This window comes from Bufo bufo, chromosome 1 (assembly GCF_905171765.1).
Source record: "Bufo bufo chromosome 1, aBufBuf1.1, whole genome shotgun sequence".
Classification (NCBI taxonomy): Eukaryota; Metazoa; Chordata; class Amphibia; order Anura; family Bufonidae; genus Bufo; species Bufo bufo.
In genome coordinates, this window is record NC_053389.1 from 385,360,991 (window position 1) to 385,418,283 (window position 57,293).

Below are 57,293 nucleotides of genomic sequence, written 5' to 3' on the forward strand. Positions count from 1 at the left end.
TGGGAAAGATATGCAAATTAGCTTCCATAAGCCTATGGCAGAAGATGCTAATTTGCATATCATCATTCTACAAACCAAAAATAATGGATTGTTGATTATATTAATATTAACAAGTATGTTTTGAGTGACAGCGAGAGCATATGAGACAGAGAAAACTATTGTTGCAACAAAGAGAGATTCTCAATCCAATATATCTATCTTTAAACGGGTACCCTTTTACATTAAGGAGAGCTCCTGATGCACCAAGGTGAGCCCCATCTTCGGGAAATACATGCTTGTGCATGACAAGCTACACAATGCTACTAGGGATTTCTGGGAAAGATATGCAAATTAGCTTCCATAAGCCTATGGCAGAAGATGCTAATTTGCATATCATCATTCTACAAACCAAAAATAATGGATTGTTGATTATATTAATATTAACAAGTATGTTTTGAGTGACAGCGAGAGCATATGAGACAGAGAAAACTATTGTTGCAACAAAGAGAGATTCTCAATCCAATATATCTATCTTTAAACGGGTACCCTTTTACATTAAGGAGAGCTCCTGATGCACCAAGGTGAGCCCCATGTCCGGGAAATACATGCTTGTGCATGGCAAGCTACACAATGCTACTAGGGATTTCTGGGAAAGATATGCAAATTAGCTTCCATAAGCCTATGGCAGAAGATGCTAATTTGCATATCATCATTCTACAAACCAAAAATAATGGATTGTTGATTATATTAATATTAACAAGTATGTTTTGAGTGACAGCGAGAGCATATGAGACAGAGAAAACTATTGTTGCAACAAAGAGAGATTCTCAATCCAATATATCTATCTTTAAACGGGTACCCTTTTACATTAAGGAGAGCTCCTGATGCACCAAGGTGAGCCCCAAGTCTGCGAAATACATGCTTGTGCATGACAAGCTACACAATGCTACTAGGGATTTCTGGGAAAGATATGCAAATTAGCTTCCATAAGCCTATGGCAGAAGATGCTAATTTGCATATCATCATTCTACAAACCAAAAATAATGGATTGTTGATTATATTAATATTAACAAGTATGTTTTGAGTGACAGCGAGAGCATATGAGACAGAGAAAACTATTGTTGCAACAAAGAGAGATTCTCAATCCAATATATCTATCTTTAAACGGGTACCCTTTTACATTAAGGAGAGCTCCTGATGCACCAAGGTGAGCCCCAAGTCTGCGAAATACATGCTTGTGCATGACAAGCTACACAATGCTACTAGGGATTTCTGGGAAAGATATGCAAATTAGCTTCCATAAGCCTATGGCAGAAGATGCTAATTTGCATATCATCATTCTACAAACCAAAAATAATGGATTGTTGATTATATTAATATTAACAAGTATGTTTTGAGTGACAGCGAGAGCATATGAGACAGAGAAAACTATTGTTGCAACAAAGAGAGATTCTCAATCCAATATATCTATCTTTAAACGGGTACCCTTTTACATTAAGGAGAGCTCCTGATGCACCAAGGTGAGCCCCATGTCCGGGAAATACATGCTTGTGCATGGCAAGCTACACAATGCTACTAGGGATTTCTGGGAAAGATATGCAAATTAGCTTCCATAAGCCTATGGCAGAAGATGCTAATTTGCATATCATCATTCTACAAACCAAAAATAATGGATTGTTGATTATATTAATATTAACAAGTATGTTTTGAGTGACAGCGAGAGCATATGAGACAGAGAAAACTATTGTTGCAACAAAGAGAGATTCTCAATCCAATATATCTATCTTTAAACGGGTACCCTTTTACATTAAGGAGAGCTCCTAATGCACCAAGGTGAGCCCCATGTCCAGGAAATACATGCTTGTGCATGGCAAGCTACACAATGCTACTAGGGATTTCTGGGAAAGATATGCAAATTAGCTTCCATAAGCCTATGGCAGAAGATGCTAATTTGCATATCATCATTCTACAAACCAAAAATAATGGATTGTTGATTATATTAATATTAACAAGTATGTTTTGAGTGACAGCGAGAGCATATGAGACAGAGAAAACTATTGTTGCAACAAAGAGAGATTCTCAATCCAATATATCTATCTTTAAACGGGTACCCTTTTACATTAAGGAGAGCTCCTGATGCACCAAGGTGAGCCCCATGTCCGGGAAATACATGCTAGTGCATGGCAAGCTACACAATGCTACTAGGGATTTCTGGGAAAGATATGCAAATTAGCTTCCATAAGCCTATGGCAGAAGATGCTAATTTGCATATCATCATTCTACAAACCAAAAATAATGGATTGTTGATTATATTAATATTAACAAGTATGTTTTGAGTGACAGCGAGAGCATATGAGACAGAGAAAACTATTGTTGCAACAAAGAGAGATTCTCAATCCAATATATCTATCTTTAAACGGGTACCCTTTTACATTAAGGAGAGCTCCTGATGCACCAAGGTGAGCCCCAAGTCTGCGAAATACATGCTTGTGCATGACAAGCTACACAATGCTACTAGGGATTTCTGGGAAAGATATGCAAATTAGCTTCCATAAGCCTATGGCAGAAGATGCTAATTTGCATATCATCATTCTACAAACCAAAAATAATGGATTGTTGATTATATTAATATTAACAAGTATGTTTTGAGTGACAGCGAGAGCATATGAGACAGAGAAAACTATTGTTGCAACAAAGAGAGATTCTCAATCCAATATATCTATCTTTAAACGGGTACCCTTTTACATTAAGGAGAGCTCCTGATGCACCAAGGTGAGCCCCAAGTCTGTGAAATACATGCTTGTGCATGACAAGCTACACAATGCTACTAGGGATTTCTGGGAAAGATATGCAAATTAGCTTCCATAAGCCTATGGCAGAAGATGCTAATTTGCATATCATCATTCTACAAACCAAAAATAATGGATTGTTGATTATATTAATATTAACAAGTATGTTTTGAGTGACAGCGAGAGCATATGAGACAGAGAAAACTATTGTTGCAACAAAGAGAGATTCTCAATCCAATATATCTATCTTTAAACGGGTACCCTTTTACATTAAGGAGAGCTCCTGATGCACCAAGGTGAGCCCCATGTCCGGGAAATACATGCTAGTGCATGGCAAGCTACACAATGCTACTAGGGATTTCTGGGAAAGATATGCAAATTAGCTTCCATAAGCCTATGGCAGAAGATGCTAATTTGCATATCATCATTCTACAAACCAAAAATAATGGATTGTTGATTATATTAATATTAACAAGTATGTTTTGAGTGACAGCGAGAGCATATGAGACAGAGAAAACTATTGTTGCAACAAAGAGAGATTCTCAATCCAATATATCTATCTTTAAACGGGTACCCTTTTACATTAAGGAGAGCTCCTGATGCACCAAGGTGAGCCCCAAGTCTGCGAAATACATGCTTGTGCATGACAAGCTACACAATGCTACTAGGGATTTCTGGGAAAGATATGCAAATTAGCTTCCATAAGCCTATGGCAGAAGATGCTAATTTGCATATCATCATTCTACAAACCAAAAATAATGGATTGTTGATTATATTAATATTAACAAGTATGTTTTGAGTGACAGCGAGAGCATATGAGACAGAGAAAACTATTGTTGCAACAAAGAGAGATTCTCAATCCAATATATCTATCTTTAAACGGGTACCCTTTTACATTAAGGAGAGCTCCTGATGCACCAAGGTGAGCCCCATGTCCGGGAAATACATGCTTGTGCATGGCAAGCTACACAATGCTACTAGGGATTTCTGGGAAAGATATGCAAATTAGCTTCCATAAGCCTATGGCAGAAGATGCTAATTTGCATATCATCATTCTACAAACCAAAAATAATGGATTGTTGATTATATTAATATTAACAAGTATGTTTTGAGTGACAGCGAGAGCATATGAGACAGAGAAAACTATTGTTGCAACAAAGAGAGATTCTCAATCCAATATATCTATCTTTAAACGGGTACCCTTTTACATTAAGGAGAGCTCCTGATGCACCAAGGTGAGCCCCAAGTCTGCGAAATACATGCTTGTGCATGACAAGCTACACAATGCTACTAGGGATTTCTGGGAAAGATATGCAAATTAGCTTCCATAAGCCTATGGCAGAAGATGCTAATTTGCATATCATCATTCTACAAACCAAAAATAATGGATTGTTGATTATATTAATATTAACAAGTATGTTTTGAGTGACAGCGAGAGCATATGAGACAGAGAAAACTATTGTTGCAACAAAGAGAGATTCTCAATCCAATATATCTATCTTTAAACGGGTACCCTTTTACATTAAGGAGAGCTCCTGATGCACCAAGGTGAGCCCCATGTCCGGGAAATACATGCTTGTGCATGGCAAGCTACACAATGCTACTAGGGATTTCTGGGAAAGATATGCAAATTAGCTTCCATAAGCCTATGGCAGAAGATGCTAATTTGCATATCATCATTCTACAAACCAAAAATAATGGATTGTTGATTATATTAATATTAACAAGTATGTTTTGAGTGACAGCGAGAGCATATGAGACAGAGAAAACTATTGTTGCAACAAAGAGAGATTCTCAATCCAATATATCTATCTTTAAACGGGTACCCTTTTACATTAAGGAGAGCTCCTGATGCACCAAGGTGAGCCCCATGTCCGGGAAATACATGCTTGTGCATGGCAAGCTACACAATGCTACTAGGGATTTCTGGGAAAGATATGCAAATTAGCTTCCATAAGCCTATGGCAGAAGATGCTAATTTGCATATCATCATTCTACAAACCAAAAATAATGGATTGTTGATTATATTAATATTAACAAGTATGTTTTGAGTGACAGCGAGAGCATATGAGACAGAGAAAACTATTGTTGCAACAAAGAGAGATTCTCAATCCAATATATCTATCTTTAAACGGGTACCCTTTTACATTAAGGAGAGCTCCTGATGCACCAAGGTGAGCCCCATGTCCGGGAAATACATGCTTGTGCATGGCAAGCTACACAATGCTACTAGGGATTTCTGGGAAAGATATGCAAATTAGCTTCCATAAGCCTATGGCAGAAGATGCTAATTTGCATATCATCATTCTACAAACCAAAAATAATGGATTGTTGATTATATTAATATTAACAAGTATGTTTTGAGTGACAGCGAGAGCATATGAGACAGAGAAAACTATTGTTGCAACAAAGAGAGATTCTCAATCCAATATATCTATCTTTAAACGGGTACCCTTTTACATTAAGGAGAGCTCCTGATGCACCAAGGTGAGCCCCATGTCCGGGAAATACATGCTTGTGCATGGCAAGCTACACAATGCTACTAGGGATTTCTGGGAAAGATATGCAAATTAGCTTCCATAAGCCTATGGCAGAAGATGCTAATTTGCATATCATCATTCTACAAACCAAAAATAATGGATTGTTGATTATATTAATATTAACAAGTATGTTTTGAGTGACAGCGAGAGCATATGAGACAGAGAAAACTATTGTTGCAACAAAGAGAGATTCTCAATCCAATATATCTATCTTTAAACGGGTACCCTTTTACATTAAGGAGAGCTCCTGATGCACCAAGGTGAGCCCCAAGTCTGCGAAATACATGCTTGTGCATGACAAGCTACACAATGCTACTAGGGATTTCTGGGAAAGATATGCAAATTAGCTTCCATAAGCCTATGGCAGAAGATGCTAATTTGCATATCATCATTCTACAAACCAAAAATAATGGATTGTTGATTATATTAATATTAACAAGTATGTTTTGAGTGACAGCGAGAGCATATGAGACAGAGAAAACTATTGTTGCAACAAAGAGAGATTCTCAATCCAATATATCTATCTTTAAACGGGTACCCTTTTACATTAAGGAGAGCTCCTGATGCACCAAGGTGAGCCCCATGTCCTGGAAATACATGCTTGTGCATGGCAAGCTACACAATGCTACTAGGGATTTCTGGGAAAGATATGCAAATTAGCTTCCATAAGCCTATGGCAGAAGATGCTAATTTGCATATCATCATTCTACAAACCAAAAATAATGGATTGTTGATTATATTAATATTAACAAGTATGTTTTGAGTGACAGCGAGAGCATATGAGACAGAGAAAACTATTGTTGCAACAAAGAGAGATTCTCAATCCAATATATCTATCTTTAAACGGGTACCCTTTTACATTAAGGAGAGCTCCTGATGCACCAAGGTGAGCCCCATGTCCAGGAAATACATGCTTGTGCATGGCAAGCTACACAATGCTACTAGGGATTTCTGGGAAAGATATGCAAATTAGCTTCCATAAGCCTATGGCAGAAGATGCTAATTTGCATATCATCATTCTACAAACCAAAAATAATGGATTGTTGATTATATTAATATTAACAAGTATGTTTTGAGTGACAGCGAGAGCATATGAGACAGAGAAAACTATTGTTGCAACAAAGAGAGATTCTCAATCCAATATATCTATCTTTAAACGGGTACCCTTTTACATTAAGGAGAGCTCCTGATGCACCAAGGTGAGCCCCAAGTCTGCGAAATACATGCTTGTGCATGGCAAGCTACACAATGCTACTAGGGATTTCTGGGAAAGATATGCAAATTAGCTTCCATAAGCCTATGGCAGAAGATGCTAATTTGCATATCATCATTCTACAAACCAAAAATAATGGATTGTTGATTATATTAATATTAACAAGTATGTTTTGAGTGACAGCGAGAGCATATGAGACAGAGAAAACTATTGTTGCAACAAAGAGAGATTCTCAATCCAATATATCTATCTTTAAACGGGTACCCTTTTACATTAAGGAGAGCTCCTGATGCACCAAGGTGAGCCCCAAGTCTGCGAAATACATGCTTGTGCATGACAAGCTACACAATGCTACTAGGGATTTCTGGGAAAGATATGCAAATTAGCTTCCATAAGCCTATGGCAGAAGATGCTAATTTGCATATCATCATTCTACAAACCAAAAATAATGGATTGTTGATTATATTAATATTAACAAGTATGTTTTGAGTGACAGCGAGAGCATATGAGACAGAGAAAACTATTGTTGCAACAAAGAGAGATTCTCAATCCAATATATCTATCTTTAAACGGGTACCCTTTTACATTAAGGAGAGCTCCTGATGCACCAAGGTGAGCCCCATGTCCGGGAAATACATGCTTGTGCATGGCAAGCTACACAATGCTACTAGGGATTTCTGGGAAAGATATGCAAATTAGCTTCCATAAGCCTATGGCAGAAGATGCTAATTTGCATATCATCATTCTACAAACCAAAAATAATGGATTGTTGATTATATTAATATTAACAAGTATGTTTTGAGTGACAGCGAGAGCATATGAGACAGAGAAAACTATTGTTGCAACAAAGAGAGATTCTCAATCCAATATATCTATCTTTAAACGGGTACCCTTTTACATTAAGGAGAGCTCCTGATGCACCAAGGTGAGCGTCAAATCTGGAAATACATGCTTGTGCATGACAAGCTACACAATGCTACTAGGGATTTCTGGGAAAGATATGCAAATTAGCTTCCATAAGCCTATGGCAGAAGATGCTAATTTGCATATCATCATTCTACAAACCAAAAATAATGGATTGTTGATTATATTAATATTAACAAGTATGTTTTGAGTGACAGCGAGAGCATATGAGACAGAGAAAACTATTGTTGCAACAAAGAGAGATTCTCAATCCAATATATCTATCTTTAAACGGGTACCCTTTTACATTAAGGAGAGCTCCTGATGCACCAAGGTGAGCCCCATGTCCGGGAAATACATGCTTGTGCATGGCAAGCTACACAATGCTACTAGGGATTTCTGGGAAAGATATGCAAATTAGCTTCCATAAGCCTATGGCAGAAGATGCTAATTTGCATATCATCATTCTACAAACCAAAAATAATGGATTGTTGATTATATTAATATTAACAAGTATGTTTTGAGTGACAGCGAGAGCATATGAGACAGAGAAAACTATTGTTGCAACAAAGAGAGATTCTCAATCCAATATATCTATCTTTAAACGGGTACCCTTTTACATTAAGGAGAGCTCCTGATGCACCAAGGTGAGCCCCATGTCCGGGAAATACATGCTTGTGCATGGCAAGCTACACAATGCTACTAGGGATTTCTGGGAAAGATATGCAAATTAGCTTCCATAAGCCTATGGCAGAAGATGCTAATTTGCATATCATCATTCTACAAACCAAAAATAATGGATTGTTGATTATATTAATATTAACAAGTATGTTTTGAGTGACAGCGAGAGCATATGAGACAGAGAAAACTATTGTTGCAACAAAGAGAGATTCTCAATCCAATATATCTATCTTTAAACGGGTACCCTTTTACATTAAGGAGAGCTCCTGATGCACCAAGGTGAGCCCCAAGTCTGCGAAATACATGCTTGTGCATGACAAGCTACACAATGCTACTAGGGATTTCTGGGAAAGATATGCAAATTAGCTTCCATAAGCCTATGGCAGAAGATGCTAATTTGCATATCATCATTCTACAAACCAAAAATAATGGATTGTTGATTATATTAATATTAACAAGTATGTTTTGAGTGACAGCGAGAGCATATGAGACAGAGAAAACTATTGTTGCAACAAAGAGAGATTCTCAATCCAATATATCTATCTTTAAACGGGTACCCTTTTACATTAAGGAGAGCTCCTGATGCACCAAGGTGAGCCCCATGTCTGCGAAATACATGCTTGTGCATGGCAAGCTACACAATGCTACTAGGGATTTCTGGGAAAGATATGCAAATTAGCTTCCATAAGCCTATGGCAGAAGATGCTAATTTGCATATCATCATTCTACAAACCAAAAATAATGGATTGTTGATTATATTAATATTAACAAGTATGTTTTGAGTGACAGCGAGAGCATATGAGACAGAGAAAACTATTGTTGCAACAAAGAGAGATTCTCAATCCAATATATCTATCTTTAAACGGGTACCCTTTTACATTAAGGAGAGCTCCTGATGCACCAAGGTGAGCCCCATGTCCGGGAAATACATGCTAGTGCATGGCAAGCTACACAATGCTACTAGGGATTTCTGGGAAAGATATGCAAATTAGCTTCCATAAGCCTATGGCAGAAGATGCTAATTTGCATATCATCATTCTACAAACCAAAAATAATGGATTGTTGATTATATTAATATTAACAAGTATGTTTTGAGTGACAGCGAGAGCATATGAGACAGAGAAAACTATTGTTGCAACAAAGAGAGATTCTCAATCCAATATATCTATCTTTAAACGGGTACCCTTTTACATTAAGGAGAGCTCCTGATGCACCAAGGTGAGCCCCAAGTCTGCGAAATACATGCTTGTGCATGACAAGCTACACAATGCTACTAGGGATTTCTGGGAAAGATATGCAAATTAGCTTCCATAAGCCTATGGCAGAAGATGCTAATTTGCATATCATCATTCTACAAACCAAAAATAATGGATTGTTGATTATATTAATATTAACAAGTATGTTTTGAGTGACAGCGAGAGCATATGAGACAGAGAAAACTATTGTTGCAACAAAGAGAGATTCTCAATCCAATATATCTATCTTTAAACGGGTACCCTTTTACATTAAGGAGAGCTCCTGATGCACCAAGGTGAGCCCCATGTCCAGGAAATACATGCTTGTGCATGGCAAGCTACACAATGCTACTAGGGATTTCTGGGAAAGATATGCAAATTAGCTTCCATAAGCCTATGGCAGAAGATGCTAATTTGCATATCATCATTCTACAAACCAAAAATAATGGATTGTTGATTATATTAATATTAACAAGTATGTTTTGAGTGACAGCGAGAGCATATGAGACAGAGAAAACTATTGTTGCAACAAAGAGAGATTCTCAATCCAATATATCTATCTTTAAACGGGTACCCTTTTACATTAAGGAGAGCTCCTGATGCACCAAGGTGAGCCCCATGTCAGGAAATACATGCTTGTGCATGGCAAGCTACACAATGCTACTAGGGATTTCTGGGAAAGATATGCAAATTAGCTTCCATAAGCCTATGGCAGAAGATGCTAATTTGCATATCATCATTCTACAAACCAAAAATAATGGATTGTTGATTATATTAATATTAACAAGTATGTTTTGAGTGACAGCGAGAGCATATGAGACAGAGAAAACTATTGTTGCAACAAAGAGAGATTCTCAATCCAATATATCTATCTTTAAACGGGTACCCTTTTACATTAAGGAGAGCTCCTGATGCACCAAGGTGAGCCCCAAGTCTGCGAAATACATGCTTGTGCATGACAAGCTACACAATGCTACTAGGGATTTCTGGGAAAGATATGCAAATTAGCTTCCATAAGCCTATGGCAGAAGATGCTAATTTGCATATCATCATTCTACAAACCAAAAATAATGGATTGTTGATTATATTAATATTAACAAGTATGTTTTGAGTGACAGCGAGAGCATATGAGACAGAGAAAACTATTGTTGCAACAAAGAGAGATTCTCAATCCAATATATCTATCTTTAAACGGGTACCCTTTTACATTAAGGAGAGCTCCTGATGCACCAAGGTGAGCCCCATGTCCGGGAAATACATGCTTGTGCATGGCAAGCTACACAATGCTACTAGGGATTTCTGGGAAAGATATGCAAATTAGCTTCCATAAGCCTATGGCAGAAGATGCTAATTTGCATATCATCATTCTACAAACCAAAAATAATGGATTGTTGATTATATTAATATTAACAAGTATGTTTTGAGTGACAGCGAGAGCATATGAGACAGAGAAAACTATTGTTGCAACAAAGAGAGATTCTCAATCCAATATATCTATCTTTAAACGGGTACCCTTTTACATTAAGGAGAGCTCCTGATGCACCAAGGTGAGCCCCATGTCCGGGAAATACATGCTTGTGCATGGCAAGCTACACAATGCTACTAGGGATTTCTGGGAAAGATATGCAAATTAGCTTCCATAAGCCTATGGCAGAAGATGCTAATTTGCATATCATCATTCTACAAACCAAAAATAATGGATTGTTGATTATATTAATATTAACAAGTATGTTTTGAGTGACAGCGAGAGCATATGAGACAGAGAAAACTATTGTTGCAACAAAGAGAGATTCTCAATCCAATATATCTATCTTTAAACGGGTACCCTTTTACATTAAGGAGAGCTCCTGATGCACCAAGGTGAGCCCCATGTCCGGGAAATACATGCTTGTGCATGGCAAGCTACACAATGCTACTAGGGATTTCTGGGAAAGATATGCAAATTAGCTTCCATAAGCCTATGGCAGAAGATGCTAATTTGCATATCATCATTCTACAAACCAAAAATAATGGATTGTTGATTATATTAATATTAACAAGTATGTTTTGAGTGACAGCGAGAGCATATGAGACAGAGAAAACTATTGTTGCAACAAAGAGAGATTCTCAATCCAATATATCTATCTTTAAACGGGTACCCTTTTACATTAAGGAGAGCTCCTGATGCACCAAGGTGAGCCCCAAGTCTGCGAAATACATGCTTGTGCATGACAAGCTACACAATGCTACTAGGGATTTCTGGGAAAGATATGCAAATTAGCTTCCATAAGCCTATGGCAGAAGATGCTAATTTGCATATCATCATTCTACAAACCAAAAATAATGGATTGTTGATTATATTAATATTAACAAGTATGTTTTGAGTGACAGCGAGAGCATATGAGACAGAGAAAACTATTGTTGCAACAAAGAGAGATTCTCAATCCAATATATCTATCTTTAAACGGGTACCCTTTTACATTAAGGAGAGCTCCTGATGCACCAAGGTGAGCCCCAAGTCTGCGAAATACATGCTTGTGCATGACAAGCTACACAATGCTACTAGGGATTTCTGGGAAAGATATGCAAATTAGCTTCCATAAGCCTATGGCAGAAGATGCTAATTTGCATATCATCATTCTACAAACCAAAAATAATGGATTGTTGATTATATTAATATTAACAAGTATGTTTTGAGTGACAGCGAGAGCATATGAGACAGAGAAAACTATTGTTGCAACAAAGAGAGATTCTCAATCCAATATATCTATCTTTAAACGGGTACCCTTTTACATTAAGGAGAGCTCCTGATGCACCAAGGTGAGCCCCATGTCCGGGAAATACATGCTTGTGCATGGCAAGCTACACAATGCTACTAGGGATTTCTGGGAAAGATATGCAAATTAGCTTCCATAAGCCTATGGCAGAAGATGCTAATTTGCATATCATCATTCTACAAACCAAAAATAATGGATTGTTGATTATATTAATATTAACAAGTATGTTTTGAGTGACAGCGAGAGCATATGAGACAGAGAAAACTATTGTTGCAACAAAGAGAGATTCTCAATCCAATATATCTATCTTTAAACGGGTACCCTTTTACATTAAGGAGAGCTCCTGATGCACCAAGGTGAGCCCCATGTCCGGGAAATACATGCTTGTGCATGGCAAGCTACACAATGCTACTAGGGATTTCTGGGAAAGATATGCAAATTAGCTTCCATAAGCCTATGGCAGAAGATGCTAATTTGCATATCATCATTCTACAAACCAAAAATAATGGATTGTTGATTATATTAATATTAACAAGTATGTTTTGAGTGACAGCGAGAGCATATGAGACAGAGAAAACTATTGTTGCAACAAAGAGAGATTCTCAATCCAATATATCTATCTTTAAACGGGTACCCTTTTACATTAAGGAGAGCTCCTGATGCACCAAGGTGAGCCCCATGTCCAGGAAATACATGCTTGTGCATGGCAAGCTACACAATGCTACTAGGGATTTCTGGGAAAGATATGCAAATTAGCTTCCATAAGCCTATGGCAGAAGATGCTAATTTGCATATCATCATTCTACAAACCAAAAATAATGGATTGTTGATTATATTAATTAACAAGTATGTTTTGAGTGACAGCGAGAGCATATGAGACAGAGAAAACTATTGTTGCAACAAAGAGAGATTCTCAATCCAATATATCTATCTTTAAACGGGTACCCTTTTACATTAAGGAGAGCTCCTGATGCACCAAGGTGAGCCCCATGTCCGGGAAATACATGCTTGTGCATGGCAAGCTACACAATGCTACTAGGGATTTCTGGGAAAGATATGCAAATTAGCTTCCATAAGCCTATGGCAGAAGATGCTAATTTGCATATCATCATTCTACAAACCAAAAATAATGGATTGTTGATTATATTAATATTAACAAGTATGTTTTGAGTGACAGCGAGAGCATATGAGACAGAGAAAACTATTGTTGCAACAAAGAGAGATTCTCAATCCAATATATCTATCTTTAAACGGGTACCCTTTTACATTAAGGAGAGCTCCTGATGCACCAAGGTGAGCCCCAAGTCTGCGAAATACATGCTTGTGCATGGCAAGCTACACAATGCTACTAGGGATTTCTGGGAAAGATATGCAAATTAGCTTCCATAAGCCTATGGCAGAAGATGCTAATTTGCATATCATCATTCTACAAACCAAAAATAATGGATTGTTGATTATATTAATATTAACAAGTATGTTTTGAGTGACAGCGAGAGCATATGAGACAGAGAAAACTATTGTTGCAACAAAGAGAGATTCTCAATCCAATATATCTATCTTTAAACGGGTACCCTTTTACATTAAGGAGAGCTCCTGATGCACCAAGGTGAGCCCCAAGTCTGCGAAATACATGCTTGTGCATGACAAGCTACACAATGCTACTAGGGATTTCTGGGAAAGATATGCAAATTAGCTTCCATAAGCCTATGGCAGAAGATGCTAATTTGCATATCATCATTCTACAAACCAAAAATAATGGATTGTTGATTATATTAATATTAACAAGTATGTTTTGAGTGACAGCGAGAGCATATGAGACAGAGAAAACTATTGTTGCAACAAAGAGAGATTCTCAATCCAATATATCTATCTTTAAACGGGTACCCTTTTACATTAAGGAGAGCTCCTGATGCACCAAGGTGAGCCCCATGTCCGGGAAATACATGCTAGTGCATGGCAAGCTACACAATGCTACTAGGGATTTCTGGGAAAGATATGCAAATTAGCTTCCATAAGCCTATGGCAGAAGATGCTAATTTGCATATCATCATTCTACAAACCAAAAATAATGGATTGTTGATTATATTAATATTAACAAGTATGTTTTGAGTGACAGCGAGAGCATATGAGACAGAGAAAACTATTGTTGCAACAAAGAGAGATTCTCAATCCAATATATCTATCTTTAAACGGGTACCCTTTTACATTAAGGAGAGCTCCTGATGCACCAAGGTGAGCCCCAAGTCTGTGAAATACATGCTTGTGCATGACAAGCTACACAATGCTACTAGGGATTTCTGGGAAAGATATGCAAATTAGCTTCCATAAGCCTATGGCAGAAGATGCTAATTTGCATATCATCATTCTACAAACCAAAAATAATGGATTGTTGATTATATTAATATTAACAAGTATGTTTTGAGTGACAGCGAGAGCATATGAGACAGAGAAAACTATTGTTGCAACAAAGAGAGATTCTCAATCCAATATATCTATCTTTAAACGGGTACCCTTTTACATTAAGGAGAGCTCCTAATGCACCAAGGTGAGCCCCATGTCCAGGAAATACATGCTAGTGCATGGCAAGCTACACAATGCTACTAGGGATTTCTGGGAAAGATATGCAAATTAGCTTCCATAAGCCTATGGCAGAAGATGCTAATTTGCATATCATCATTCTACAAACCAAAAATAATGGATTGTTGATTATATTAATATTAACAAGTATGTTTTGAGTGACAGCGAGAGCATATGAGACAGAGAAAACTATTGTTGCAACAAAGAGAGATTCTCAATCCAATATATCTATCTTTAAACGGGTACCCTTTTACATTAAGGAGAGCTCCTGATGCACCAAGGTGAGCCCCATGTCCGGGAAATACATGCTAGTGCATGGCAAGCTACACAATGCTACTAGGGATTTCTGGGAAAGATATGCAAATTAGCTTCCATAAGCCTATGGCAGAAGATGCTAATTTGCATATCATCATTCTACAAACCAAAAATAATGGATTGTTGATTATATTAATATTAACAAGTATGTTTTGAGTGACAGCGAGAGCATATGAGACAGAGAAAACTATTGTTGCAACAAAGAGAGATTCTCAATCCAATATATCTATCTTTAAACGGGTACCCTTTTACATTAAGGAGAGCTCCTGATGCACCAAGGTGAGCCCCAAGTCTGTGAAATACATGCTTGTGCATGACAAGCTACACAATGCTACTAGGGATTTCTGGGAAAGATATGCAAATTAGCTTCCATAAGCCTATGGCAGAAGATGCTAATTTGCATATCATCATTCTACAAACCAAAAATAATGGATTGTTGATTATATTAATATTAACAAGTATGTTTTGAGTGACAGCGAGAGCATATGAGACAGAGAAAACTATTGTTGCAACAAAGAGAGATTCTCAATCCAATATATCTATCTTTAAACGGGTACCCTTTTACATTAAGGAGAGCTCCTGATGCACCAAGGTGAGCCCCATGTCCGGGAAATACATGCTAGTGCATGGCAGGCTACACAATGCTACTAGGGATTTCTGGGAAAGATATGCAAATTAGCTTCCATAAGCCTATGGCAGAAGATGCTAATTTGCATATCATCATTCTACAAACCAAAAATAATGGATTGTTGATTATATTAATATTAACAAGTATGTTTTGAGTGACAGCGAGAGCATATGAGACAGAGAAAACTATTGTTGCAACAAAGAGAGATTCTCAATCCAATATATCTATCTTTAAACGGGTACCCTTTTACATTAAGGAGAGCTCCTGATGCACCAAGGTGAGCCCCATGTCCGGGAAATACATGCTAGTGCATGGCAAGCTACACAATGCTACTAGGGATTTCTGGGAAAGATATGCAAATTAGCTTCCATAAGCCTATGGCAGAAGATGCTAATTTGCATATCATCATTCTACAAACCAAAAATAATGGATTGTTGATTATATTAATATTAACAAGTATGTTTTGAGTGACAGCGAGAGCATATGAGACAGAGAAAACTATTGTTGCAACAAAGAGAGATTCTCAATCCAATATATCTATCTTTAAACGGGTACCCTTTTACATTAAGGAGAGCTCCTGATGCACCAAGGTGAGCCCCAAGTCTGCGAAATACATGCTTGTGCATGACAAGCTACACAATGCTACTAGGGATTTCTGGGAAAGATATGCAAATTAGCTTCCATAAGCCTATGGCAGAAGATGCTAATTTGCATATCATCATTCTACAAACCAAAAATAATGGATTGTTGATTATATTAATATTAACAAGTATGTTTTGAGTGACAGCGAGAGCATATGAGACAGAGAAAACTATTGTTGCAACAAAGAGAGATTCTCAATCCAATATATCTATCTTTAAACGGGTACCCTTTTACATTAAGGAGAGCTCCTAATGCACCAAGGTGAGCCCCATGTCCGGGAAATACATGCTAGTGCATGGCAAGCTACACAATGCTACTAGGGATTTCTGGGAAAGATATGCAAATTAGCTTCCATAAGCCTATGGCAGAAGATGCTAATTTGCATATCATCATTCTACAAACCAAAAATAATGGATTGTTGATTATATTAATATTAACAAGTATGTTTTGAGTGACAGCGAGAGCATATGAGACAGAGAAAACTATTGTTGCAACAAAGAGAGATTCTCAATCCAATATATCTATCTTTAAACGGGTACCCTTTTACATTAAGGAGAGCTCCTGATGCACCAAGGTGAGCCCCAAGTCTGCGAAATACATGCTTGTGCATGACAAGCTACACAATGCTACTAGGGATTTCTGGGAAAGATATGCAAATTAGCTTCCATAAGCCTATGGCAGAAGATGCTAATTTGCATATCATCATTCTACAAACCAAAAATAATGGATTGTTGATTATATTAATATTAACAAGTATGTTTTGAGTGACAGCGAGAGCATATGAGACAGAGAAAACTATTGTTGCAACAAAGAGAGATTCTCAATCCAATATATCTATCTTTAAACGGGTACCCTTTTACATTAAGGAGAGCTCCTGATGCACCAAGGTGAGCCCCAAGTCTGCGAAATACATGCTTGTGCATGACAAGCTACACAATGCTACTAGGGATTTCTGGGAAAGATATGCAAATTAGCTTCCATAAGCCTATGGCAGAAGATGCTAATTTGCATATCATCATTCTACAAACCAAAAATAATGGATTGTTGATTATATTAATATTAACAAGTATGTTTTGAGTGACAGCGAGAGCATATGAGACAGAGAAAACTATTGTTGCAACAAAGAGAGATTCTCAATCCAATATATCTATCTTTAAACGGGTACCCTTTTACATTAAGGAGAGCTCCTGATGCACCAAGGTGAGCCCCATGTCCGGGAAATACATGCTAGTGCATGGCAAGCTACACAATGCTACTAGGGATTTCTGGGAAAGATATGCAAATTAGCTTCCATAAGCCTATGGCAGAAGATGCTAATTTGCATATCATCATTCTACAAACCAAAAATAATGGATTGTTGATTATATTAATATTAACAAGTATGTTTTGAGTGACAGCGAGAGCATATGAGACAGAGAAAACTATTGTTGCAACAAAGAGAGATTCTCAATCCAATATATCTATCTTTAAACGGGTACCCTTTTACATTAAGGAGAGCTCCTGATGCACCAAGGTGAGCCCCATGTCCGGGAAATACATGCTAGTGCATGGCAAGCTACACAATGCTACTAGGGATTTCTGGGAAAGATATGCAAATTAGCTTCCATAAGCCTATGGCAGAAGATGCTAATTTGCATATCATCATTCTACAAACCAAAAATAATGGATTGTTGATTATATTAATATTAACAAGTATGTTTTGAGTGACAGCGAGAGCATATGAGACAGAGAAAACTATTGTTGCAACAAAGAGAGATTCTCAATCCAATATATCTATCTTTAAACGGGTACCCTTTTACATTAAGGAGAGCTCCTGATGCACCAAGGTGAGCCCCATGTCCGGGAAATACATGCTAGTGCATGGCAAGCTACACAATGCTACTAGGGATTTCTGGGAAAGATATGCAAATTAGCTTCCATAAGCCTATGGCAGAAGATGCTAATTTGCATATCATCATTCTACAAACCAAAAATAATGGATTGTTGATTATATTAATATTAACAAGTATGTTTTGAGTGACAGCGAGAGCATATGAGACAGAGAAAACTATTGTTGCAACAAAGAGAGATTCTCAATCCAATATATCTATCTTTAAACGGGTACCCTTTTACATTAAGGAGAGCTCCTGATGCACCAAGGTAAGCCCCAAGTCTGCGAAATACATGCTTGTGCATGACAAGCTACACAATGCTACTAGGGATTTCTGGGAAAGATATGCAAATTAGCTTCCATAAGCCTATGGCAGAAGATGCTAATTTGCATATCATCATTCTACAAACCAAAAATAATGGATTGTTGATTATATTAATATTAACAAGTATGTTTTGAGTGACAGCGAGAGCATATGAGACAGAGAAAACTATTGCTGCAACAAAGAGAGATTCTCAATCCAATATATCTATCTTTAAACGGGTACCCTTTTACATTAAGGAGAGCTCCTGATGCACCAAGGTGAGCCCCATGTCCAGGAAATACATGCTTGTGCATGGCAAGCTACACAATGCTACTAGGGATTTCTGGGAAAGATATGCAAATTAGCTTCCATAAGCCTATGGCAGAAGATGCTAATTTGCATATCATCATTCTACAAACCAAAAATAATGGATTGTTGATTATATTAATATTAACAAGTATGTTTTGAGTGACAGCGAGAGCATATGAGACAGAGAAAACTATTGTTGCAACAAAGAGAGATTCTCAATCCAATATATCTATCTTTAAACGGGTACCCTTTTACATTAAGGAGAGCTCCTGATGCACCAAGGTGAGCCCCATGTCCAGGAAATACATGCTTGTGCATGGCAAGCTACACAATGCTACTAGGGATTTCTGGGAAAGATATGCAAATTAGCTTCCATAAGCCTATGGCAGAAGATGCTAATTTGCATATCATCATTCTACAAACCAAAAATAATGGATTGTTGATTATATTAATATTAACAAGTATGTTTTGAGTGACAGCGAGAGCATATGAGACAGAGAAAACTATTGTTGCAACAAAGAGAGATTCTCAATCCTATATATCTATCTTTAAACGGGTACCCTTTTACATTAAGGAGAGCTCCTGATGCACCAAGGTGAGCCCCAAGTCTGCGAAATACATGCTTGTGCATGACAAGCTACACAATGCTACTAGGGATTTCTGGGAAAGATATGCAAATTAGCTTCCATAAGCCTATGGCAGAAGATGCTAATTTGCATATCATCATTCTACAAACCAAAAATAATGGATTGTTGATTATATTAATATTAACAAGTATGTTTTGAGTGACAGCGAGAGCATATGAGACAGAGAAAACTATTGTTGCAACAAAGAGAGATTCTCAATCCAATATATCTATCTTTAAACGGGTACCCTTTTACATTAAGGAGAGCTCCTGATGCACCAAGGTAAGCCCCAAGTCTGCGAAATACATGCTTGTGCATGACAAGCTACACAATGCTACTAGGGATTTCTGGGAAAGATATGCAAATTAGCTTCCATAAGCCTATGGCAGAAGATGCTAATTTGCATATCATCATTCTACAAACCAAAAATAATGGATTGTTGATTATATTAATATTAAAAAGTATGTTTTGAGTGACAGCGAGAGCATATAAGACAGAGAAAACTATTGTTGCAACAAAGAGAGATTCTCAATCCAATATATCTATCTTTAAACGGGTACCCTTTTACATTAAGGAGAGCTCCTGATGCACCAAGTCGAGCCCCATGTCCGGAAAAAAACATGCTAGTGCATGGCAGGCTACACAATGCTACTAGGGATTTCTGGGAAAGATATGCAAATTAGCTTCCATAAGCCTATGGCAGAAGATGCTAATTTGCATATCATCATTCTACAAACCAAAAATAATGGATTGTTGATTATATTAATATTAACAAGTATGTTTTGAGTGACAGCGAGAGCATATGAGACAGAGAAAACTATTGTTGCAACAAAGAGAGATTCTCAATCCAATATATCTATCTTTAAACGGGTACCCTTTTACATTAAGGAGAGCTCCTGATGCACCAAGGTGAGCCCCAAGTCTGTGAAATACATGCTTGTGCATGACAAGCTACACAATGCTACTAGGGATTTCTGGGAAAGATATGCAAATTAGCTTCCATAAGCCTATGGCAGAAGATGCTAATTTGCATATCATCATTCTACAAACCAAAAATAATGGATTGTTGATTATATTAATATTAACAAGTATGTTTTGAGTGACAGCGAGAGCATATGAGACAGAGAAAACTATTGTTGCAACAAAGAGAGATTCTCAATCAAATATATCTATCTTTAAACGGGTACCCTTTTACATTAAGGAGAGCTCCTGATGCACCAAGGTGAGCCCCATGTCCGGGAAATACATGCTAGTGCATGGCAGGCTACACAATGCTACTAGGGATTTCTGGGAAAGATATGCAAATTAGCTTCCATAAGCCTATGGCAGAAGATGCTAATTTGCATATCATCATTCTACAAACCAAAAATAATGGATTGTTGATTATATTAATATTAACAAGTATGTTTTGAGTGACAGCGAGAGCATATGAGACAGAGAAAACTATTGTTGCAACAAAGAGAGATTCTCAATCCAATATATCTATCTTTAAACGGGTACCCTTTTACATTAAGGAGAGCTCCTGATGCACCAAGGTGAGCCCCATGTCCGGGAAATACATGCTAGTGCATGGCAGGCTATACAATGCTACTAGGGATTTCTGGGAAAGATATGCAAATTAGCTTCCATAAGCCTATGGCAGAAGATGCTAATTTGCATATCATCATTCTACAAACCAAAAATAATGGATTGTTGATTATATTAATATTAACAAGTATGTTTTTGAGTGACAGCGAGAGCATATGAGACAGAGAAAACTATTGTTGCAACAAAGAGAGATTCTCAATCCAATATATCTATCTTTAAACGGGTACCCTTTTACATTAAGGAGAGCTCCTGATGCACCAAGGTAAACCCCATGTCCGGGAAATACATGCTAGTGCATGGCAAGCTACACAATGCTACTAGGGATTTCTGGGAAAGATATGCAAATTAGCTTCCATAAGCCTATGGCAGAAGATGCTAATTTGCATATCATCATTCTACAAACCAAAAATAATGGATTGTTGATTATATTAATATTAACAAGTATGTTTTGAGTGACAGCAAGAGCATATGAGACAGAGAAAACTATTGTTGCAACAAAGAGAGATTCTCAATCCAATATATCTATCTTTAAACGGGTACCCTTTTACATTAAGGAGAGCTCCTGATGCACCAAGGTAAGCCCCAAGTCTGCGAAATAGATGCTTGTGCATGACAAGCTACACAATGCTACTAGGGATTTCTGGGAAAGATATGCAAATTAGCTTCCATAAGCCTATGGCAGAAGATGCTAATTTGCATATCATCATTCTACAAACCAAAAATAATGGATTGTTGATTATATTAATATTAACAAGTATGTTTTGAGTGACAGCGAGAGCATATGAGACAGAGAAAACTATTGCTGCAACAAAGAGAGATTCTCAATCCAATATATCTATCTTTAAACGGGTATCCTTTTACATTAAGGAGAGCTCCTGATGCACCAAGGTGAGCCCCATGTCCAGGAAATACATGCTTGTGCATGGCAAGCTACACAATGCTACTAGGGATTTCTGGGAAAGATATGCAAATTAGCTTCCATAAGCCTATGGCAGAAGATGCTAATTTGCATATCATCATTCTACAAACCAAAAATAATGGATTGTTGATTATATTAATATTAACAAGTATGTTTTGAGTGACAGCGAGAGCATATGAGACAGAGAAAACTATTGTTGCAACAAAGAGAGATTCTCAATCCAATATATCTATCTTTAAACGGGTACCCTTTTACATTAAGGAGAGCTCCTGATGCACCAAGGTGAGCCCCATGTCCAGGAAATACATGCTTGTGCATGGCAAGCTACACAATGCTACTAGGGATTTCTGGGAAAGATATGCAAATTAGCTTCCATAAGCCTATGGCAGAAGATGCTAATTTGCATATCATCATTCTACAAACCAAAAATAATGGATTGTTGATTATATTAATATTAACAAGTATGTTTTGAGTGACAGCGAGAGCATATGAGACAGAGAAAACTATTGTTGCAACAAAGAGAGATTCTCAATCCTATATATCTATCTTTAAACGGGTACCCTTTTACATTAAGGAGAGCTCCTGATGCACCAAGGTGAGCCCCAAGTCTGCGAAATACATGCTTGTGATGACAAGCTACACAATGCTACTAGGGATTTCTGGGAAAGATATGCAAATTAGCTTCCATAAGCCTATGGCAGAAGATGCTAATTTGCATATCATCATTCTACAAACCAAAAATAATGGATTGTTGATTATATTAATATTAACAAGTATGTTTTGAGTGACAGCGAGAGCATATGAGACAGAGAAAACTATTGTTGCAACAAAGAGAGATTCTCAATCCAATATATCTATCTTTAAACGGGTACCCTTTTACATTAAGGAGAGCTCCTGATGCACCAAGGTAAGCCCCAAGTCTGCGAAATACATGCTTGTGCATGACAAGCTACACAATGCTACTAGGGATTTCTGGGAAAGATATGCAAATTAGCTTCCATAAGCCTATGGCAGAAGATGCTAATTTGCATATCATCATTCTACAAACCAAAAATAATGGATTGTTGATTATATTAATATTAAAAAGTATGTTTTGAGTGACAGAGAGAGCATATAAAACAGAGAAAACTATTGCTGCAACAAAGAGAGATTCTCAATCCAATATATCTATCTTTAAACGGGTACCCTTTTACATTAAGGAGAGCTCCTGATGCACCAAGGTGAGCCCCATGTTCGGGAAATACATGCTAGTGCATGGCAGGCTACACAATGCTACTAGGGATTTCTGGGAAAGATATGCAAATTAGCTTCCATAAGCCTATGGCAGAAGATGCTAATTTGCATATCATCATTCTACAAACCAAAAATAAAGGATTGTTGATTATATTAATATTAACAAGTATGTTTTGAGTGACAGCGAGAGCATATGAGACAGAGAAAACTATTGTTGCAACAAAGAAAGATTCTCAATCCAATATATCTATCTTTAAACGGGTACCCTTTTACATTAAGGAGAGCTCCTGATGCACCAAGGTGAGCCCCAAGTCTGTGAAATACATGCTTGTGCATGACAAGCTACACAATGCTACTAGGGATTTCTGGGAAAGATATGCAAATTAGCTTCCATAAGACTATGGCAGAAGATGCTAATTTGCATATCATCATTCTACAAACCAAAAATAATGGATTGTTGATTATATTAATATTAACAAGTATGTTTTGAGTGACAGCGAGAGCATATGAGACAGAGAAAACTATTGTTGCAACAAAGAGAGATTCTCAATCAAATATATCTATCTTTAAACGGGTACCCTTTTACATTAAGGAGAGCTCCTGATGCACCAAGGTGAGCCCCATGTCCGGGAAATACATGCTAGTGCATGGCAGGCTACACAATGCTACTAGGGATTTCTGGGAAAGATATGCAAATTAGCTTCCATAAGCCTATGGCAGAAGATGCTAATTTGCATATCATCATTCTACAAACCAAAAATAATGGATTGTTGATTATATTAATATTAACAAGTATGTTTTGAGTGACAGCGAGAGCATATGAGACAGAGAAAACTATTGTTGCAACAAAGAGAGATTCTCAATCCAATATATCTATCTTTAAACGGGTACCCTTTTACATTAAGGAGAGCTCCTGATGCACCAAGGTGAGCCCCATGTCCGGGAAATACATGCTAGTGCATGGCAGGCTACACAATGCTACAAGGGATTTCTGGGAAAGATATGCAAATTAGCTTCCATAAGCCTATGGCAGAAGATGCTAATTTGCATATCATCATTCTACAAACCAAAAATAATGGATTGTTGATTATATTAATATTAACAAGTATGTTTTTGAGTGACAGCGAGCGCATATAAGACAGAGAAAACTATTGTTGCAACAAAGAGAGATTCTCAATCCAATATATCTATCTTTAAACGGGTACCCTTTTACATTAAGGAGAGCTCCTGATGCACCAAGGTAAGCCCCAAGTCTGCGAAATACATGCTTGTGCATGACAAGCTACACAATGCTACTAGGGATTTCTGGGAAAGATATGCAAATTAGCTTCCATAAGCCTATGGCAGAAGATGCTAATTTGCATATCATCATTCTACAAACCAAAAATAATGGATTGTTGATTATATTAATATTAACAAGTATGTTTTGAGTGACAGTGAGAGCATATGAGACAGAGAAAACTATTGTTGCAACAAAGAGAGATTCTCAATCCAATATATCTATCTTTAAACGGGTACCCTTTTACATTAAGGAGAGCTCCTGATGCACCAAGGTGAGCCCCATGTCCGGGAAATACATGCTAGTGCATGGCAGGCTATACAATGCTACTAGGGATTTCTGGGAAAGATATGCAAATTAGCTTCCATAAGCCTATGGCAGAAGATGCTAATTTGCATATCATCATTCTACAAACCAAAAATAATGGATTGTTGATTATATTAATATTAACAAGTATGTTTTTGAGTGACAGCGAGAGCATATGAGACAGAGAAAACTATTGTTGCAACAAAGAGAGATTCTCAATCCAATATATCTATCTTTAAACGGGTACCCTTTTACATTAAGGAGAGCTCCTGATGCACCAAGGTAAACCCCATGTCCGGGAAATACATGCTAGTGCATGGCAAGCTACACAATGCTACTAGGGATTTCTGGGAAATATATGCAAATTAGCTTCCATAAGCCTATGGCAGAAGATGCTAATTTGCATATCATCATTCTACAAACCAAAAATAATGGATTGTTGATTATATTAATATTAACAAGTATGTTTTTGAGTGACAGCAAGAGCATATGAGACAGAGAAAACTATTGTTGCAACAAAGAGAGATTCTCAATCCAATATATCTATCTTTAAACGGGTACACTTTTACATTAAGGAGAGCTCCTGATGCACCAAGGTAAGCCCCAAGTCTGCGAAATAGATGCTTGTGCATGACAAGCTACACAATGCTACTAGGGATTTCTGGGAAAGATATGCAAATTAGCTTCCATAAGCCTATGGCAGAAGATGCTAATTTGCATATCATCATTCTACAAACCAAAAATAATGGATTGTTGATTATATTAATATTAACAAGTATGTTTTGAGTGACAGCGAGAGCATATGAGACAGAGAAAACTATTGCTGCAACAAAGAGAGATTCTCAATCCAATAAATCTATCTTTAAACGGGTATCCTTTTACATTAAGGAGAGCTCCTGATGCACCAAGGTGAGCCCCATGTCCAGGAAATACATGCTTGTGCATGGCAAGCTACACAATGCTACTAGGGATTTCTGGGAAAATATGCAAATTAGCTTCCATAAGCCTATGGCAGAAGATGCTAATTTGCATATCATCATTCTACAAACCAAAAATAATGGATTGTTGATTATATTAATATTAACAAGTATGTTTTGAGTGACAGCGAGAGCATATGAGACAGAGAAAACTATTGTTGCAACAAAGAGAGATTCTCAATCCAATATATCTATCTTTAAACGGGTACCCTTTTACATTAAGGAGAGCTCCTGATGCACCAAGGTGAGCCCCATGTCCAGGAAATACATGCTTGTGCATGGCAAGCTACACAATGCTACTAGGGATTTCTGGGAAAGATATGCAAATTAGCTTCCATAAGCCTATGGCAGAAGATGCTAATTTGCATATCATCATTCTACAAACCAAAAATAATGGATTGTTGATTATATTAATATTAACAAGTATGTTTTGAGTGACAGCGAGAGCATATGAGACAGAGAAAACTATTGTTGCAACAAAGAGAGATTCTCAATCCAATATATCTATCTTTAAACGGGTACCCTTTTACATTAAGGAGAGTTCCTGATGCACCAAGGTGAGCCCTAAGTCTGCGAAATACATGCTTGTGCATGACAAGCTACACAATGCTACTAGGGATTTCTGGGAAAGATATGCAAATTAGCTTCCATAAGCCTATGGCAGAAGATGCTAATTTGCATATCATCATTCTACAAACCAAAAATAATGGATTGTTGATTATATTAATATTAACAAGTATGTTTTGAGTGACAGCGAGAGCATATGAGACAGAGAAAACTATTGTTGCAACAAAGAGAGATTCTCAATCCAATATATCTATCTTTAAACGGGTTCCCTTTTACATTAAGGAGAGCTCCTAATGCACCAAGGTGAGCCCCATGTCCAGGAAATACATGCTAGTGCATGGCAAGCTACACAATGCTACTAGGGTTTTCTGGGAAAGATATGCAAATTAGCTACCATAAGCCTATGGCAGAAGATGCTAATTTGCATATCATCATTCTACAAACCAAAAATAATGGATTGTTGATTATATTAATATTAACAAGTATGTTTTGAGTGACAGCGAGAGCATATGAGACAGAGAAAACTATTGTTGCAACAAAGAGAGATTCTCAATCCAATATATCTATCTTTAAACGGGTACCCTTTTACATTAAGGAGAGCTCCTGATGCACCAAGGTAAGCCCCAAGTCTGCGAAATACATGCTTGTGCATGACAAGGTACACAATGCTACTAGGGATTTCTGGGAAAGATATGCAAATTAGCTTCCATAAGCCTATGGCAGAAGATGCTAATTTGCATATCATCATTCTACAAACCAAAAATAATGGATTGTTGATTATATTAATATTAACAAGTATGTTTTGAGTGACAGCGAGAGCATATGAGACAGAGAAAACTATTGTTGCAACAATGAGAGATTCTCAATCCAATATATCTATCTTTAAACGGGTACCCTTTTACATTAAGGAGAGCTCCTGATGCACCAAGGTGAGCCCCAAGTCTGTGAAATACATGCTTGTGCATGACAAGCTACACAATGCTACTAGGGATTTCTGGGAAAGATATGCAAATTAGCTTCCATAAGCCTATGGCAGAAGATGCTAATTTGCATATCATCATTCTACAAACCAAAAATAATGGATTGTTGATTATATTAATATTAACAAGTATGTTTTGAGTGACAGCGACAGCATATGAGACAGAGAAAACTATTGTTGCAACAAAGATAGATTCTCAATCAAATATATCTATCTTTAAACGGGTACCCTTTTACATTAAGGAGAGCTCCTGATGCACCAAGGTGAGCCCCATGTCCGGGAAATACATGCTAGTGCATGGCAGGCTACACAATGCTACTAGGGATTTCTGGGAAAGATATGCAAATTAGCTTCCATAAGCCTATGGCAGAAGATGCTAATTTGCATATCATCATTCTACAAACCAAAAATAATGGATTGTTGATTATATTAATATTAACAAGTATGTTTTGAGTGACAGCGAGAGCATATGAGACAGAGAAAACTATTGTTGCAACAAAGAAAGATTCTCAATCCAATATATCTATCTTTAAACGGGTACCCTTTTACATTAAGGAGAGCTCCTAATGCACCAAGGTGAGCCCCATGTCCGGGAAATACATGCTAGTGCATGGCAAGCTACACAATGCTACTAGGGATTTCTGGGAAAGATATGCAAATTAGCTTCCATAAGCCTATGGCAGAAGATGCTAATTTGCATATCATCATTCTACAAACCAAAAATAATGGATTGTTGATTATATTAATATTAACAAGTATGTTTTGAGTGACAGCGAGAGCATATGAGACAGAGAAAACTATTGTTGCAACAAAGAGAGATTCTCAATCCTATATATCTATCTTTAAACGGGTACCCTTTTACATTAAGGAGAGCTCCTGATGCACCAAGGTGAGCCACAAGTCTGCGAAATACATGCTTGTGCATGACAAGCTACACAATGCTACTAGGGATTTCTGGGAAAGATATGCAAATTAGCTTCCATAAGCCTATGGCAGAAGATGCTAATTTGCATATCATCATTCTACAAACCAAAAATAATGGATTGTTGATTATATTAATATTAACAAGTATGTTTTGAGTGACAGCGAGAGCATATGAGACAGAGAAAACTATTGTTGCAACAAAGAGAGATTCTCAATCCAATATATCTATCTTTAAACGGGTACCCTTTTACATTAAGGAGAGCTCCTGATGCACCAAGGTAAGCCCCAAGTCTGCGAAATACATGCTTGTGCATGACAAGCTACACAATGCTACTAGGGATTTCTGGGAAAGATATGCAAATTAGCTTCCATAAGCCTATGGCAGAAGATGCTAATTTGCATATCATCATTCTACAAACCAAAAATAATGGATTGTTGATTATATTAATATTAAAAAGTATGTTTTTGAGTGACAGCGAGAGCATATAAAACAGAGAAAACTATTGTTGCAACAAAGAGAGATTCTCAATCCAATATATCTATCTTTAAACGGGTACCCTTTTACATTAAGGAGAGCTCCTGATGCACCAAGGTGAGCCCCATGTCCGGGAAATACATGCTTGTGCATGGCAAGCTTCACAATGCTACCATGGATTTCTGGGAAAGATATGCAAATTAGCTTCCATAAGCCTATGGCAGAAGATGCTAAATTGCACATCATCATTCTAGAAACCAAAAATAATGGATTGTTGATTATATTAATAAGTATGTTTTGAGTGACAGCGAGAGCATATGAGACAGAGAAAACTATTGTTGCAACAAAGAGACATTCTCAATCCAATATATCTATCTTTACACGGGTACCCTTTTACATTAAGGAGAGCTCCTGATGCACCAAGGTGAGCCCCAATTCTGCAAAATACATGCTTGTGCATGGCAAGCTACACAATGCTACTAGGGATTTCTGGGAAAGATATGCAAATTAGCTTCCATAAGCCTATGGCAGAAGATGCTAATTTGCATATCATCATTCTACAAACCAAAAATAATGGATTGTTGATTATATTAATATTAATAAGTATGTTTTTAGTGACAGCGAGAGCATATGAGACAGAGAAAACTATTGTTGCAACAAAGAGAGTTTCTCAATCCAATATATCTATCTTTAAACTGGTACCCATTTACATTAAGGAGAGCTCCTGATGCACCAAGGTGAGCCCCATGTCTGGGAAATACATGCTTGTGCATGGCAAGCTACACAATGCTACTAGGGATTTCTAAGAAAGATATGCAAATTAGCTTCCATAAGCCTATGGCAGAAGATGCTAATTTGCATATTATCATTCTAGAAACCAAAAATAATAGATTGTTGATTATATTAATAAGCATGTTTTGAGTGACAGCGAGAGCATATGAGACAGAGAAAACTATTGTTGCAACAAAGAGAGTTTCTCAATCCAATATATCTATCTTTAAATGGGTACACTTTTACATTAAGGAGAGCTTCTGATGCACCAAGGTGAGCCCCAATTTTGCGAAACACATGCTTGTGCATGGCAAGCTACACAATGCTACTAGGGATTTCTGGGAAAGATATGCAAATTAGCTTCCATAAGCCTATGGCAGAAGATGCTAATTTGCATACGAATGTAGACAACAATCCATTATTTTTGGTTTCTAGAATGATGATATGCAAATTAACATCTTCAGCCATAGGCTTATGGAAGCTAATTTGCATATCTTTCCCAGAAAGTCATAGTATCATTGTGTAGCTTGCCATGCACAATCATGTATTTCGCTGAATTGGGGCTCCCCTTGGTGCATCAGGAGCTCTCCTTAATGTAAAAGGGTACCCGTTTAAAGATAGATATATTGGATTGAGAAACTCTCTTTGTTGCAGCAGTATTTTTATCTGTCTCATATGCTCTCGCTTTCACTCAAAACATACTTGTTATTACGAATGTAGGCAACAATCCATTATTTTTGGTTTCTAGAATGATGATATGCAAATTAACATCTTCTGCCATAGGCTTATGGAAGCTAATTTGCATATCTTTCCCAGAAATCCATAGTAGCATTGTGTAGCTTGTCATGCACAATCATGTATTTCGCTGAATTGGGGCTCCCCTTGGTGCATCAGGAGCTCTCCTTAATGTAAAAGGGTACCCGTTTAAAGATAGATATTTTAATATTTAAGCGTGATAACATTGATGTAAGAAATTGTATGAAAATGGCTCTAAGTGAATTATATATTTATTTTTTAAGAATCGCTTCTCGGCCTTTTGGCTAAGATCAAGTGTAGTATCTGTTCTTATCAGTCTGCCTTTTCTTGCCGGCCCAGGTCCTTGTGGGTACCCCCTGCACTCTGCCTTTGAGCATCGTTGATTAAATTCAGCTTCAGCTCACTGCTGCTATTGGGTGTAGGGCTATTCCCCAGGGAACAAGAGTGCTCTGGTCTCCGACCTCCTCTTGGCCTGTGGCTTAATAGTCTTGGTGTACGACGTTAGACAGTGCTTACTTGGATCTAGACAGCCCCGAACACGACAGCTGGAAGAACTTCTCCGACTGCGATCCAGGAGAAGACTCTGCGAGGACTCGACGAGGAACCCCGACGACGAGGACTGAAGACTCCGGCCTGAAGACTCCGGCCTCGGGGGACCTCGACGAGGAAAGAAGCTCGGCGAAGCTCTCCCCGGAAGAAGCTCCGCCCAGCAAGAAGGAAGCCGCAAAGCTCCGCCCCCTGCGGCAAAAGGACGCTTTGCGAAGACACCACAGGAAGAGGGCTAGAAGGAAGTAGCCATGGCCACAACCTCCAAGCCCCCCAAGACCAAGAAGGATGCTGCAGGACCGGCTAAGAAGACCCAAGCCACCAAGCCTCCTGGGCCCTCTGGGGCCGGACCAGACGCCTCTACCCGGCAGAAAGGCGGCGGAAAGCCCGGCCAGGTCGCCCCTTCACTGGAGCCCTGGATGCGGCAGACCGTCGCCATGAAGCTGAAGGAGGTGGATGGAAAGTCCCCGGAGATGACCGAGGAAATCTTCTGCCAGAAGATGCTGGTGGACCAGGGATTTTCAAAGCCAGAGACCCTCAGCGTCCAAGCCTTCATGACCGGGATCTTCTACGTGACCTTCGCGTCAATCAACATCTGTAGAAGATATTGGGAGAAGGTGAAATCGGCGGCATCGGACTCCACATTTTCTCACTTTGTCGGGAATTGCCCCATTCAGAGGGAGGAAAGAAGGATTACGGTGTCTATGAGGAACCCACACACCCCCGGTAAAGACATCACCACTTTCCTGAATCGATTCTGCACAGTGGTGAGGGAACCCACCCACATCCTGAACGGACTCGGCTTCTGGACCGGAAAGTGGTCAGCGGTCGTGAAACTGAACAAGGACGCGACTGCAGAAGACGGCCTCCAGCACCTGCCCCAGTCTTTTTCCCTCGGAAACTCCCACGGCCTCATCTACTACCCGGACATGCCACAATTCTGCAGGAAATGTGGACAGAAGGGCCACGAGTTGAGGAACTGCAAGGAGGATCCCTGCCGAATCTGCCGGGTCACAGGTCACGAGACCAAAGACTGTCCAAAGAAGGTGGCGTGCAACCTGTGCGGGCTGGCCTCCCACGTCTACAAGGACTGCCCAAAGAGGGACCGCACCTGGGCTTCAGTCGCAGCCAGGGCCCCGGCCGCCCGGAACCCCCCACAAGCCGCGGCCCAGGCGGCAACACAGCCCAAAGAGAAGCCATCTAAGAAAGAAGGTAAGCGGACATCTCCCCCTGCCCATGCTCCCGCCCCCTCCTCCTCCTGCCCAACCGCCCGCCCTGTCGCCACCACCACTGAGGTTATCCACATCCAACCCCCCACCACCTCAGTGGCCCCCTCCCGTGCCCCCAGCCCAACCCGCCCCGCCGCCACCACTACAGCAGAACTAACCTCTCCTCCAGCTGCTGTAGCCCTCTCTATGGAGGAATTTCCCCCTCTTGTCTCCCCAGATGTCAGTCAGAGGAAAGGAAAGAGAAAGGGTAGGGACAGCCCCACGGCTGACCAATCCAAAAAGAAGATGCTCGAGGTAGAGGACGTGGCCTCAACCAACAAAGAAGAAGAAACAGAACAGCAGATGGAAGAACCGGTGGCCACCAACGAGGACCCCCAACAGCAACCCCTCCACATCCCCAGTAGCCTCGACGAGACCGAAGTGGAGGAGATGGTGGCCAACGGGGCAACCGCCGACCCGATGCGGCTACAGATAACTCTGGAAGAGATCGAAGCCGCCTTTGCGCTATTACAGGGGCAACCCCCAGACAGCGGACAAGAAGAAGTAGAGGAACCGCCGGACGACCGGAGTGGTAACTAAGCTGTATCGTTCTCTGCTAACCCTTTTCTTTCTCTTACATGATGGCTAACTTTAACCTTTTTTCCATCAATGTTAGGAGCATTAGAGATCGGACTAGACGTCAGACGATACTAACCTTTCTTACTTCTCAGGTTGCCGACGTTTACATGTTGCAGGAATGTGCTTTGCCCCCCTCTAGGTCCTACAACCACCTGGCCAGGCAGTGGTCCCATGGCCCCTCCTACTGGTCCGGTGGTGGCAGCTGCAAGTCGGCCGGGGTTGCCATCCTCCTCAGGGGAAACGCGTTCACGCTTGACTCCGTCCAGGAGCTCGTCTGCGGCAGGCTTCTTGTCGTAGACGGCTCCTGGGCGGGAGAGCCGGTTAGGCTCATCAGCGTGTACGCCTCCCCTGACAAGGGTGAGCGACTGGAGTTATTCCAGGCCCTACGACCGCAGCTTGCTACCACCAGGGCCGTAGTGATGGCCGGGGACTTCAACTGCCCGATAGAGGAGGACGGACGCAGCTCCGGGACCTCAAGCAAGCTAGACGTCACTTCCAAACTGCTTATCGAGATGGTGACCGAGGCGTCCTTGCAGGATGTTGTGGGATCCATGGGGAACGGCTCCATTAATTATACGTGGTGCCGGCCCGATGGCTCACTCCGTTCTCGGATCGACTTCGTGTTTGCCTCTCGGGCAGTCAGGCAGTGTAGGCACTCTATGGTCCCCTGCTTCTTCTCCGACCACAGGGCCATTCAGGTCCAGTGCACCCTAGGCACCGGGTTCCCCCCGGGCCGTGGGTCCTGGAAGCTGAACTGCGCTCTGCTGAGTCGGGGAGATGTGCTGGCGGAGCTTAGGGATACCTACATATCCTGGCGGAACGACAAATGCTTCTTTAAATGTACTAGTGACTGGTGGGAGTATGTTAAAGTCCAGTTTCGTTGTTTCTTTCAGGCCAAGCAACAACATCAGGCGTGTGAGAAAAAGAAGGCCTTCAGAGCACTGCAACGTGAGTTGCGGTCCCTGCAAGATCTTCACCGGTGCGGCTGGGACGTAGGGGAGGACCTGGATAAGACCAAAAAGAGCCTGAAAAGGCACTTTGAGGAGGAATCCAGACGAATCGTCTTCCGTTCCAAAGTGGAAAACCTGGATAAGGATGAGAAGTGTAACTCGTTCTTTTTCAGGAAACTCCATGCCGGCCACACGCCCCTGAACGAACTCCGAGACAAAGACGGCAACATGCGCTCGGGGAAGGAGGAAGTAATGGGAGTCGTCACAGACTTCTACAGCGACCTCTACTCCCTGAGGAACACCGACCAGAAGGCCGCCGATAAATTCCTGTCAGGTATCACTAACCACCTTAATCCTGCAGGTACGGAGGCCATGGATGACCCTCTGACGGTGGGGGAGGTGCTCTCTGCCGCTAGATCCTTTAGGCCCGGCAGGACCCCGGGCAGTGACGGCCTCCCAGCAGAGCTCTATGTAGCGCTGGGGGACCTGATCTGTCCGGACCTGTTGGAACTCTATGGGGAGATGGTGGTGGAGGGTACAATGCCCCCATCCTTGAGGGAAGGAATGATCACGATCCTGTATAAGCGGAAGGGGGAGAGATGTGACCTGAAAAACTGGCGTCCCATCTCTCTCCTGAACGTGGACTACAAGATCCTCGCCAAGGTACTGGCAAATCGGCTGAAGGTCGTCATCGGCGGAATCGTCCACCCGGACCAGACCTGCGGCATTCCAGGCCGCAGGATCGCAGACAGCCTCGCCCTTGTGAGAGACACGGTGCACTACATCCAGGACCGCCGTGTTCATGCCGCCCTGGTCAGCCTGGACCAGGAGAAGGCATTCGACCGGGTCTCTCACGAATTTATGGGCAAGGCGCTGCGCAGGCTAGGTCTGGGCAGGAGGTTCTGTTCTTTTGTTGACCTGATGTACTTTGACATTTGCAGCACGGTGTTGGTGAACGGCTGGAAGACCGACCCCTTCCCTGTCCTCTCCGGGGTCAGGCAAGGCTGCCCTCTTTCACCTCTCCTTTTTGTTTGTGTTATAGAATCCTTCGCGGAGGCTATCCGACAGAACGGGGAGATCAGAGGGATCACCGCACCAGGACCTGGACACTACGAGGTCAAGTGCTCGCTGTACATGGACGACGTGACCGTCTTCTGCGCTGACCAGCGTTCGGTGACTACACTCGTCCAGACCTGCGAGGAGTTCGGACAAGCTTCAGGGGCCAAAGTCAACTGCGGCAAGTCAGAAGCCATGCTCTTCGGGGACTGGCAACTGGCCTCTTCTGCCCCCTTCCCATTTACCATCAAACCAAACTTCATCAAAATTCTGGGAGTCTGGTTCGGGAAGGAAGGCGCAGCCCTCAAGTCTTGGGAAGAACGCTTGGCCAAGGTGAATCAAAGAATCGGACTGTGGAGCCTTAGACACCTCACGATCGAAGGTAAAGCACTCGTCCTGCGAAATGAAGTTTTGCCTGTGCTCCAGTACACCGCACAGGCATGGCCCCCTCTTGCCACCGTTTCCAGGGCCATCACCAGGACAGTGTTTCGCTTCATCTGGGGATCTAAGATGGACAGAGTGAAACGAGCCATCATGTACAAAGAGCCCCGCAAGGGCGGAAAGGGCATACCGGACCTGCCCACTTTACTGCGGATTGCCTTTGTTTGTGACAGCGTTCGTCGGACTCTAAGAACTGCTAACGGCTCTGCGGGCAAGGCTATGTCTCGCTTTTTCCTCCTGCCCCTCTGGAGGGGTCTGGGCTGGGACAAGTGGGACAGCTCCATCCCTTACAACTGGCACGCTCCCTGGTTCTACGGGGACGTCGTCAGGTTTGTGAGGGAACACCAGCTGGAGGGCCTCAAACCCGACTTGTGGAAGCCAAAAACTATCCACAAACTCATCAGAGCAAAGGACGTGGTCGAGTCAATTCCAGGGATCCAGGACGACACACTAGAGACAGTTTGGACTAATGTGTCGTCAAACAGGTTGACTAACGGGCATAAGGACTTGTCATGGATGGCCATTCAGGGCGGACTGCCAATCCGGTCATTCATGCATGCCCGTAACCTGTGCAAAACCCGGTACTGCCCCAGGTGCCCTTTCGTGGAGGAAACATCTTACCACCTGTTTTGGGAGTGCCGCTTTGCACAGCGCCTGTTGGATTCCCTGGAACATGAACTCAAAGACTCAGTGCCCAGGAACAGCCTGCAACACACTTCGGTGCTGTACGGACTATTTCCTGGGATTCATACTGTTGGAGCCATCCAGGAGGCCTGGCGCCTTATGAACTGTTTTAAGGACGCTATTTGGTTTGCTAGGAACCGGCTCATTCTCAGGAGGGAGAACAAGTCCGTCCAGGACTGCCGCAGACTTATCCATAGTATGCTGCAGGACTACAACATCTCGGACGTCGACGAAGAAGAAGAGGAATAAACCCCTCTCCTTCCCCCTCTCCCCCCGTTTGTATTTGTCCTCTCAATAAAGCTAAGGGCATGTGATCCCCCCTCCCTATCCCCTCCTTCCCACTTCCCCTTCCCTCATCACTGTCTAAATGCTTTGTTGGAAGGTTTTGTGATTGAATAGGTATGCTAGTGTAGCATTCATTGCGATGTATAGTGTAGGTTAGCCTGTGCTTTACATAACAATGCCATGCTCGCAAAGACGACTGTAAGTAATTTATTATGTACTGTTTCACGGCCTGTGCTGCGTCACAGTACTAAAGTATGTATGTATGATGACTGATCGTAATAAAGACGTTTCAATCAAAAAATATATTTATTTTTTAAGAGATAAGAAAAATATGGGCACAAAAGAAGCTAATTATTTATGGTGTTTAGCAGCCTGGAACACAATTGTATTATAACTTATATTCTCCTACCATTGTCTTAATGTAATGTAATATTTATGTTTTTATCATACTCCTGGTTTCCTTTTTGTTCAAACTTATACTTTAATAAAGTTATGTTGAAACCCTCCCTCTAGTTTTCACTCTCATTCAAAACATACTTGTTATTACGAATGTAGACAACAATCCATTATTTTTGGTTTCTATAATGATGATATGCAAATTAACATCTTCTGCCATAGGCTTATGGAAGCTAATTTGCATATCTTTCCCAGAAAGCCATAGTAGCATTGTGTAGCTTGCCATGCACAATCATGTATTTGGCAGAATTGGGGCTCCCCTTGGTGCATCAGGAGCTCTCCTTAATATAAAAGGGTACCCGTTTAAAGATAGATAAATTGGATTGAGTAACTCTCTTTGTTGCAGCAATAGTTTTCTCTGTCTCATATGGTCTCTCTCTAGTTTTCACTCTCACTCAAAACATACTTGTTATTACGAATGTAGACAACAATTCATTATTTTTGGTTTCTAGAATGATGATATGCAAATTAACATCTTCTGCCATAGGCTTATGGGAGCTAATTTGCATATCTTTCCCAGAAAGCCATAGTAGCATTGTGTAGCTTGCCATGCACACTCATGTATTTCGCAGAATTGGGGTTCCCATTGGTGCATCAGGAGCTCTCCTTAATGTAAAAGGGTACCCGTTTCAAGATAGATAAATTGTATAGAGTAACTCTCTTTGTTGCAGAAATAGTTTTCTCTGTCTCATATGGTCTCTCTCTAGTTTTCACTCTCACTCAAAACATACTTGTTATTATGAATGTAGGCAACAATCCATTATTTTTGGTTTCTAGAATGATGATATGCAAATTAACATCTTCAGCCATAGGCTTATGGAAGCTAATTTGCATATCTTTCCCAGAAAGCCATAGTAGCATTGTGTAGCTTGCCATGCACAATCATGTATTTTGCTGAATTGGGGCTCCCCTTGGTGCATCAGGAGCTCTCTTTAATGTAAAAGGGTACCCGTTTAAAGATAGATATATTGGATTGAGAAACTCTCTTTGTTGCAGCAATAGTTTTATCTGTCTCATATGCTCTCGCTTTCACTCAAAACATACTTGTTGTTACTAATGTAGGCAACAATCCATTATTTTTGGTTTCTAGAATGATGATATGCAAATTAACATCTTCTGCCATAGGCTTATGGAAGCTAATTTGCATATCTTTCCCAGAAAGTCATAGTATCATTGTGTAGCTTGCCATGCACAATCATGTATTTCGCTGAATTGGGGCTCCCCTTGGTGCATCAGGAGCTCTCCTTAATGTAAAAGGGTACCCGTTTAAAGATAGATATATTGGATTGAGAAACTCTCTTTGTTGCAGCAGTATTTTTATCTGTCTCATATGCTCTCGCTTTCACTCAAAACATACTTGTTATTACGAATGTAGGCAACAATCCATTATTTTTGGTTTCTAGAATGATGATATGCAAATTAACATCTTCTGCCATAGGCTTATGGAAGCTAATTTGCATATCTTTCCCAGAAATCCATAGTAGCATTGTGTAGCTTGTCATGCACAATCATGTATTTCGCTGAATTGGGGCTCCCCTTGGTGCATCATGAGCTCTCCTTAATGTAAAAGGGTACCCGTTTAAAGATAGATATTTTAATATTTAAGCGTGATAACATTGATGTAAGAAATTGTATGAAAATGGCTCTAAGTGAATTATATATTTATTTTTTAAGAGATAAGAAAAATATGGGCACAAAAGAAGCTAATTATTTATGGTGTTTAGCAGCCTGGAACACAATTGTATTATAACTTATATTCTCCTACCATTGTCTTAATGTAATGTAATATTTATGTTTTTATCATACTCCTGGTTTCCTTTTTGTTCAAACTTATACTTTAATAAAGTTATGTTGAAACCCTCCCTCTAGTTTTCACTCTCATTCAAAACATACTTGTTATTACGAATGTAGACAACAATCCATTATTTTTGGTTTCTATAATGATGATATGCAAATTAACATCTTCTGCCATAGGCTTATGGAAGCTAATTTGCATATCTTTCCCAGAAAGCCATAGTAGCATTGTGTAGCTTGCCATGCACAATCATGTATTTGGCAGAATTGGGGCTCCCCTTGGTGCATCAGGAGCTCTCCTTAATATAAAAGGGTACCCGTTTAAAGATAGATAAATTGGATTGAGTAACGCTCTTTGTTGCAGCAATAGTTTTCTCTGTCTCATATGGTCTCTCTCTAGTTTTCACTCTCACTCAAAACATACTTGTTATTACGAATGTAGACAACAATTCATTATTTTTGGTTTCTAGAATGATGATATGCAAATTAACATCTTCTGCCATAGGCTTATGGGAGCTAATTTGCATATCTTTCCCAGAAAGCCATAGTAGCATTGTGTAGCTTGCCATGCACAATCATGTATTTTGCTGAATTGGGGCTCCCCTTGGTGCATCAGGAGCTCTCCTTAATGTAAAAGGGTACCCGTTTAAAGATAGATATATTGGATTGAGAAACTCTCTTTATTGCAGCAATAGTTTTATCTGTCTTATATGCTCTCGCTTTCACTCAAAACATACTTGTTGTTACTAATGTAGGCAACAATCCATTATTTTTGGTTTCTAGAATGATGATATGCAAATTAACATCTTCTGCCATAGGCTTATGGAAGCTAATTTGCATATCTTTCCCAGAAAGTCATAGTATCATTGTGTAGCTTGCCATGCACAATCATGTATTTCGCTGAATTAGGGCTCCCCTTGGTGCATCAGGAGCTCTCCTTAATGTAAAAGGGTACCCGTTTAAAGATAGATATATTGGATTGAGAAACTCTCTTTGTTGCAGCAGTATTTTTATCTGTCTCATATGCTCTCGTTTTCACTCAAAACATACTTGTTATTACGAATGTAGACAACAATCCATTATTTTTGGTTTCTAGAATGATGATAGGCAAATTAACATCTTCTGCCATAGGCTTATGGAAGCTAATTTGCATATCTTTCCCAGAAAGCCATAGTAGCATTGTGTAGCTTGCCATGCACACTCATGTATTTCGCAGAATTGGGGCTCCCCTTGGTGCATCAGGAGCTCTCCTTAATGTAAAAGGGTACCCGTTTAAAGATAGATATATTGGATTGAGAAACTCTCTTTTTTGCAGCAGTATTTTTATCTGTCTCATATGCTCTCGCTTTCACTCAAAACATACTTGTTATTATGAATGTAGGCAACAATCCATTATTTTTGGTTTCTAGAATGATGATATGCAAATTAACATCTTCTGCCATAGGCTTATGGAAGCTAATTTGCATATCTTTCCCAGAAATCCATAGTAGCATTGTGTAGCTTGTCATGCACAATCATGTATTTCGCTGAATTGGGGCTCCCCTTGGTGCATCAGGAGCTCTCCTTAATGTAAAAGGGTAACCGTTTAAAGATAGATAAATTGGATTGAGTAACTCTCTTTGTTGCAGAAATAGTTTTCTCTGTCTCATATGGTCTCTGTCTAGTTTTCACTCTCACTCAAAACATACTTGTTATTACGAATGTAGACAACAATCCATTATTTTTGGTTTCTAGAATAATGATATGCAAATTAACATCTTCTGCCATAGGCTTATGGAAGCTAATTTGCATATCTTTCCCAGAAAGCCATAGTAGCATTGTGTAGCTTGCCATGCACACTCATGTATTTTGCAGAATTGGGGCTCCCCTTGGTGCATCAGGAGCTCTCCTTAATGTAAAAGGGTACACGTTTAAAGATAGATAAATTGGATTGAGTAACTCTCTTTGTTTCAGCAATAGTTTTCCCTGTCTCATATGCTGTTGCTGTAACCCAGGGATCGCTTCTCGGCTTTTTGGCTAGGATCCGTGTGGGGACACATAGGATCTTAGCCGGAGGGTGTGCTGGGTACCCTACTCCTCGGCCTGGGAGGGGGGCACTGATTCATAGCCGGTGTCTTACCTCCCTGCTGCTATAGGGGAGCGGCTTAGTCCCAGCACAATGAGGAGGGATCTTTTACTGCCTAGGCGGTCATTATGGAGCGACAAGGTGTGAGAAATACCCTACACTTTCTGGTCAAGCCAGCTTTTGTGATGTCCATTGGAAGACAGACGATGGTGGAAGATGTCGTTGTAAAGGCCTTGGAGCTGGACTTCGGTTATATACTGTGTCTACAGGATTTCCCTAAGGTGGTTCGATTTGATCTAACACTCATTGAAGAAGCGATTTGCTATGACTTATTTGAGAAAGTTAAGACTTTAAAAGAACAAGACTCTGCCTCACTATTGAATAAGTTTGATGTTTTTCCGGCATATCTGATGGAAGAGAGATCTGTTACTGTTCATCTGTATAATCCCTATACACCATTGGAGTTAGTACGGGCGTTCCTGTTGCAATATTCAACTTCCGTTAGAGGCCCGCAGAAGCTCTTCGATAGGTGGGGTATAGCGACGGGAAAACATCGATTCTGGGTAAGGCTGTCTCCTGCACCTGATTGTATTGGTGGAGTTAAGCACCCCCCTGCAAATTTCTCAATCAGGGGTTATCGAGGTTTCCTGTATTATGATGGTCAACCTAAATATTGCCGGCAGTGTTTGAAGTTTGGGCATGTGGCCAGCGAGTGTCCGGTTTGGAAATGCTGCAGGAACTGTGGGGAACCAGGACATGAGGCCGGATCCTGTGATAAAGCCCGTAGATGTGATGCTTGCGGCAAGACCGGGCATACATGTAAGAACTGCCCAAAGGTTTTGATTCCAGGTCGCACTTATTCAGATGCCATACGTAGAACCACAAAGTTGGTGGTGGAACGGTGGAAGCCAAGTCGTAAAGATGGGAATTATGAGGTCTCTCAGGAAGCAGCTGGACCCCAATCTGAGGGTGAACAGCTATCGACGGCCCAATCTGAGAGTGTGGCCCCTGAACAGATTGTAGGGGGTGAGATGGAGCCAATGGAGGATAGCGGGGGAGAGCATCAGGGGCAGGTGGCCCAATCCCATCGAGACCTTTCTGACACTCCTGTCACCCCAGAGGGAACGGGAGAGACTGTTTTTCAGTTTGGTCAAGGAGAAGGGAGAGAAGATAGTTGGGAAGAGGCGACCAGAGGGACAAAAAAGAAGAGACCCAAGAGAGATACAGATTCAGTGGACGCTGGAGATGGTACTCCCCCTTGTGGGCAAAAACTGTTAACATCCCCAGATTTTGGTACGGAAAACCCTTTTGATGTACTGGGAATGTTGAGTCCATTAAGTGGAGGCTCTTCCCCTTACCTGGACCCTGAAGAGGTCGAGAACTTCACGGAAGCCATGAAGATGCCCCCAAATTCATAGTGGTGTTTCTATAAAGTTTAACTACCATTATTTTTTCAGTGGTTTCCCTCAATGTGAGGGTCTTCAGGAAAAGAGCAAGAAGAACTGCTATCTTGGAAGATCTCGCAAATCGATCAGGTGACTTGTTTTGCTTGCAGGAATGTGGTCTCAAGGAGGTTCCGAAAAATTCGGAATGGTCATATGGGGATTCTATTTGGTCCACCTCATCGTGTAATAAAAATGATGGGGTGGGGATATTAGTTAAAAATAAGGAGTTTAAAATTGATCATTATGTTGTTATAGAGCCCGGTCGGTGCCTTATTGCTTTCATTATGTTTAGAAGAGTTATGTTTAGAATTATTAACATTTATGCGCATGCTGACAAAAATCTAAGGAAGGATCTATTTGACAAAATCCAACTTTACTTGCCAGGTAGAGATCCCAGTATAATTGTTGGTGACATCAATTGCCACCTTGAAGGTGACAAGATGGACATTACTAGTAAATTATTTTTACAAAGTATGAGGGATAACAACTTTAGTGATGTGGTCAAAATATGTAAGATAAACCCAGCTCCAGCAACATATCACGCTGACAGAGGGGGTATTCACTCTAGACTTGATTTTTGTTTTATCTCACGGGATTTCGTTGTTAAAAGTTATTCTCAGGAGAGGGTGGGTTTCTCAGACCATGAGTGTTTGAAATGTGAACTAGAAGTAGAGGGGATGAGGAAATTTGGGAAAGGACTGTGGAAGATGAATGTAAGTATGTTAGATGATGAGAATGTGAAAGAGGGATTTAAAAAGGTGTGGGATGAAGGGCGGCAGAAGAAGAAAGAGTATGTGTGTGTTTTGGAGTGGTGGGATATGATGAAGGAGAGAGTGAGAGTGTTCTTTAAAAGGATGGGCTATAGATGGGCGGCAAGAAAGAGGAAAAGGTATGAACATGTGAATATGAGGTTAGAATTTTTGTATAGAATGAGGGAATTGGGGTATGAAGTGGATGAGGAATTGTGTGCAGAAAGGAAGGCTTTGAGTGAGTTATTGGTTGAGAGAGGTAAACAAATAGTTTACCAAGCTAAGATGGATGTTTTGGAGAAGGATGAATGTTGCTCTAGGTTCTTTTTTAAAAAAGTTGCGAATGTAAGGATGAATTTGGAGAAGGTGAAAGATAGGAATGGGGTTGAAGTTTGTGGAGAAGGAGTGAAAGAGGTTGTGGAAGATTTTTATGGAGAGCTGTATATGGAAAAATGGAGGGATGTTCATATGGAGGAGGATGTGATAAAGGTTGTGAAGGATAGGGTAGGGGTAGAGGATTTGGAGTGGTTAGTGAGAGACATTTCGGAGGAGGAAGTAAAGGAAGTAATGGGGAATATGGCGAGAAATAAGACCCCAGGGAGGGATGGGATTCCAATAGAATTCTATATTAAATATTGGAATATACTGGGCTATGATTTATTGGAAGTGTATAAGTGTATGTGGAAGAATGGGAGAATTAGTGAATCAATGAAAGAAGGGGTTGTCGTGTTAATTTTTAAAAAAGGTGAGAGGTGTGACCTGTGTAATTGGAGGCCAATAACGTTGTTGAATGCGGATTATAAGGGGTATGCAAGGTGTCTAGCAAAAAGGATGGGTAGAGTGATTGATCAAGTTGTGCAAGAGGAGCAAGTGTGTGGAGTGCCTGGGAGATGTATAGCAGGGAATCTGAGTTTGCTGAGAGATATTATTTGGGATGGATTACAGAGAAATAGGAGTGTGAATGTGTTTTCTTTGGATTTCGAGAAGGCATTTGATAGACTTTCTCATAGTTTTTTGTTTAGAGTGTTAGAAAGAATGGGTTTTCCGAATGCGTTGGTTAGAGTTGTGAGAAGCTTGTATGATGGGATTGGGAGTCGTTTGTTGGTGAATGGGTATGAAAGTAATAGGGTTGCTGTTAGTTCAGGAGTAAGACAGGGATGTCCGTTGTCACCTATAGTTTTTATTTGTGCAATTGAGCCACTATTATGTATGTTTAGGAATGATAAGGTTATGAGAGGTGTGTATATTCCAGGGAGTGGTGGGAAGAGTGTGAAAGCAATTGGATACATGGATGATGTTTGTGTGATTAGTGAGAATAAAATGGAGTTGCAGAGGGCCAAGTTGCTCACTGACATTTTTTGTGGTGCGTCAGCGTTTAGAGTGAATTGGGATAAGTGTGAGCTGAAGTGTTTTGGAGGAGGGTGTGATTTATCAGATTTGGGGGTTAGAGTTGTTGATAGTATAAAAGTGCTGGGAATCAAGTTTGATGAACGAATGAGTGGGCATGAGAATTGGGAGGAAGTAAGAGGGAAGGTTGTAAGAAAATTGGATTTTTGGAAATTGCGTAAATTGTCTTTTACAGGGAAAATTGTGATTATTAAGAGTGTGGTTTTACCCATTTTTCTGTATATAGGGAATGTGTTCCCTCCAACATACGCAGAGCTGAGAAAAATTAATAGAGTGTTGTTTTTGTTTTTGTGGGGAGTAAAAATGGAGAGGCTGAAGCGTACGACTGTTGTGAAGTTTAGAGAGAATGGTGGGTTAAATTTCCCTGATGTGGAATTATATCTGAGTATTAATTTTATAGTGAATGTTTTGAGATTGCTGAAAGGAAGTGGTAAAGTAGCATGTATGGTGAGATATGTGGGGGGTTGGTTGTTGTGCCGATTGGGTTGGAGTGAGAGGAGTTTGAGACAACCAGTGGCGTCAACCAGTGGCGTTCGTTTGTCCTTATTGGTATGCGGGAATGGAGGTTTTTGTGAAGAAGAATGGTCTGTTTGAATGGAGTTTAAATGAGTTAATGGATAAAAAGAAAGTTTTAAAGGAATGCAAAAAAGGAGAATTAGTGTCAGATATCAATTTATTGAAGGATTCAGAGACAATGAAAGTGTGGAAGAATATGGATATGGATGGGATGACAAATAAACAAAAAGATGTGATATGGTTAAGTATGCATGGGGCGTTGCCAGTGAGAGAAGTTCAAAAGAAGAGAGACTTAGTGAGGAGTGAGGTGTGTCCGAGACAGGGATGTGGGGGTAGTGAAAGTGTGTTGCATGTATTTTGGAATTGTGAGTTTGCGCAAAAGGTTATTAGAAAGGTGGGGGGATTGGTGAAGGAATTGACAGGAGTTAGTTTTTTAACCTTTATGTTTGTTCTGTTTGGTATTGGGGTAACTGGTAAGAACGAGAGTAGAGTTTTATGGTTAATAATGACTTGTTTGAAAGAAGTTTTGTGGAATGCTAGGAATATGTATGTGTATAAAAGGGAAGAGTGGGAGGTTAATGATTGTGTTAAATTATTCTTAAGTCGGTTGTATATTTGTTACCTATGGGATGTAAGGAAAGGATCAAAGTGTAATGCTGAGGGAATTTGGAGGTTTAAAAAATGGCAAAAATTGGTGTTATTGTAAGGGTGTCATAATTTGTCTGAAATAAAGGAACCAAGTGATGAGTTGGTTAATAAAGCGAGGTGCTTTGCAATAGTTAACCAAACCTGATGGTTTAAAAAAAAAAAGTGTAGGATCAAGTGTAGGGATACATTGGGTCTTGGTTAGAAGGTGCCTGGGCTACCCGGCTGCTCGGCCTGGGGGGATCGTTCGGGTTCATAGCCCGGACTTCACCCCCTTGCTGCTATTGGGCAGTTGGCTTAGTCCCCAGGCAACGAGAGGCGATCACCCTACCTGCCTGCTGCCTAGGTAGCGGGTGAAGGGCACTGGTTTGGTTCCTGTTCAGTTCCAGTGGCGTATCGAGATGGCGGAGACGGAGGTCCGAGACCCTGATCGGGAAGGAGTTCCGGAATTTGAAAGCCATGATGCGAGAGAAGTACCTAATTTCCAAAGGATAAAGAATGGAGTCCGCTTTGTATTACAAGATCCAGAGAAAAGAGAGAGGGGACTTACTTTTCTTGTTGAAGATATTCTCTTGGGACTTTTGGACATTCGAAAAGAGTTTGTGTTAGCTATGCTGGACTTCCCTAAGCGTGGAGTCTACGATGTGGTTTTCGTCACAGAGGACATTTGCACAATTGTGCTAAAGCGGCTGGAACAGTGTGGACTGAACCCTATCCTTGATGGAGTGGTGTTTATACCACATTTTCCTAGAAGGCAACGGATGGTGACAGTGTTAATGTACAGCCCTTATATACCAGAGGAAGACATTTATGGTTTCTTAATGAGGCATTGCGAAAAAGTGGTGCCTGCAGGTAAAATATATAACAAATATGGTATCTGGACTATGAAGACGAAGTTCTTTGTAACCTTTTTTGAAAAGGAAGGGGGAGATATAATCTTCCCCTCAAGTCGTTTTAAAATTGAAAATGTTAACGGAGACTTGTTCTTTAATGGAATGTCTAATTTCTGTAGAAATTGTAAGCAATACGGGCATGTTAAAAGTGATTGTAAGCCCTTGTGGTGTATAAATTGTGAAGAGATAGGGCATCTTGCTAGTACTTGTAAAAAAGAGAAAAAGTGTAACTTGTGTGGGCACGTGGGGCATATGTACTCCACTTGTACACAAAAGAAAAAAGAGGAAAAGGAAGAAGAAATGAATAAAAAGAGTAAAAAAAGGAAAGATACTGAAGAGAGTGAAAAAGAAACAAATGTAGTGCAGGAAGTAATAATAAAAAGAGCAGTTAAAGAGACTAGGAAAGAAGGGAAATTTTCTACAGAGGAGGAGGAGGATGACATTAAAAGAGAGCATGCCAAGAAAATAATAAAGGGATGGAGGATTTGAGAAAACTAGGGGTGAATTTAAATACTTTTTTTAAATATGTTCGGAAAAACTTAGGAGAAAGAAAAGATTGGTTTTTCAATTATTGTAAAGTACTTCCCTTTGATAGGGAAGAAGTCCCTGCGGTAGTAGGGGAAGAGACAGAGTTAAGTAAAAATGTGTTAAGAAAGATGGCATACTATGCATGGAAAAGTGGTTTAAAAGCCTGATTAAGTTTGGAATTTGTTAAGTGTATTGAATATAAGTTATTTGTGTTTGATTACTTGGTTGTTTATCTAATTTTTGTTATGTGATGATAATAACATCTTGTTTATTATGTGTTTCAATTTATATATTTATTTATTATTATTTTACAAAAATTGGTTTCGCCTTTTTGTATTTGTTTTTTCATTAATAAAATTATGTTGGAACCCTCCCCTCTCCCTCTAGTTTTCACTCTCACTCAAAACATACTTGTTATTACGAATGTAGACAACAATCCATTATTTTTGGTTTCTAGAATGATGATATGCAAATTAACATCTTCTGCCATAGGCTTATGGAAGCTAATTTGCATATCTTTCCCAGAAAGCCATAGTAGCATTGTGTAGCTTGCCATGCACAATCATGTATTTCGCAGAATTGGTGCTCCCTTTGGTGCATCAGGAGCTCTCCTTAATGTAAAAGGGTACCCGTTTAAAGATAGATATATTGGATTGAGAAACGCTCTTTGTTGCAGCAGTATTTTTATCTGTCTCATATGCTCTCGCTTTCACTCAAAACAGACTTGTTATTACTAATGTAGGCAACAATCCATTATTTTTGGTTTCTAGAATGATGATATGCAAATTAACATCTTCTGCCATAGGCTTATGGAAGCTAATTTGCATATCTTTCCCAGAAAGCCATAGTAGCATTGTGTAGCTTGCCATGCACAATCATGTATTTCGCAGAATTGGGGCTCCCCTTGGTGCATCAGGAGCTCTCCTTGATCACCTCCCGACCGTCTAACGCACGGATGCGTCCGGAAGGTGGTTGATTCATTCCTCCTGGACGCATCCGTGCGTCATCTCGCGAGACGCGAGATTTCCTGTGAACGCGCGCACACAGGCGCGCGCGTTCACAGGATCGGAAGGTAAGAGAGTGGATCTCCAGCCTGCCAGCGGCGATCGTTCGCTGGTAGGCTGGAGATGTGTTTTTTTTAACCCCTAACAGGTATATTAGACGCTGTTTTGATAACAGCGTCTAATATACCTGCTACCTGGTCCTCTGGTGGTCCCCTTTGTTTGGATCGACCACCAGAGGACACAGGTAGCTCAGTAAAGTAGCACCAACCACCACTACACTACACTACACCCCCCCGTCACTTATTAACCCCTTATTCACCCCTGATCACCCCAGATCACCCCATATAGACTCCCTGATCACCCCCCTGTCATTGATCACCCCCCTGTAAGGCTGCATTCAGATGTCCGTATGATTTTTACGGATCCACTGATACATGGATTGGATCCGCAAAACACATACGGACATCTGAATGGAGCCTTATAGGGGGGTGATCACCCCATATAGACTCCCTGATCACCCCCCTGTCATTGATCACCCCCCTGTCAGGCTGCATTCAGATGTCCGTATGATTTTTACGGATCCACTGATACATGGATCGGATCCGCAAAACACATACGGACATCTGAATGGAGCCTTATAGGGGGGTGATCAATGACAGGGGGGTGATCACCCCATATAGACTCCCTGATCACCCCCCTGTCATTGATCACCCCCCTGTCATTGATCACCCCCCTCTAAGGCTCCATTCAGACATTTTTTTGGGCCCAAGTTAGCAGAAATTATTATTTTTTTCTTACAAAGTCTCATATTCCACTAACTTGTGTCAAAAAATAAAATCTCACATGAACTCACCATACCCCTCACGGAATCCAAATGCGTAAAATTTTTTAGACATTTATATTCCAGACTTCTTCTCACGCTTCAGGGCCCCTAGAATGCCAGGGCAGTATAAATACCCAACATCTAGGCTGAAAAAAAGTGTCACACATCTGGTATCTCCGTATTCAGGAGAAGTTGGGCAATGTGTTTTGGGGTGTCATTTTACATATAACCATGTTGGGTGAGAGAAATATCTTGGTCAAATGCCAACTTTGTATAAAAAAAATGGGAAAAGTTGTCTTCTGCCAAGATATTTCTTTCACCCAGCATGGGTATATGTAAAAAGACACCCCAAAACACATTCCCCAACTTCTCCTGAATACGGCGATACCAGATGTGTGACACTTTTTTGCAGCCTAGGTGGGCAAAGGGGCCCACATTCCAAAGAGCACCTTTCGGATTTCACTGGCCATTTACCTACTTACCACACATTAGGGCCCCTGGAAAATGCCAGGGCAGTATAACTACCCCACAAGTGACCCCATTTTGGAAAGAAGACACCCCAAGGTATTCCGTGAGGGGCATGGCGAGTTCCTAGAATTTTTTATTTTTTGTCACAAGTTAGTGGAAAATGATGATATATATTTTTTTTTTCCTTACAAAGTCTCATATTCCACTAACTTGTGACAAAAAATAAAAACTTCCATGAACTCACTATGCCCATCAGCGAATACCTTTGGGTGTCTTCTTTCCAAAATGGGGTCACTTGTGGGGTAGTTATACTGCCCTGGCATTCTAGGGGCCCAAATGTGTGGTAAGGAGTTTGAAATCAAATTCTGTAAAAAATGACCAGTGAAATCCGAAAGGTGCTCTTTGGAATGTGGGCCCCTTTGCCCACCTAGGCTGAAAAAAAGTGTCACACATGTGGTATCTCCGTACTCGGGAGAAGTTGGGGAATGTGTTTTGGGGGTCATTTTACATATACCCATGCTGGGTGAGATAAATATCTTGGCAAAAGACAACTTTTCCCATTTTTTTATACAAAGTTGGCATTTGACCAAGATATTTCTCTCACCCAGCATGGGTGTATGTAAAATGACACCCCAAAACACATTCCCCAACTTCTCCTGAGTACGGCGATACCAGATGTGTGACACTTTTTTGCAGCCTAGATGCGCAAAGGTGCCCAAATTCCTTTTAGGAGGGCATTTTTAGACATTTGGATACCAGACTTCTTCTCACGCTTTGGGGCCCCTAAATTGCTAGGGAAGTATAAATACCCCACATGTGACCCCATTTTGGAAAGAAGACACCCCAAGGTATTCAATGAGGGACATGGCGAGTTCATAGAATTTTTTTTTTTTGGCACAAGTTAGCGGAAATTTATATTTTTTATTTTTTTCTCACAAAGTCTCCGCTAACTTGGGACAAAAATTTCAATCTTTCATGGACTCAATATGCCCCTCACGGAATACCTTGGAGTGTCTTCTTTCCGAAATGGGGTCACATGTGGGGTATTTATACTGCCTTGGCATTCTAGGGGCCCTAAAGCGTGAGAAGAAGTCTGGAATATAAATGTCTAAAAAATTTTATGCATTTGGATTCCGTGAGGGGTATGGTGAGTTCATGTGAGATTTTATTTTTTGACACAAGCTAGTGGAATATGAGACTTTGTAAGAAAAAAAAAAATAATTTCCGCTAACTTGGGCCAAAAAAATGTCTGAATGGAGCCTGACAGGGGGGTGATCAATGACAGGGGGGTGATCAGGGAGTCTATATGGGGTGATCACCCCCCTATAAGGCTCCATTCAGATGTCCGTATGTGTTTTGCGGATCCGATCCATGTATCCGTGGATCCGTAAAAATCATACGGACATCTGAATGCAGCCTGACAGGGGGGGTGATCAATGACAGGGGGGGTGATAAATGACAGGGGGGTGATCAGGGAGTCTATATGGGGTGATCACCACAGTCATTGATCACGCCCCTGTAAGGCTCCATTCAGACGTCCGTATGCGTTTTGCGGATCTGATCCATTTATCAGTGGATCCGTAAAAATCATGCAGACATCTGAATGGAGTTTTACAGGGGGGTGATCAATGACAGGGGGGGTAATACATGACAGGGGGGTGATCAGGGAGTCTATATGGGGTGATCAGGGGTGATCAAGGGTGAATAAGGGGTTAATAAGTGACGGGGGGGTTGTAGTGTAGTGGTGCTTGGTGCAACATATTACTGAGCTACCTGTGTCCTCTGGTGGTCGATCCAAACAAAGGGGACCACCAGAGGACCAGGTAGCAGGTATATTAGACGCTGTTATCAAAACAGCGTCTAATATACCTGTTAGGGGTTAAAAAAATCACATCTCCAGCCTGCCAGCGAACGATCGCCGCTGATAGGCTGGAGATCCACTCTCTTACCTTCCGTTCCTGTGAGCGCGCGAGCCTGTGTGCGTGCGTTCACAGGAAATCTCGGCCATCGCGAGATGACGCATATATGCGTGATTCTGCGCAGGGCTGCCGCCTCGGGAACGCGAATCTGCGTTAGGCGGTCCGGAGGCGGTTAATGTAAAAGGGTACCCGTTTAAAGACAGATAAATTGGATTGAGTAACTCTCTTTGTTGCAGAAATAGTTTTCTCTGTCTCATATGGTCTCCCTCTAGTTCTCACTCAAAACATACTTGTTATTACGAATGTAGACAACAATCCATTATTTTTGGTTTCTAGAATGATGATATGCAAATTAACATCTTCTGCCATAGGCTTATGGAAGCTAATTTGCATATCTTTCCCAGAAAGCCATAGTAGCATTGTGTAGCTTGCCATACACAATCATGTATTTCGCAGAATTGGGGCTCCCCTTGGTGCATCAGTATGTAACAAGTATGTTTTGTGTGAGAACTAGAGGGAGACCATATGAGACAGAGAAAACTATTTCTGAAACAAAGAGAGATACTCAATCCAATTTTTCTATCTTTAAACGGGTACCCTTTTACATTAAGGAAAGCTCCTGATGCACCAAGGGGAGCCCCAATTCTGCGAAATACATGATTGTGCATGGCAAGCTACACAATGCTACTATGGATTTCTGGGAAAGATATGCAAATTAGCTTCCATAAGCCTATGGCAGAAGATGTTAATTTGCATATCATCATTCTAGAAACCAAAAATAATGGATTGTTGTCTACATTCGTAATAACAAGTATGTTTTGAGTGAGAGTGAAAACTAGAGGGAGACCATATGAGACAGAGAAAACTATTGCTGCAACAAAGAGAGTTACTCAATCCAATTTATCTATTTTTAAACGGGTACCCTTTTTCATTAAGGAGAGCTCCTGATTCACTTAGGGGAGCCCCAATTCTGCGAAATACATGCTTGTGCATGGCAAGCTACACAATGCTACTATGGATTTCTGGGAAAGATATGCAAATTAGCTTCTATAAGCCTATGGCAGAAGATGTTAAGTTGCATATCATCATTCTAGAAACAAAAAAAATGGATTGTTGCCTACATTAGTAATAACAAGTATGTTTTGAGTGAAAGCGAGAGCATATGGGACGGATAAAACTACTGCTGCAACAAAGAGAGTTTCTCAATCCAATATATCTATCTTTAAACGGGTACCCTTTTACATTAAGGAGGGCTCCTGATGCACCAAGGGGAGCCCCAATTCTGCGAAATATATGATTGTGCACGGCAAGCTACACAATGCTACTACGGATTTCTGGGAAAGATATGCAAATTAGCTTCCATAAGCCTATGGCAGAAGATGTTAATTTGCATATCATCATTCTAGAAACCAAAAATAATGGATTGTTGTCAAAATTCGTAATAACAAGTATATTTTGAGTGAGAGTGAAAACTAGAGGGAGACGATATGAGACAGAGAAAACTATTGCTGCAACAAAGAGTGTTTCCTAATCTAATATATCTATCTTTAATCGGGTACCCTTTTACATTAAGGAGAGCTCCTGATGCACCAAGGGGAGTCCCAATTCTGCGAAATACATGATTGTGCATGGCAAGCTACACAATGCTACTATGGATTTCTGGGAAAGATATGCAAATTAGCCTCCATAAGCCTATGGCAAAAGATGTTAATTTGCATATCATCATTCTAGCAACCAAAAATAATGGATTGTTGTTTACATTCGTAATAACAATTATGTTTTGAGTGAGAGTGAAAACTAGAGGGAGACCATATGAGACAGTGAAAACTATTGCTGCAACAAAGAGTGTTTCCTAATCTAATATATCTATCTTTAAACGGGTACCTTTTTTCATTAAAGAGAGCTCCTGATGCACCTAGGGGAGCCCAAATTCTGCGAAATACAGTCATGGCCAAAAGTTTTGAGAATTACATAAATATTGGAAATTGGAAAAGTTGCTGCTTAAGTTTTTATAATAGCAATTTGCATATACTCCAGAAAGTTATGAAGAGTGATCAGATGAATTGCATAGTCCTTCTTTGCCATGAAAATTAACTTAATCCCAAAAAAACCTTTCCACTGCATTTCATTGCTGTCATTAAAGGACTTGCTGAGATCATTTCAGTAATTGTCTTGTTAACTCAGGTGAGAATGTTGACGAGCACAAGGCTGGAGATCATTATGTCAGGCTGATTGGGTTAAAATGGCAGACTTGACATGTTAAAAGGAGGGTGATGTTTGAAATCATTGTTCTTCCATTGTTAACCATGGTGACCTGCAAAGAAACGCGTGCAGCCATCATTGCGTTGCATAAAAATGGCTTCACAGGCAAGGATATTGTGGCACTAAGATTGCACCTCAATCAACAATTTATAGGATCATCAAGAACTTCAAGGAAAGAGGTTCAATTCTTGTAAAGAAGGCTTCAGGGTGTCCAAGAAAGTCCAGCAAGCGCCAGGATCGTCTCCGAAAGAGGATTCAGCTGCGGGATCGGAGTGCCACCAGTGCAGAGCTTGCTCAGGAATGGCAGCAGGCAGGTGTGAGCGCATCTGCACGCACAGTGAGGCGAAGACTTTTGGAAGATGGCCTGGTGTCAAGGAGGGCAGCAAAGAAGCCACTTCTCTCCAAAAAAAACATCAGGGACAGATTGATCTTCTGCAGAAAGTATGGTGAATGGACTGCTGAGGACTGGGGCAAAGTCATATTCTCCGATGAAGCCTCTTTCCGATTGTTTGGGGCATCTGGAAAAAGGCTTGTCCGGAGAAGAAAAGGTGAGCGCTACCATCAGTCCTGTGTCATGCCAACAGTAAAGCATCCTGAGACCATTCATGTGTGGGGTTGCTTCTCATCCAAGGGAGTAGGCTCACTCACAATTTTGCCCAAAAACACAGCCATGAATAAAGAATGGTACCAAAACACCCTCCAACAGCAACTTCTTCCAACAATCCAACAACAGTTTGGTGAAGAACAATGCATTTTCCAGCACGATGGAGCACCGTGCCATAAGGCAAAAGTGATAACTAAGTGGCTCGGGGACCAAAATGTTTACATTTTGGGTCCATGGCCTGGAAACTCCCCAGATCTTAATACCAATGAGAACTTGTGGTCAATCCTCAAGAGGCAGGTGGACAAACAAAAACCCACTAATTCTGACAAACTCCAAGAAGTGATTATGAAAGAATGGGTTGCTATCAGTCAGGAATTGGCCCAGAAGTTGATTGAGACCATGCCCAGTCGAATTGCAGAGGTCCTGAAAAAGACAGGCCAACACTGCAAATACTGACTCTTTGCATAAATGTCATGTAATTGTCAATAAAAGCCTTTAAAACGTATGAAGTGCATGTAATTATATTTCACTACATCACAGAAATAACTGAAACAAAGATCTAAAAGCAGTTTAGCAGCAAACTTTGTGAAAACTAATATTTTTGTCATTCTCAAAACTTTTGGCCACGACTGTACATGCTTGTGCATGGCAAGCTACACAATGCTACTATGGATTTCTGGGAAGGATATGCAAATTAGCTTCCATGAGCCTATGGCAGAAGATGTTAATTTGCATATCATCATTCTAGAAACCAAAAATAATGGATTGTTGCCTACATTAGTAATAAGAAGTATGTTTTCAGTGAAAGTGAGAGCATATGAGACAGATAAAACTACTGCTGCAACAGAGAGTTTCTCAATCCAATATATCTATCTTTAAACGGGTACCCTTTTACATTAAGGAGAGCTCCTGATGCACCAAGGGGAGCCCCAATTCTGCGAAATACATGATAGTGCATGGCAAGCTACACAATGCTACTATGGATTTCTGGGAAAGATATGCAAATTAGCTTCCATAAGCCTATGGCAGAAGATGTTCATTTGCATATCATCATTCTAGAAACCAAAAATAATGGATTGTTGTCTACATTCGTAATAACAAGTATGTTTTGAGTGAGAGTGAAAACTAGAGGGAGACCATATGAGACAGAGAAAACTATTGCTGCAACAAAGAGAGTTACTCAATCCAATTTATCTATCTTTAAACAGGTACCCTTTTTCATTAAGGAGAGCTCCTGATTAGAGTTGAGCGAACACCTGGATGTTCGGGTTAGAGAAGTTCGGCCGAACTTCCCGGAAATGTTCGGGTTCGGGATCCGAACCCGATCCGAACTTCGTCCCGAACCCGAACCCCATTGAAGTCAATGGGGACCCGAATTTTTCGGCACTAAAAAGGCTGTAAAACAGCCCAGGAAAGAGCTAGAGGGCTGCAAAAGGAGCAACATGTAGGTAAATTCCCTGCAAACAAATGTGAATAGGGAAATGAATCAAAATAAAAATAAAAAAAATAAAAATTAACCAATATCAATTGGACAAAGGTCCCATAGCAGAGAATCTGGCTTCACGTCAGCAGAGAATCAGTCTCTTCATGCCATAGCAAAGAATCTGGCTTCATGTCAGCAGAGAATCAGTCTCTTCATGCCATAGCAGAGAATCTGGCTTCATGTCAGCGCAGAATCAGTCTTCATGTCATAGCAGAGAATCAGGCTTCACGTCACCCACCACTGGAACAGGCCACTGTCACATATTTAGGCCCAGGCACCCAGGCACAGGAGAGAGGTCCCGTAACAGAGAATCTGGCCTTATGTCAGCACAGAATCTGTCTTCATGTCATAGCAGAGAATCAGGCTTCACGTCACCCACCACTGGAACAGGCCACTGTCACATATTTAGGCCCAGGCACCCAGGCAGAGGAGAGAGGTCCCGTAACAGAGAATCTGGCCTTATGTCAGCGCAGAATCAGTCTTCATGTCATAGCAGAGAATCAGGCTTCACATCCCCCACCACTGGAACAGGCCACTGTCACATATTTAGGCCCCGGCACCCAGACAGAGGAGAGAGGTCCCGTAACAGAGAATCTGGCCTTATGTCAGCACAGAATCTGTCTTCATGTCATAGCAGAGAATCAGGCTTCACGTCACCCACCACTGGAACAGGCCACTGTCACATATTTAGGCCCAGGCACCCAGGCACAGGAGAGAGGTCCCGTAACAGAGAATCTGGCCTTATGTCAGCACAGAATCTGTCTTCATGTCATAGCAGAGAATCAGGCTTCACGTCACCCACCACTGGAACAGGCCACTGTCACATATTTAGGCCCAGGCACCCAGGCAGAGGAGAGAGGTCCCGTAACAGAGAATCTGGCCTTATGTCAGCGCAGAATCAGTCTTTATGTCATAGCAGAGAATCAGGCTTCACATCCCCCACCACTGGAACAGGCCACTGTCACATATTTAGGCCCCGGCACCCAGACAGAGGAGAGAGGTCCCGTAACAGAGAATCTGGCCTTATGTCAGCGCAGAATCAGTCTTCATGTCATAGCAATGAATCAGGCTTTACGTCACCCACCACTGGAACAGGCCACTGTCACATATTTAGGGCCAGGCACCCAGGCAGAGGAGAGAGGTCCCGTAACAGAGATTCTGGCCTTATGTCAGCACAGAATCAGTCTTCATGTCATAGCAGAGAATCAGGCTTCACGTCACCCACCACTGGAACAGGCCACTGTCACATATTTAGGCCCCGGCACCCAGACAGAGGAGAGAGGTCCCGTAACAGAGAATCTGGCCTTATGTCAGCGCAGAATCTGTCTTCATGTCATAGCAGAGAATCAGGCTTCACGTCACCCACCACTGGAACAGGCCACTGTCACATATTTAGGCCCAGGCACCCAGGCAGAGGAGAGAGGTCCCGTAACAGAGAATCTGGCCTTATGTCAGCGCAGAATCAGTCTTCATGTCATAGCAGAGAATCAGGCTTCACGTCACCCACCACTGGAACAGGCCACTGTCACATATTTAGGCCCCGGCACCCAGACAGAGGAGAGAGGTCCCGTAACAGAGAATCTGGCCTTATGTCAGCACAGAATCAGTCTTCATGTCATAGCAGAGAATCAGGCTTCACGTCACCCACCACTGGAACAGGCCACTGTCACATATTTAGGCCCAGGCACCCAGGCAGAGGAGAGAGGTCCCGTAACAGAGAATCTGGCCTTATGTCAGCACAGAATCTGTCTTCATGTCATAGCAGAGAATCAGGCTTCACGTCACCCACCACTGGAACAGGCCACTGTCACATATTTAGGCCCAGGCACCCAGGCAGAGGAGAGAGGTCCCGTAACAGAGAATCTGGCCTTATGTCAGCGCAGAATCAGTCTTCATGTCATAGCAGAGAATCAGGCTTTACGTCACCCACCACTGGAACAGGCCACTGTCACATATTTAGGCCCAGGCACCCAGGCAGAGGAGAGAGGTCCCGTAACAGAGAATCTGGCTTTATGTCAGCACAGAATCAGTCTTCATGTCATAGCAGAGAATCAGGCTTTACGTCACCCACCACTGGAACAGGCCACTGTCACATATTTAGGCCCCGGCACCCAGACAGAGGAGAGAGGTCCCGTAACAGAGAATCTGGCCTTATGTCAGCACAGAATCTGTCTTCATGTCATAGCAGAGAATCAGGCTTCACGTCACCCACCACTGGAACAGGCCACTGTCACATATTTAGGCCCAGGCAGAGGAGAGACGTCCCGTAACAGAGAATCTGGC

General features: G+C 40.8%; 1 pseudogene; it reads left to right on the forward strand.

Moving 5' to 3' along the window:
• Positions 1-30,404: 30,404 nt before the first annotated feature.
• On the forward strand, positions 30,405-30,606 carry LOC120987333 (annotated as a pseudogene).
• The last annotated feature ends 26,687 nt before the right edge of the window (positions 30,607-57,293 follow it).